Source organism: Chionomys nivalis, chromosome 25, assembly GCF_950005125.1.
Source record: "Chionomys nivalis chromosome 25, mChiNiv1.1, whole genome shotgun sequence".
Lineage (NCBI taxonomy): Eukaryota > Metazoa > Chordata > Mammalia > Rodentia > Cricetidae > Chionomys > Chionomys nivalis.
This window is the reverse complement of record NC_080110.1, coordinates 27994371-28060879: the sequence shown is the minus strand read 5'-3', so window position 1 is coordinate 28060879 and position 66509 is coordinate 27994371. Positions and strand designations below refer to the sequence as shown.

Below are 66509 nucleotides of genomic sequence, written 5' to 3'. Positions count from 1 at the left end.
TCTAGAGACTGAGGCAGGACGCTCGCTACAAGTCAAGGTCAGCCCAGTCTACCTAGAGAGACCTTTTCACCAAGCAAGCAAGCAAGCAAGCAAGCAAGCAAGCAACCAACCAACCAACCAACCAACCAACCAACCAACCAACCACCCTTTGCTTATCCCGGTAAGTGCCAACCCTGGCTCGGGTCCCAGCCCACTGTCCAGTTGCCCTCCTACTACAGGGAGCCCACTCTCCTAGCCCTACCCTGGCAACCTTCAGGTTTGCCTCCTTCAAGGTCCTGACTAGTTCATAGCAAACGTGGGTAGGGGCTTGAGGCTCGTGTTGAAGTTTGAAGACTGTGAGCTGGTGGTGAGAAGAAGGGACCGCAGCTTCGCTGTACCAAGGGGCAGGACCTGGCAGAGGGACCGAAGTGCTTTCTAGGGTATGCGGTCTGCTAACAACCTTAAAAACAAGAACATCTGTTACTGGGATTCTGTCGCCAGCGGCCAGTGTTCGAGGCCGAGGCTGTGCTCCGAGGTGCTGCCACGAAGATGGGGACTGTTCTGTTTCCCAGCCATGCAGCCCCCTCGCCGGGGGCCCACCTCGCAGAGAATTTCCCCAAGGTCCTACCCTGTTTAGCTTCTGAGGTTAGGCAGGGTCAGGTCACGGTGGTAGACGGGGTTCCCTACTCCAATCTCCTCTCACTTTTTGGTCCCAAGGCCTCATCTTCGGGGTTAACGACTTTATTCCTTGGCTTTTTTGGGTGGGTGAGGAAGGATGGGATGATTGAATTGTAGTTCAGCGGAGAGGGCGTCCCTAACTGTCGACTCTCTTTCCCTTCTAGTACGTGCCTCTGGGGATGCAGGGAGGCTCTTTGCGGTTGGGGTAGTTTGCTGTAAGAGTGGACCCTTCCAAAGCCGCTGGCCACAAACCCTGCAGTCCCCAAGAGGACCTTACTGTGTAATTATTGCCCCTTCCCATATCATGTTCCCCAAACCCTGTACTTATCTTGCCTGCGTCTCTTGGCAGCCCCGCTAACTTTAGTTTCTCTAAGAGAAGCTGGGGGCTGGGAGAAGGGATCCAAAGAGTTTGTGCTAGGGGCTGTAGCGGTGGCCGGTATAGCACATATAGGCATAGCACACTTTGGAGAGTGTAAGAATCACTAGGGGTCATGGTTTCCTTTGCCTCCAGCCCCTCGGAGAAGAACCGTCTCCGAATTCCAACCAATTTTCTCTAACCTTAGGGAATGTCAGCCCTCCAATTCTTTTTTTTTTTTTTTTTTTTTTTCGAGACAGGGTTTCTCTGTGGTTTTGGAGCCTGTCCTGGAGCTAGCTCTTGTAGACCAGGCTGGTCTCGAACTCACAGAGATCCGCCTGCCTCTGCCTCCCGAGTGCTGGGATTAAAGGCGTGCGCCACCACTGCCCGGCTCAGCCCTCCAATTCTGCCCTTTGCTTTTCACTCTTGGTTTTTCCAGGCCTCCCCACCTTTATTTTCTGTGTCTTTCTTTCGTGGTGGTTGCGTCTTCAGGGCCTTGAAATCCTAACTTCGGGGCCAGAAGGGACCTTCCAGCAGGGGGCGCCATGTTCCCGGTCTAAGAAAAGGAGGGGTTCTGCGCTCAATGTTTACCCTTCCAGGGACGTGGAAAAGCTGGCAGATGGCTGAGACAGGCACCAGGCACCGACAAAGCGCGACCTGAGCTGTCAGATGACAGAAGCTGGCGAGAGGGTGGCAGGAGGAGAATTCCAAGGAAATCCTATCTCAGAGGGAAGTCAAGAGAGTCCGTGGGTGCAAAGATTAAAGTGGTTGCCCAGAAGAGGATGGTGTGTGTGTGTGTGTGTGTGTGTGTGTGTGTGTGTGTGTTGAGGGTGTGAGGAGGATCAGAGAATCGGCCTGGGCATTGCTAGCATTCTTTACCCATTCTAATCCGGATACTTCTCTTCGTTGTTGGTCGGCTTATTGCAGTACTGCCCCCATGTAAGAGGCGTGACTGGGTTGAGACCAGCATCCAATGGACCCTTTACCAAGCCCTCGGTTTTTTTGGCAAACACCTTAGGCTGGTTTTCTTTTGAAACAGGATCTCATTAGGTAGCCCTGGCTGTCCTGGAACTCTCTAAGTAGATAAGGCTGGCCACGCACACAGAGGTCTCTTTACCTCTGTCCCCTGGTATGTGCCATCACCCCTAGCCCATCTTAGGTACCTTGCTACTCTCCTGCACCCACCGCGCTGTGCTGGGCAGCTCCCAGGATCCGGGGCCTCTTGGCATTATAGACACCACCACACTGTAATTTCATCTGTGTCAGCAGGCTGTAACCATCTTTAGTTTTTCTTTCTTTTTTTTTTTTAAAGATTTTTAAAAATTATTTCTTTATTATGTATACAATGTTCTGTCTGCATGTATTCCTGGCTACCAGAAGAGGGCACCAGACCCCATTACAGATGGTTGTGGTTGCTGGAAACTGAACTCAGGACCTCTGGAAGAGCAGCCAGTGCTCTTAACCTCTGAGTCTTCTCTCCAGGCCCCCCTCCTTTTTTTTTTTTTTTTTTTAAAGATTTGTTTGCATTTTGTGTGTATAAGTATCTTTCCTGAATGTATGTATGTGCGCTGCATGTGTGCCTTGTGCCAGGGAGGCCAGATGAGGGCGCCAGATCCCTTAGAGCTAGAGTTACAGTCCTAAGCTACCATGTGGGTGCTAGGAACTGAACTCTGGTCCTTTAGAAGAGCAACCAGTGCTCTTAACAGTCAAGCTATCTCCTCAGTTCTGCCTGTAGTGTCTTCAATGTAGGACCCGGTCCTACTCATTTCCATACAGTTCTAGGACTAGAGTCATCTAGTTTTGTTTTTGTTTTTTCAAGACAGGGTTTCTCTGTATAACAGCCCTTGCTGTCCTGGAACTTTTTCTGTAGGCCTGGGTGGCCTCGAACTCACAGAGACCTGCCAGCCTCTGCCTTCCGAGTGCTGGGATTAAAGGCGTGCGCCACCACCGCCCAGCTATAACTTAGTTTTTAATACTTGGAATGAGTGAATGAATGAGTTTTTCCTCGGCCCCTGCCTAGGGTCTTTGGCTTTCGGTCCCAAGGATTCGACTCACGAGGTAACCAGCAAACCCCTAACTTTGCTTTTGTCTCAGTATTTCATGCTCACCTCTGCCCTGTCTCAGGAGAAACATGAAGATGCCCACAGAAGTCAGAAAAAGGTGTCAGATCCCCGATGTGGGTGCTGGGGGCTGAACACAGTTCCTCTGGGAGAGCAATAAGGTCTCTTGACCACTGAGTCACCTCTCTATCCATCAAAGCAAAGTTATCTTCTTTATATTATTATTGTTATTATTATCATCATTACTTTGGTTTTTTTTTTTTTTTTTTTTGGTTTTTCGAGACAGGGTTTCTCTGTGGCTTTGGAGCCTGTCCTGGAACTAGCTCTGTAGACCAGGCTGGTCTCGAACTCACAGAGATCCGCCTGCCTCTGCCTCCCGAGTGCTGGGATTAAAGGCGTGCGCCACCATCGCCCGGCCTTACTTTGGTTTTTTGAGACAGGGTTTCTCTGTGTAGCCTTGACTGCCCTGGAACTACCTTTGTAGACCAGACTGACCTCAAACTCACAGAGATCTGCCTGCCTTAGCCTCCTGGAGTACTGGGCACCACCACCTGGCAGGTAGGCAAAGTTATTTTAATTCCCATAAGTCCAAAGATAATATGCTAGGCATAGTGGTACACATCTTTAAATCCTAGCACTTGGAAGGCAGAGGCAGTCAGACTTCTATGAGTTGGAGGCCAGCCTGGTCTACATATTGAGTTTCAGGACAGCCTGAGCTACAGAGTGAGACCCTGTCTCAAAACAAACAGACGAACAAACAAAACCCAATAATAATAATAATAATAATAATAATAATAATAATAATAATAATAATAATAATAATACAAAGCCTTTATTTTGTTTTTGAGGCAGAGTCTCAAGTTGCCCAGACTGGTCACAGAGTCTCCTTGTAGGTGAGGAGGGCCTCTAAATTCTGGTCCCCTTGCCTCCATCTCCTGAATTCCAGGATTACAGCCTTGTGCCACCGTGTCTAGTTTGTGCAGGGCTGTGGGTTGAACTTAGGCCCTCATGCATGACTGGCAAGCACTCTACCAGTCAAGCCACATCCCTGCCTCTTAGCTTCTTCTCATTAGTGCTGGAGATTGAACCTTGGGCCTCAAGCATGCAAGATAAGCACTTTCTTTCCTGCTGGACTGAACTGGAGCCCTAGCCTCACTGTCTTACAGAAGAAAGTCAACCCTCTGCATTCCTTCCCGAGAGGGTGAGTTGCTCTCCTTCCGCTAGAATGGAGTTGACAGAACAGGGTGTCAGGGGCATCTACCTCTGGGAGCATCCTGCTGGGGACAGGCACGACACCCCTACTTTTACCAGCAGGTTGATTCTGAGCGACTAGTTCACAGTGAGGACACAGGGGATTGGGCAATGTGTCCTCTTGGGTAACACAGCCATCTATAGCCTGTGAAACAGTGGGAACGGGCACAGTTGGCCACCATAGCCCCCTCCATGTCCCCAGACTCAACCAACCCACAGAGCAGAGCAACGGTCCCTCTGTGGGGTATGCTCCCCTCAGGGATGCTTTCAGCACTGACACAAGGGCGGTTTTGTGTCAGACTGGAGAGCTGTGCCTGGAATGGCCTGTGATTCTGTGTGCCTGAGTGTGTGTGTTTGTACTGTGCGTACTGGAGACCTGTGCGCACAGCTCTGGCCTCAGCATTGCTTTGATCTAAGCCTGCCGTCCGGGAGAGTTTTCTTTATTACTCAAGGCTGGGGCCTTAAGATTCAAAGCCCCAACATAGAATTGCGTAGGAACTGGGCATGTTGAACCATCTAGTTGACTTATTATACGTATATTTTAAGGTGGAGTTAAATGGCTTTAAGTAATTTGTACTTATAACCATTACTGCCACTGATCCCCATAATTCAAAAGTATATTTATGTATATAGATGTGTGGCTGAGTGTGTGTGTTTGTACTGTGTGTATAGAGCCCAGGGAGTTCAGAAGAGGTATCAGATCCTCTGGGACTGGGGTTATAGATGATTGTGAGCTTCTCTCTAGGTGCTGGGAAGCAAACGTGGGCTCACTGTAAGGGCAGCCAGTGAGCTTAACCGCCGAGCCATCTCTCCAGAGTTTTCATCTTCCTTCACTGAACATCCGTAAACACACTTCCTCTTCTCTCGTACCCAGCACCCCACAGTGCTATCATATTGACGCCGAAGTTGCTAAATGACTACTGGGTCCTCCCACCCAGTTCCATACAGGGTCATCTCTGGGTCTTCCTAGCTTTCTCCTGTTTCTCCAACTGTGCATTTGCTGCAGTTTGCCGTAGCCCTTCCTGCGGCATTCCCCTGGGTGGTGGTAGGTGATTCTCTTCATCTTCATGCCAGATCTCCCCTGCTCATCCGTCTGTGCCCTGTTCTTCCTCTTGCTCCCGGGTCCCAGAAGTGTCCTTGAGGCAGTTCAGGACACCGCACTGCCTAATGGCCACCTCTTGCTGCTCACCGAAGTTGACCTCTCCCCCTGCACTGTTTGGCACTCGTGGCTCCCGCGGTTCTGTGAGCTTCCTCCTGCTCTCTCTCCTCTCTTGTTGTCTTTTTTTTTTTTTTTTTTTTTTTTGGTTTTTCGAGACAGGGTTTCTCTGTGGCTTTGGAGCCTGTCCTGGAACTTGCTCTGTAGACCAGGCTGGTCTCGAACTCACAGAGATCCGCCTGTCTCTGCCTCCCGAGTGCTGGGATTAAAGGCGTGCACCACCATCGCCCGGCTCTTGTTGTCTTTTAAAAGTCTCCCGTGAGAGGGGAAAAGCACAGGCTTTAGAGTTTCTCAGCTCTCACCTCTGTGGGGTGCATCTACGGCGGTTCAGGCTGGAGCGTTCTGCCTGGGTGCCCGGTCTCCTTTCCTGGGTGATGCTCCCATTCTCTCTTTCGTGATCTGGGTTCAAATTCCAAGACAGGTGGGGTGTGTGGCAATCACCTTTAGTTCCTGCACTCAAGAGGCAGGGTGGATCTCTGTGAATTTGAGGCCAGTATGGTCTACATACTGAGTTCCAGGATAGCTGCAGACCCTGTCTTTAAAAAAGAAAGAAACGAGGAAGAAAGAAAGAAAGAAAGAAAGAAAGAAAAGGAAAGGAAAAGAAAAAAAGAAAGGAATAAATAAATAAATAAATAAATGAAACAAAAAAGCAAACGAAAAATTCGAAGACTGTCCTGGCTGACTCTGGGAATGTTAGTCCATGTGGTCACACTAGTTTCCTTATCTCTAAGACAGAAAAGAGCCGGAAGACCACGCCGTGGCAAGAGAGAAATGACTCCTGGAAGTCATCTTCTGACCTCCACACACACACACTATAAATAACTGTAAGACAGGAAAGACAATATTGACCTAAAGGGCTGTTGTGATGATTAATTCTTAGTGAGCTGAGGAAGGTTCTTGGCACAAAGTCTGGCTTAGTGAAGAGGCCCAACCGCTCCCTTTTAGTCCTTTTACTGGCTACTTCAATCTGTTTCTGTTTCCTCTGTGTGTGTGCATGGGTGTGGAGGTGCATGTACGGGTGTGGAGGTGCATGCACGGGTGTGGAGGTGTTGCACGGGTGTGGAGGTGTGTGCATGGATGTGGAGGTGCATATACGGGTGTGGAGGTGTTGAATGGGTGGGAGGTGTGTACACAGGTGTGGAGGTGTGTGCACAGGTGTGAAGGTGTGTGCACGGGTGTGGAGGTGTGTGCATGGGTGTGGAGGTGTAGGGAGGATCAGCAAGCACTTTATTGAGTAAGCTATCTCCCTGGTCCACACCCATGTGTTTTTTAAGCGTAAAGCCTCCAGAGGCTCTCTTTCTTCCTTCTTGCCCACCCATTTGTAGATGAACTAACTAATCCATAAGAAACGGTTCTTGATATGTTATCCAGGCTGTCTCCGAGCTGCTGCACTCAGGACATTCTGGAGTGGCTCAGACGCATTGGCTTTTGTCTCTAGACTGTCCCTTGTCTCCTGAGCTTCACATCCAACCTCTGGTAGGATGTGGCCACCCAGATACCAGTCTGGAGCTTCTTAAGTTAGGTGACGTCTCCTTTCCTGACTGCTGTCCCGTGGATGGCGGCTGTCACCCCAGTGTCGTGAGCCCAATCTCTAGGCTCATGCTACCTTCTCAAGGGCTTCCCATTACCCTCCGTCCCACTGTGTTTGCCTTTGGGGCATACCCAAGATGGCCTTGGGTGAGGGAACTAGTAATAACTAGTAATAGAACTCACCATCCTGTTACTCTTCATCTTTCTGCTTCGTTTATTGTCTCCCAGCATTCCAAGCACAGTTCAGGCGTGATGTGGCACCCTTCCTTCCATATTTTAGCATGCACCTTCAAAGAGTTAGACCAATTTTCCTGCGTTATCATATCACTATCAAAGCTATAAAATTTTATTTTAATTTTTTTGCATTGATAGAGATGGAACCCAGGGTCCTGAACATGATAAACACGTGGCCACCACTGAGAGCCCCCTCCCCCCCAAGCCCGATGAACTGCTGATGGCTAATTCTCACTCCCCATCCCCGAAGCTGAGAATCTCCCTTTTAATAGCAAGGTTACCTTGGAGAATCCACTCAACTTGGAGTCCACTCTCCCCCAGAGCTCTTGTGGCTTACCAGGAGTTTCTGCCGTCCTGCAGTGTGCATAGAACATGGCAGAGGACAGACCAACTCTCTTTCTGTCCTTGCTGCCCTGTGCCCAGTACAGGCCTGGCTTCTGGTAGAAGCACAATAGGAAAACCCATGAATACTCTTTTCTAAGGCATTGACTTCTCCTCCATATCCTGCAGTGATCAGGGAGAGCCAGGTCTCTAATGTGCTTGGTGTATTCTTCTAGGAGGACATAATTCTGGCCACTGCATCTCAGCCCAGCCAGCCCAGCCCAGCCCAGCCTTATCTTTGCATTTTCCTTTCCAGTGGATTTACGTTGTGTGGGAAGTGAAGTGAGCCCTGAGTCAATGTGCCAGGGCAGGTGAAGTCCCGAGGAATGTGAGCACGGCTGTATTAAAGACTCCAGTGCCACACACCCAGAGGAATCAGCAAAGCTTCTCCCGGTCTTCTCCGGGAATCCGCGAAGCCCTCCTCGGGTTCCTGTGTGGATGCTGACTGAGTTCACAGAAAGCATCAGACAGCAGCTTCCTCCCACCTGTTGTTTACAGCCCGAGGCCTCTCCCTACAGAAGGCTCCCACCCTTCTCATGTCACTGTTCAGTAAACACAGTAAATGTGTGGAGTGCTTCTTCAGAAAACACACGTGCTCCACCGGGTGCCGGCTTCTCTGTCCATGTGCCTGTACGTCTTCACCCCTCCACTAGCCCAGTCAGCTCTCCAGGGCTCGCTCTGTGCTGGATGAGGCAGCATTGTCAGGGGCTTCATTTTGACACTTCTTTCTCTTTTTCGGTTTTTTTTGAGACCGGGTTTCTCTGTGTAGTTCTGGCTGTCTTGGAACTCACGCTGTAGGCAAGGCTGGCGTCAAACTCTCAGAGATCTGTCTATCTCTGCCTGCCAAGTGCGGGTCCATTACCCCTGCCTGGCTTTATGACATTCCCATACGTGACTATTTACCCCTGCTATTTCCTCTCTTTTATTCTTAATTTAATTGATGTTTTTTTTTTTTTTTTTGGTTTTTCGAGACAGGGTTTCTCTGTGGCTTTGGAGCCTGTCCTGGAACTAGCTCTTGTAGACCAGGCTGGTCTCGAACTCACAGAGATCCGCCTACCTCTGCCTCCCAAGTGCTGGGATTAAAGGCGTGCGCCACCACCGCCCGGCTTAATTGATGTTTTTGCCTGTATATATATATGTCTGTGTGAGGGTGCTGGATCCTGGAGTTACAGACAGTTGTGAGCTGTCATGTGGGTGCTGGGAATTGAACCCGGGTCCTCTGGAAGCACAGTCCGTGCTCTTAGACACCAAACCATCTCTCTGGCCCCGTTATTCCCTCTTAGTCATCCTCTGTTTTCTTTTCCCTTCCACATCCCTAACAATAATCCTGCATTTACTACCATCTCCTCTTAAAAATATAGACTCCACCTAAGAGAAAACACGCGATGCCTGTCTTTGCGAGACCTCCAGGTCTGTCTGTTTTCATGCATGTTACCTTTCTCTGTATGCGCAGTGTACGTCTATGTATGGTGCCATGTGAGGTCAGGAAGGGACGCCTTATTTTAAGGTGTGTTACATTTGTTTATGCTATGGAAAGATGTGCTGTACTCTTTTACAACTGTATTTGTTTGACTCTGTGAAATTGTGTTACTTTGCCTGCCTAAAACACCTGATTGATTTAATAAAGAGCTGAATGGCCAGTAGCAAGGCAGGGAAAAGTTAGGTGGAGCTGGCAAGGAAAGAGAATGAACAGGGGGAATCGGGGAAGATGGAAGATTGAGGAGCGGGAACAGGGAGCAGGGAGGACTCCAGGGGCCAGCCACCCAGCTACGCAGCAAGCCTTGGAGTAAGAAGAAGAGAAAGGTATACAGGATAAAGATAAAGTCCAAAAATAAAGGATAGATGGAATAATTTAAGAAATTCAAAGTCATCCTGAACAATTTAGTGAGATACACACACACACACATACACACACACACACACCACACACTAGAAACAAGTCAAGCTAAGGCCAGGCATTGATAAGAAAGAATAATAAGTTGTTGTTTATTTATTTGGGAGTTGAGTTGTGGGTCTCCAAAGTGCAAAATATAAAGAATTAAAAAAACCAAAAACCAAAAAACTACATTCTGGTGCCCAACGTGGGGCCTGAGAAAGCCTTAAGTTCTAATTCTTTCTTTCTCCCTTCCTTAACCTTCTTTCCCTTCCCCCTCCTTTCCTTTCCTTCTCCCTCCCTCCCTTCTTTGTTTTTCAAGATAAGGTTTCTCAGTAGCTTTGGAGCCTGTCCTGGAACTCGCTCTGTAGACCAGGCTGGCCTCAAACTCACAGAGATCCGCCTGCCTCTGTCTCCCTGCGTGCTGGGATTAAAGGGGTGCGCCACCACTGCCCGGCTCTAATTGTTTCTTAGTGCACACTTTCTCCTCTTCAGACTCAGTGAGCAACTCACAGAAGGAGCTGTTGTGGAAATAACTGAGCTCAGGCTAGGAGTGTGAAGGTTGCTTCCCTTTCGGCTATTCATGACAGCTCTTTCGGGAACCATCGGTGGCGGTGGCGTGGCGGCACAAGGGAGCTCCTGCCTTCACCGGCTTTGATCTCTCTCTCTCTCTCGCTCTCTCTCTCTCTCTCTCTCTCTCTCTCTCTCCTCTCCCTCTCTCTTCCTCTCTCCCTCTCTCCCTGTCTTTGTTTTGTTTTTTTTCCGAGACAGGGTTTCCCTGTGTTACACACTAGCTGTCCTGGAACTAGCTCTTGTAGACCAGGCTGGCCTCGAACTCTCAGAGATCCGCCTGCCTCTGCCTCCTGAGTGCTGGGATAAGGGCGTGATTAAAGCTTTCCCGTTTTCTGATGAGAAGAGGAACAAGAGGGTGAAGTTTATTCGACAAACTCCTTGCTAGCCTTGGTGCCCTTTCTCACATCTCCTTCAACCACTGGCTGACTCAGGAGTTATGGAGCGCAGACTTTGTTAATCTTTTCCCAGAAGGAGGGCCCAGGCTCTGACGTGTTGTAATTGACTTGTGGATCGGCTCAAGACAAGATCTTCCTCCAGTTTCCACAGCCCAGGAGTCCCAGAAAATGGAGAAGTTGGGACCCGAACACCCTAGTCTAGAATGCTGGGAGACTGCTGGGACGTGAAGCCAGGGGCTTTCTGGAAGTGTTTACTCTCGCCCCACCCAATGCACCGCTCTCCGCGGGCTCGGGGATGGGGGCGGGGGCTCGAACCGGGACGGAGCGGGAGGTGCGTGGCTCTCGTGACTCTCGGTGGGGGTTGCAGTCGGCCGAAGGCCATTTTGACACTTGGCCTCGTCTCTGCCTCTGGGCAACTCTGGGCGGCCTCTCCGTCCTCTGCGGGCCGCGGGAACCGGACGGAGCCGGGGTCCGGCGCCCGGCTCGGGCTTTCCCGGTAGGGGCCACGTGGCCCTGCCCGGGCGGGGGGCTCGCCTCCCCCTCGCCCGCCAGCCCCGGTGACTCAGGCCGCAGCTGTTCCCGCGTCACGAGGGAGGCTGGCGGCCACCCCGCGGGGGAGGGGGCTGGCTGGAGCCGGGGCGGGGCCGCGCGGCAGGCGGGGCGCGAGCGGGGGGCACAGGCGGGGAGACGGCGGCTGACCCGCGGCCGGAGAGCATCGTGCGACGTCGGGGAGCGCAGGTGAGGCCGTGGCCGCGCGTGCCGAGGGTCCCCGGGGGCGCCCCGGGGGGACGCGCGCCCAGCCGCCCGGGAGCAGCCGGCTGCTCGCCCGGGCCCTCGAGCAACTTTGCCTCGAAGTTGGCGACGCCCGCGGGGCGTCTGGCGCGCCGCCCCGGGGGGTGGGGGTGGGGAGGCCCTGGCGGCTCCGGGGTCGCGGTCTGCCGAGCGCAGGCTTCGGCGCTGGGCGGCGGCCGGCGGTGGTCGCAGTCCGGATCCGGCGCAGGAAGGACCGGCTGCGGTGCGTCGCCCGGCCGCCGGGGTCGAGGTCTGCACGGTGCCCGGCCGCGCCCTCCGTGCGTCCTGGGATCCCGAGGTCCCGCTCGCTGCGCGCCCCCCACCCCTGTGCGGCCGCAGCGCGGAGGGGGACAGGGAGACGTGGATCTGAGCGCGGGTTTCCGGGTGGGAAGGGCCGCGGTGGGGGCCGCGCAGGGAAGGCTGCGAGGGCCGGCGGGGAGCTGCCGAGCCGGTGCCCCCTCGGTCTGATCCGATCCCTGTGCTTTCCGCGGACCCAGGCCCAGCAGCCATGGCGGTGGAAGGAGGAATGAAGTGTGTCAAGTTCTTGCTCTACGTTCTTCTGCTGGCCTTCTGCGTGAGTAGTGGGGGCAGAGGGACGGGGTGCGGGGAGTCTTGGAGCGAGAGCCATGAGGGGTGAGGGACCCAGGAATGGAGGCAGCTGGAGGCCAGATGTGGAAGGAAGGCCGGAAGAAGCGGCCCAGGGCAGAACGCACCCCTTTCCCGCTGGCTTTCCGGGTCCTCGGAGGAGAGTTTGGACAGAGAATGGCCACCCTAGATGGGCAGCATCCCCGCTCAACCCCCTCCTGGCCCTTCCTGTCTGGTGACCCAACCATTTGTGATATGGGGTAGTGGGGCAACCTGCCAACGGTCTGATGGTATCGCCACGGGGCTACCCCAATCCCCACCCTATGTATTCATCTCTCTTCTCTACCCTCTCATGGAGGTGGGGGGAAGTAAAGGCCCAGCCCACTTTCTTTTGCTCCTGCCTTGAGAAGCTAGTGTTTGTTCAGAGTGGGGCCACTCTTACCCCCCTCTTTCTCCCTGGCCTAGCTGGCCCTAGGACCTTAGTCACTGGAGTGAGGGGGCAGTTCTGGAGAGTCTACCCGAGAGTTCTCCGTGTGAAAAGCCATTTACAGGAAGGTGTGACACCTGATCCCCCCTCCCCGAGTGTCTTGAACGACTTCCCAGTCTTCCCTGTGGGACACAGATGGGCAGACTGCCTTCTTTACAGTCAGGGCTCCCCGGAGGTGTTAACAGTCTGCTTTCTGGGACAGGCGGTGGTGGCGCACGCCTTTAATCCCAGCACTGGGGACGCAGAGGCAGGTGGATCTCTGTGATTTTGAGGCCAACCTGGTCTACAGAGAGGGTTTCTTTGTGTAACAGAGCTGTTACACAAAGAAACCCTGTTTCTAAAAACAAAACAAAACAAAAACAAAAACAAACAAAAACCTGTTTTCTGGGTGGAGATAAGGTGTGAGGGTGAGGATCTGACCAAACCCATCTTTTCCCCCCAGGCCTGTGCCGTGGGATTGATTGCAGTTGGTGTAGCAGCTCAGGTTTTCTTGAATCAGACCATCAGCCAGGAGACCACGCCAGCCTCCCTGTTGCCTGTGGTCATCATTGCAGTGGGCGCCTTCCTCTTCCTGGTGGCCTTTGTGGGCTGCTGTGGGGCCTGCAAGGAGAACTCCTGTCTTATGATTACAGTGAGTGACGGGGGACAGCGTGACTCCTGTGACGGCCGGAGGGCATTTTTGTGGTGAGGTGGGTGGGTGGGGAGCACCAGGAATTGACTGGGTCAGAACAAGCCTCTTAGATCCAGACGTCAAACCTGATGCCTGTCCTGTGCTTCTGCAGTTTGCTGTCTTCCTGTCTCTCATCGTGCTTGTGGAGGTGGCTGTGGCCATTGCTGGCTACGTGTTCAGAGACAAGGTAAGCAGGGAACAGGGGAGCCCTGGCTCGGGTCACCCTGGGACTCTAGGGCCTGAATTTTCTCTCTCCGACATGCTTTCCTACTCGTAGGTGGAGTCAGAGTTCAGTAAGAGCTTCCAGAAGCAGATGCAGAATTACCTGAAAGACAACAGAACAGCCTCGGTTCTGGACAGGTGGCAGGAGCGAGTGAGTGGGAAGGCCGCGGAGAGGGACAGTGGGGATGGAAGGTTCTTATCTCTGGCTTGATTGAGCAGCTTTCCTCCCTCCCTTCCTCGTTCTCCTAGTTTAACTGCTGTGGGGCTAATAACTACACAGACTGGGGGACTGTCCCTGGGATGGCCAAGGACCGAGTCCCCGATTCCTGCTGCCTCAACGTCACTGTGGGCTGTGGGACTGACTTCAAGTTACCCACGATCCATACTCAGGTAGGGAGAAGACATTAGACCGGGAAAACTTGGGAAATGTTTCAGGAGGCAGGAGAGAGGCTAACGGGATCAGGGCTGGGGCTGAGCTCCAGGGAGGAGAGGGCTAGGACATGGAATAGGAGGGAGGTAGGACGTCTCTTTCTGTTGGTATTCATGCTTGCTTTTCCCTCAGGGCTGCGTCCAGAGCATGGGGGCCGAGCTGAGGAAGAATATATTGCTGGTGGCTGCGGTAGCCCTGGGTATTGCTTTTGTGGAGGTGAGGAACACGTGCAGGGCATCTGGGGAGCCTGGGCAGAGTGGCCCTTGGATGGGTTTGGGGAAGCTGGTCTTGCCTCCTCCGCACCCTCATCTCCATCTCTCCTTTCAGGTCCTGGGAATCATCTTCTCCTGCTGTCTGGTGAAAAGTATCCGAAGTGGCTATGAAGTAATGTAGGGGGCGGGGTCTGATCTCTTCTGTCTTTTCATCTAAGGGAGTGGATTCTCCAGGTTTTTCAATTAAACGGATTATTTTTTCAGACCTGAAAAGGAGATGTTCTCAGTTTATCTTAGAATGAAGGATGGCCCGCTTCCTTTTCCTTCTCCCAGCCCCTGCCCAGGGAATAGGCAGGCATATTTAGGGGGATTTGGGAAAGGAGTCTTTTGTTAGTGTTGGCTGGTTTGGCTGTGGGAGAAGTGGGGACCAGAGGAGGAGGTGTCAGTGTCCTCTCTCTGAGCCCTGTTTTGTGTTGTTTGCTGGGTCTTCAGTGTTCCTAGAGCATTTGCGAGGCCATATCCTGCATAAGACCAACGGATTTTTCCACAAAGGGCCTACATGGTAAAGCCTGGCCCATGTCTATTTTGGACAACTCTTGGCCTTCTGATGCTTTGAGGGCCAGCAGACTCCTCCCTCTCAGTTCTTGAGGAGGTCTGGCTCCTTTTTCGAATGGTTAAGTTGCTTGAGACCTATGCGGCCAGTGTTTTGATTCTTGCATTAGATAATAGAATTTAAGTATTTCCTTCTTCCATGGAAGCCACCCAATCCGGCTCTGAGCATTTTCATCACCTGCCCTTCTGTCCGACAAACGTTAGATAATGTCCTGCCAGGTGCAAATGAATGCTCACTACTCCACGCAGAAAAATCGGACAAAAGTGCCCTCTTGTGGCCATCTCTCCAAGTGCAGCTCCAAAAAGCCTCTCTAAGTGGAAGGTAGTTCCTTACACCCCCCAGTGGACAACAGAAGTTTTGCAGGCAGTAAAGAGTACCCGCTCTAGGCAGCTTAGGGATTTTAGACACTAAATCTTGCCAGGCTCCCACGAGTACCTTCACTTCTGTCCACCTACTTTTTTCTTTTAAAACAATACATATTTATTGAGAGCCAGCTTTGAGCCAGGAACCAGGCAGCGCCAGAGTGGAGACAGAAATACATGGTTTGCCCTTCACAATCAGCCCTTTGCTGGAAAGTTGGAATCAGGAGATTGACTGTGCAGGCCGGGGAAGGACCCGGGTGAGCACAGCGTCCACCAGGCCGGCCGGAAGGTAGGAGGCAGGCAGCCAGAGCAGCTTGGCATCCCAGCCCGGGCTGTAGCGGGTTCGGGGGTGACGAGCAGTCAGGGCATGCTCCAGGCAGCTGGTCACCTTCGCCAGGTCTGGGTCACAGATCAGGTTCATGACCCGGCGCTGCACTTGGAGATCTGTATCTTGGAAGATGCCCGTAGTTAGTGTGCGCGCGCTCCCTCCCTCCCCGCCATCCCTCTTAGGCTGTCTTATACATCACCTGGGCTGGCTGCCCAGTTTGGGAAGCGACACCACCTTTCATTTTCCTCCCTACGAGGCCTGACCTTCCTGGCCCTCTTTTTCCCACCGTGCACTCAATATGGGCCCAGCTACTCACAAGAAGTGAGGAAGGTTTCCCCGTAATGGGCCCGTGTCGCCGGTGGTAGCCGGGCCCAGCAAGACTTCAGTGTGTTTTCCAGACTCTCCAGGCTGGTCACAGGGGTTCTGAAGAAGCCAGGCTCCACGATGGAGACTTTTACTCCAAATGGAGCCACGTCCCGCCTGGAGGGTGGGCAGAGGGGTCCCATGAGTGAGGGGACGCGCATCCTGACCGGAAAGGCTATTGCTGGTGGGCCTGGGATGGGAAGCATGGGGAGCTTCTTGTTTTTCTTCCTGGCACTGAGGATAAACCTCGGGCCTGTGTATGGTGGACCAGAAACTGCTCCTCACCATCCAGCCCAGGGCTGGTATCTTCCAGTTTGTTTTCCTTATAGTCTCTTTTTAAAGCCTATTGAATATTTATGTGCGTTGCATGAGTTCATGGGTATGCAGGAGCCTTCACTGGTCAGAAGGTGTCAGGTCCCTTGCAGCTGGAGTTACAGGCTGTCGTGAGCCACCTTGTGGGTGCTGGGGGAGTTACAGGCTGCTGTGAACCACCCACCATGTGGGTGCTGGGGACCAGTCTGGTCCTCTGCAAGAGCAGATTTTAATCACTCTTATCCTCCGAGTCATCTCCCTGACTCCTTGTTTTTGTGTTTTGAGACAGAGTCTCACATAGCCCAGGCTAGCACTGAACTGGTAACTTCTGTCTCTGCCTTCCATGGATTGGGATTACAGGTGTGAGCCGTTATGTTAACTGGATATCTCTCTCTCATTTTTTAAAATTTATTTTATGAGACAGGGTCTCACTGTGTAGTCTGGGCTAATCTTGTGTATGTGTGTATGCCACTGTCCATGTCTGGATGTCACAGGACAGCCTGGTTTCTTCCACCATGGATGTCCACTACACTCAGGATGTCCGGCTTGTAAGGAAGCGCTCAGCCATTTTGCTGGCTTGAAAGAAAAAAAAATTTTTTGAGATTGGTTTTCATGTAGCTTGAGTTTGCTACGTAGTAGAAGTTGGCCTGGAAAAATGCTAGGATTACAGACCTATATCACTCTGCGGGGGCGGGGGGATTGTTTTGTGGCCCAGGCTGGCCTCAGTCCCTTGCCTCAGCTTCCCTAGTCTTGGAATTATGGGTGGGTCTCACGAAGCACACCTCTACTATGTATTTTCTCCTGTTAACTAGATTAATGCTTAGCAGCTGTATTTCCTTTACTTTCGTGGTGGTAGGTGCTTGGGATCAAGCCTAAAGCCTCATGCTGCTAATGTAGTCCAGATTAACTCTGAATTCAGGATCCTTCTGTTCCTGTCTTCAAAAAGATTCACGTAAATGTGTGCGTGTGTGCACGTGTGTGTGTGTGCACATGTGTGAGTGTATGTGCACATACGCATGAAGTTCAGGAGAGGGCATCATGTTACGTGGGTATGGATCCTCATGATCCAGCGATCATAACTGGGGAGCCTCTCCCCACCCCATCCCCCCATCCCCTACTTTTTCTTGATACTAAATTTTGACATACTACAGGCCAGACAAAATTAGTGTTTTTATTTATTTTGCTGCAGGGTTTTACCATGTAGCCCTGGCTGGACTGGAACTTACTATGTAGACCAGGTTGGTCTCAAACTCAGGGATACTATTGCCTCTGCCTTGAGTGCTGGGATTAAAAGGTGTATGCCACAATATCTGGCAAAATTAATGTATGACCATTTACAATGTAACTATTTAAAAATATAAAACCATTGTTAGCCTGAAGGCAGCTGAGCCCATGTGGTTGATAACTGCAGGCTGTCAGTTCTTGGTCTAGAGCCTTGTAAGATTGAGTCCTGAGTACTGGGTGTGAGGACTCTAGACTGGTATTAGCTGGCGGGTGACTTGATAGTTCAGGTGGGGGTGCATCCTGCCGCTCTGTTCTGGCCTGAGACCCAAGTGTATCTGTGTTCCGTGATGCTGACTGCAAGAACAGGCAAGCGGACAGAGGCAATGAGATTATCTGTTGGGAACGGTGAGGAAGGCGGCCTTCCTGACTCGCTGGGCTTCTGTCTCAAATTCAGACTCTCCTGCTCCCATGGTTGTCTTAGCTCCTTACGGTCCCACCGACTTTGAACATTGTTGTTCAGATGTTATGGGAGGCCCGAAGTGAAGGCTGTGTCTGTGAGCCCAGCGCTTGCATAGTGAGGCCAGTCTAGGCTACAAAGTGATACCCTATCTCAAGAATAAAAGGAAAAAGGACAGAACTGGCTCAGCGGTTAAGAGCATTAGCTGCTCTTCCAGAGGACCCAGGTTCAAGTCCCAGCACCCACATGGCAGCTCACCACTGTCTGTGACTCCAGTTCCAGGGGATCTGACACCTTCATATAAGACATACATGCAGGTCAAACACTAAAACACATTAAAAAAAAAAAAAAAAAAAAAACCTCCTGGTCTATAGTAGACCCTTCTCAAAACTGAAGGGCAGACCTGGCCTAGGGGTGTGTCTCAACACTCCTACCCACAGTAATAGCTATTCATACAGAATGGGTGAGAGGGTGGAAAGAAAAAATCCTAGGTTTTCTGTTAACAGTGATATGAAGAGCCAGGTGACGGTGGCACCTTTAATCCTAGCACCCGGGAGGCAGAGGCAGGAGGATATCTGTGAGTTTGAGGCCAGCCTGGAGCCTGGAACTGCAGAGCGAGTTCAGGACAGGCTCCAGAGGTACACAGAGAAACCCTGTCTCGAAAAACAAAAAACAAACAACAAAAATAGTGATGTGAGGGCTGGTGGGATGACTCATCAGGGAGGAAGGGCTCCTGCCTCGCCACCTCAGAGAGAACAGACTCCCATGGCTTTACTTCGACATGCATGCCATGGCACCCATACATTCATGCTTGCGCACACACAATAAATATGTATGTGTGTCTGTTTTATATATGTGTGTGTGTGTGTGTGTAAGCAAATGCCATTTAAAAATAAATGACAAAAGGTTTCCCCAACATCTAAGGCACTGATGGGTTCTTGTACATACCCCACTTTGCTCTGAACCCCCATGAGGCAACCCTCACTCTGACTTAACAGATTTGGAAGAAAAAAAATAAATATAAAGAAATAACCTAGTTAGGTGTGTGGTGGCTCACATCTGTAATGGCAGTGCTCAGGAGGCTGAGTAGGAGGATTGCTAAGAATTTGGGGCCAGCCTGGACTACAGAGTGCAACCCTGACTCAAAAAAACAAGTAGGTCGGGCAGTGGTGGTGCACACCTTTAATTCCAGCACTTGGGAGGCAAAGGCTGGCAGATCTTGGTGAGTTTGGGGCCAGCCTGGTCTACAAAGTGAGTTCCAGGACAACCAGGGCTGTACAGACAAACCCTGTCTCGAAAAACTGCAGGAAAAAAAAAGAAACCAAAAGTCCCTGCTTGGTGTGGGGTGCTCACACACCTTTAAGCTCAGCACTAGGAGGCAGAGGGGCAGAGGCAGGCTGATTTCTATGAGTCCCAGCTCAGTCAGGATGGCACAGTGAGATTTGTCTCAAATAACACACACAAGTGCAAGCTATTTAAGGACATAGCTTGTAGGTGATAAAGCCTGGGGTTTCAGCTCTCTATCACCCTGTCTCCTCTTCCTGTTCTGGCCTGTGCCAGCATCCAGTGTACCTGCTAGTAAGATCCCCGTCCCTCTCCAGGCTGGGCTGGAGCTGTGCACCCTCACCTCAGGCTGTCCGAGAAGGCCTCCAGGCCAAACTTGGAAACACAGTAGCCCCCGCCATTGGCTGCTAGACGACCTAGGACGCTGGTGATGTTGACCACCCGGCCCCGGGCCTGCTGTAGCAGAGGCAGCAGGGCGAGGGTGACCCCGACGGGACCCAGTGTGTTCACATTCAGCACGCGCTGGAAGTCATCCCTTGTCAGCCATGGTGTAGGCCCGATGACACCAGCCACGCCAGCGTTATTCACCAGACCAAAAAGCCCTGTGGGGAAATGACAGACACCGGCTGGGGTTCTGGGAAGGTTTCCTTCCTGGGAGGATTTAAACCCCATTCCTCCCCACAGCCCCAGTGACTCCTGGGATTAATGTAGAGACCAGGTTCCCGGGGAACCTCCACTACTCACCAGTTTCTCCAACGTGTGTCTTTACCCACTTGGCAACCTGCTGGACGTTCTGGGGATCGGTGACATCCAGCAGTGTTGTGTGGAGGCGGGAGGAGGCCATCTGCTGTAGGTCTTCTGCCCCAGAGGGGGTCAGGCAGCTGGCCAGGACTTGGAAGCCTTTCTGGTCAAGTTGCAGTGCCAGAAGGCGCCCAAAGCCCGAGTCACAGCCAGTGATGAAGATGAAAGCATCGCTGGCAGGCAGTCTCTGCCGGTCTCTGAGCAACCACAGCACTGCCCCCAGCAAGGCACCCAGGAGCAGAGGCAGCCACATGGTTAGATGCGGTGCCCTGCAGATGGCAGCCTAGACTGGGCGGGAAAGCTTGTCATTCCCTCTGCCCCTTCAGCCCTGGCCCCTACCGACTACTACGCTGGAAATGTCTGGTCTGAGCAGACAAACCAAGAAACCATCTGCTTGGCAGATGATTGGCAGGTTATGGCTTATTGTGCCAAACAGATGCGGGCACACACTAGCAAACAAGCTAACGTTTGTAGCTAATGAAATCAACCTGAGCTGGATCTTTGGACAAACGTGTTGTGTGGGAGCAGAGGGACCTGGGGTACCACTGTACCTTCTACTAATCCAGGAACACCAAGACGCTCTGCATCCATCCTTGCCTTACTTCTGGAGTCGAGAGCCCTGCATTTCAGCCCTGGTGGCCTCAAAGTGAAGCTGCACACCTGCACTGTCTTGGAACCTGTTTTCTCATTTAGCAGACTGCGCTGTGATACCCACCAGGGCCATCTCAGCACTGTGGGAGATCAAAGGGCTGCTGTGCGAGGACAGCGCGTGAAGCTGGAAGCCTGAACGACCAACACATGCCGTCCCTAGCAAGTCTTTTCCGAGCACCCGGCCCGTTCCCACCGCTCCACTCACCTCTGGGCAAAGCAGGCAGGCAGGCACACAACGTGTGAAGCTTTTTCATCCAGACTTTGCTCCCACACTCGCTACAGCTAAGGCCAAAGTCTGGAGGGGTGGACTCCTGCTGCGGAGCAGGGGTGTTAAGTGTCTCCTTGTTTGGGGGGCGGTGAGGGCAGCAGCGATGAGGAGGAGGAGCTAAGAGGCTGAAGCCTGCTTGGCTGAAGCTAGGTTTTGGCAGAGGGCAGCTCTGCCCAGGCCCCCCTTAGGCTGTCTTTCTCAGCCTGGCCTCTTGACCGGCTATGTCACTGTCTCCTAGGAGGTAGGAACTACCAAGGATGGCAGCTGCCCCTCTCTGTGGGTGGCCCTAGACCTGTTATTTATTTTTTTTTATTTCCTTCTCAGCTCTGAAGCGTCCCCAGGAATTAATCTCCCACCTGGCCCAGACTCATGACACCGCTTAGCGCAGCCTGAGAGAGCATGTGAGCATGTGGTGGGGCAGAGAGCCAGAGCCAAGGACTAGGTCTGCTCCCGGCCTTAATTCCCTGCAGGACACTCCAGTCTGGAAGTAGAAAGTTTCGAGCAGAGGCCTCTGGGCAGGGATGAGGAAACTTCCGGCCCAGCCAAAAGGCACCTGCACCAGGCTCAAGGAAGAGAAGGTGCAGTAAGAGGAATATTGTCACCCTCCACCAAAGGCACTGGTCCACAGGGAAACAACCTGGAAACCCCACTACCATGCAGGAGCTAGTGACTCTGTCAAACACACCACACAGAATGGAACCTTGTGTTTTATTTGTGGCCTACCAGTTTCCCTCCCATGCAGGAGGGTAAGAAGAGGGTTTGGGGAGAGGAGAGAGGCTAGGATGACGGTGCAGACTGCAGCTGCCCTTTGTAGACATATTCCAGTGCTGTGGCAATGGTGCGCATGTCCAGCTCGATGCTCCGAGCCCAGTTCTCCACATCCCCAATTTCCTGGGAAGGGGAGAGGAGACTGGAGGCTAGGAATCAGGGTGGTTAGATTACGCGTCCCAGGCTGAGGTCGCTCACTCAGATACACCAGCTGCTTTTCTGTCTGTCTGTCTGTCTGCCTTTCTTTGAGGTGGATTACTGCAACATTACTCAGGTTGGCTTCCACTCTTGGCTCAAGCTATCCTCCTGCCTCAGGCTCCAGGGTACCTGGTACGACTGGACTATGTACCATACTGAGGGTTTTCTGTAGAGCCCAGGGCCCTAAACAACATGTCACTGAGTCACATCCCCAAATCCTGCTTTCTTGCTTGCTTTCTCTCTCTCTCTCTCTCTCTCTCTCTCTCTCTCTCTCTTTCTTTCCCTTCCTTCCTTCCTTCCTTCCTTCCTTCCTTCCTTCCTTCCTTCCTTCCTTCCTTCCTTCCTTCCTTCCCTTCCTTTCTGCCTTTTCTGATCTGACACCAGAAGGAATATCTGGGCCCACCCCACTTCCTCATTAACCCTATGTCTGAGACAGTTATGAGACTGAAGCTAGCCAGTGGGGGCTCAAATAAAGACAACTATGTGTTGAGTGTGGCCCACCTTAAGTGCCTGGTTGAAGTTCTCCACCATTCCAATCCACTGGCCTGTCTGCTTGGCAAACTGGGCAGCCTGGACCTGTAGGGTCTTCACCTCATGGTCCAGCTTCCTCTGGTTCATGTAGGCCTGGGCCACACTAGGGATTGGAGGAGGAGGAGGATGTCAGCTCATCCAGTTCACAGGGGGTGGTCCTCAGGGCCTATGACCGTGCTGGGAGGATCAGCCAGGAGGTAGGGCTGGGAAAGCCTTGGGATTCTGGCCTTTTCTGGGTATGACCCTAACAAAGCAGGCTCCTTACAACTCTAGGGTTCCCAAGAAAGCCAATCTGGGAGCTGGTAGAAACATACCGTTCCTTATTCTCTCAAGGAGTTTCTGTAGCTGAGATGGGGCAGGGAGGGTTAACCTGGGGGATATCCCCGAGGAAGAAGCTGGAAGGGAAAAGGGAGTGTGGGAAAACTCAGCAGCAGGGACACATCTGGCAGTGATTTGAAGGCCCGTGTTCTCAGCGAGAAGCTGGGAAAGAAACCAGGCCCCTCCCTGAATCTGGGATGAGATGGGAGAGTAAGCCCCCTCCTTAGGAACCCTGGGTCAAATAAGCCTATCTCAAGAGATTTTCTTGGCCTTCTCACACCCATTCCCTTTGAGACAGGGTCTTTTTTTTTTTTTTTTCGAGACAGGGTTTCTCTGTGGTTTTGGAGCCTGCTCTGGAACTAGCTCTTGTAGATCAGGCTGGTCTCGAACTCACAGAGATCCGCCTGCCTCTGCCTCCCAAGTGCTGGGATTAAAGGCGTGCGCCACCACCGCCCGGCGAGACAGGGTCTTATGTGGCCCAGGAGGACCTCAGATTTGCTATGGGGATGAAGCTGGCCTCGACCCAATCCTCCTGCTGGGATTACAGGTGTACGGGCACTTGCTGCCACACCTAACTCTCCCTCCCACACTCCTTTCACCCACAAAGACGAGTGAACACACACACGACACACTCCTGTCCTTACACCCTGGGCAACACTTCTTTTCTGGTCAATCAAGGTTCTGGCTGTGGTTGCCATGACTACCAAGGGGTTGGTGCTCTGATTTTTTTGCTTCTTTTTTAATGTAACTGCCGTTTTCTCTCTTACTAGCAGAGGACCTTTCGTTCCCGATCCCATTGCTCTAGGTCAGAAAGGAGACTCCACATCCGGTGCCGCCACCCACTGGAATGCGTGTGTGGGGGTCCGGGAAAGCGGTCAGGGCACCTGACAAGGGCTGAGACAGACAAGCCTTTGTTTCGTTTTCTGGAGAACAGGAGCTGTGGGTAGCAACACAAAACCCTTTCTAATCTGGATTTGGCTTAGCTGCCCTGGAAGTTTGAATGCGGGGTGGCATCTAACAGCCTCACAAATGGTAGCAAAGGTGCCAATGGGGGAGCATGGAGAGAGGACAGCTGTCTGGAGACCAAGGAGACCAGAGGCCCCAAACCACGGCCATTTTCCACCTAATCTCTCAGATGAGTAATGGAGATGACCCCAAGCCCTGCACATCTCCCTTGGGTGACTCAGTCTCTGGATTTACAACCGAGCCGTTCTGCTTGCCCTGAGTGGAAGGCATAGCGTGAGCCTCCTTTCTTCCCGTAGGCAGACTATCAAGGCACCATCTCTGCGCTTCTCTGAGTCACACAGCTCCAGGAAGCCTTTTCAAGTCTTTGGCTATCACCGGCCTCCTCACTCGGGGTAGAGGCTGGGGGTAGAGTCCCTGGAGACCCAGAAGGAAGGGAAGAGACAGCCTGGTTTTGTCATAGCTCTTGGCACAGGCTCTTCCTCAGTTCTACCAGCTGGGCTCTCTTGTTCCTGCCAGTTGTTTCCCAGGCTTGCCAGAGAGTAGGAGGGAAGGAAGGAGAGCGGGATGTGGTGAGACAGGTTGTCCTTCCCTCCCACCCAAGTGACAGCTGGATCTGAAAGGGTGAATCGAGTTCGCCAGGTGGCATCAAGCTGTGCCAGGGAGGTTGGTATGGGGGGGGGATTCTGGCAACTTTCCTGACCACTGCAGCTGCTTAGGGGTCAAAGCTGACTCAGGTCTCCGTGAAGTTACATTTGGGGGACGGAGGTCAGGGGACTAACTGGGGCACCTGGATCCTTTAGGAGGATGGCCCAGACTTTGTCTAACCAGGGTGGATGGAGGAAACGAGCTGAGGAACGAGGTTCATACCCCACATTGAGGTGATCCACCAAAGCTTCGGTCAGGCAGGTCGCTGCACTGATGGCCTCTCGCCTCCTCTTCTCTGGGGAAGGAGAAAGTGGTTGGAGCCGACTTCGTATTTAAGAGGTGGTGCCAAGGGGTTCCCTACGTACTTCTTACTAACCTGGAAACTTTCTATTCTGGTCAACTAACGACAGACCTTAAAAAAGAACCTCACAAACATAAAACCAAACCCCTTTATTTTAGAGGTGAGGAAATTGGCATCCTGCAAGGGGAAGGGACCCCCTCAAGCACGCCCAGGCCTCTTCCCAGACACCCTTTCTCCATTACTTTGAGCAATGGATTGGCAACTACAGGATTCCCAGTCTGGGCCTTAGGATCCGCGCGCTTCACAGCCTTAGCTGTGGTGGCAGACCCGCTGGAACCCAGCCACTGGGCGGCCCCAACTCCCTCCCACTTCCGGTGAGAGGCTGCCTGGGCCTCTGGGCACCGCGTATCAAGAGCCAGGGGCGGGGCTCAGACGTCGCCTCGGCGGGATGGGGGAGTTGCCGAAGGGACCCGAGCGGGTTGGCAAGGGAACGGAATTTGCAGAAGTGCCCCAGTTCCCTGCCCTGCACTCGGGTCGCCCGCTAGCCGGCGCCCTCCCCTTGATCTGGGAGGTTGCCCGGGCCCCAGGCTTCCGGCAGACGCCAGGCCGCGGCCGGGAGGGCCGAAGGGACTGCGCTCACCCTGCAGCTCCTTGCGTTCGTTCTGCTTGGCTTGATGTTCTTTGAGCAGGCGGGACAGCATGGTCGAATCTGGCTGGGTTTGGGCACAACGGGCCCCTCCCCTCGGGCTGCGGGAGCTGGGTCGCGCCTCGGCTCGCCAGGGCGGGGTCACGTGGCCGCGGCGTCACGTGACGCCGGAGCCGCCCTCCGCGTTTGGCGTTGGGTAATTGGTAGTGCGTCTCTAAAGGAGGGAAGTGGAGGGTTGGCTGGTGGGTGAGCTGATCGTTAATGGGGCTCATTTTTCAGAGTTGGAAGCGCTCCCGTTTGGTCAGTCTGAAGCGTCAGTTTTCACGTGCCCTGGCCGTCAGGCCCCGAGAGGATTGGAGGCCTCATGCTGTCCGTCCCAGTTCTGTTATTGGGGTAGCAGAAGCTCTCCAAACTCATTGAAATTCTTTTCCTTCCCTCACCTTCCTTCCTGGCAGCGCAGGCCGGTTCTCAGTGCGTTCCCAGGTCCTCTCCCTGGAAGAGGACGCGTTCTCTTCCTTCCCAGCCCTCTCGTCATCTCGCCACTCCACCAAGGTTCCCTCAGCTCTGGGTGATCACGGTTGTGAAGCATTTTAAGGCACCTCTAGCGGCCTTCTATGGAGCTTTGCTAAGGCTGTGGGCTGTGAGTGGTGAGCGTGCAAGTCCATCCCTGTCCTTTTGTGGTCAGGGAATGCGAACCCATTTTAGCTGTGGCAGAAGTCTTAAGTGCTGCAGCCAAAGTGCAAGGTAAATTATACAGTGCCTCTCTGACGAAGGAGGAATGCTTCCAGGATTAATTCCAGCAAGAAAAATTATAAACATCATCAATTTATTGCTGTTGTTACAGTCTGTCTCTGTCCCTTGCTCTGCCTCTCTGCTTGCCTGCCTACCTGTCTGTCTTTCTGTCTGTGTTGTCTCCCTGTGCTTTTCAGGATGGCCCGGAATTCAGGAACCTTCTGATTCAGACCTGCAAGCAACTGGGGCTGTGGGGTGCATTACAAGTGTGCAGACATGCCGAGTGGTCGTGGCACACGCCTTTAATCCCAGCACTTGGGAGGCAGAGACAGGCAGATCTCTGTGAGTTTGAGGCCAGCCTGGTCTGCAAGAGCTAGTTCCAGGACAGACTCCAAAGCTACAGAGAAATATTGTCTCGAAAAACAAACCCCCCCCCCCCAACTCCAAACAAGTAGTGTACAGACATACCTCATGGAGGTGGCAGGAGGCTTTGATCCTAGCACTCCGGAGGCAGAAGCTGGGGATCTCTAGATTCAAAGACAGCCTGGTTTACATATATAGCAAACTCCAGGGCCGTTAGGATTACAAAGAGAGATCCTGTCTTAAAGAAAAGCAAGCAAACAAACCAAACAACTGCCAAAAAAAATAAATAAAAATAAAATAAAAGTGGAGACATGCTGGGAAAAATTTGGTCAATTTGCTTACCCACTCAATAATGTTTTATTGTTACGAAAATAAGATGATTAGATTAATATTTAGTGGATGTAAACCTGTCAGGAGGTTGAGGTGGAAGAACGGAGAGTTCTAGATCAGCTTGGGCTGCATAGCAATACCCTTCTCTCTACTCCCAATTAAAAAAAAAACACAACCAAACCAAACAAAAAAAATCCCAGTAGTGCATGGTGGCACACACCTCTAATCCCAGCACTCTGGAGGCAGAGGCAGGGGGATCTCTGTGGGTCGGAGGCCAGCCTGGTCTACAGAGCGAGTTTCAGGAGAGCTAGAGCTACACAGAGAAACCCTGTTTCAAAAAAACAAAACAAAAACCCAAACCAAACCCAACTCTTGACCCCAAATTTTAAAATTTATTACCCTTCTCTGAAGGGTAGATTCCAGGATACACACCCACCCACCCACGCCCACACAGATGTGTACGATTCAGGTGCACCCAAAGTTGAGAAACATGGGAACAATCCATGTTTACGTAAACATGTCCTGTTTACGGCTTTGTCATTTACTCATTTTCTGACCTATGGCACAGGTGAAGTTGATCGCTTGCATTTACTAGCAGAGGGGGGACAAATGGGTGCAGAGCAAATCAGAATATTTTGAACTTCCTTCCTTCCTTCCTTCCTTCCTTCCTTCCTTCCTTCCTTCCTTCCTTCCTTCCTTTTCCTTCCTTCCTTCTTTCTCTTTCTTCTCTCTCTTTTTTTTCTTTCTGTCTTTTTGAGACAGGGTTTTCTCTGTGTAGCTCTGGCTGTCCTGGGACTTGCTCGGTAGACCAGGCTGTCTTCAAACTCAGAGATCCGTCTGCCTCTGCCTCCCGAGTGCTGGCACTAAAGGTGTGCACCACTACTGCCTGGCTCAGTTCTCTCTTTTAACACATGGGTCCTAAGGATGAAATTCAGAGCCTGCTGGCCATCATTCAACAATCTGAAGAATGGTATCCTATATTCTGGAAGGTGTAGAACCATCAAAAATGAGTGGGGAGAAACATGAAATTGTTAAATGATAGAGTTAAGCAGAATTTCATTAACTGTCAAAATAACATTAGGAACTTTTGTTTTCTATTATTATTATTATTATTATTATTATTATTATTATTACCCACAGTGCCAGAAAAGGGCACCCGATCCTCTGGAGCTAGAATTCAAGGAGGTTATAAGTCACCTGTTGGGGTGGTGTGCACTGAACTCAGGTCCTCTGGAAGAGTAGTGTACTGGGTGGTTTTGTGCGTCAACTTGACACAAGCTAGAGTCATCAGAGGAAGGAGCCTCCTTGAGATCCAACTGTAAGGCATTTTCTCAATTAGTGGTCACTGGGAGAAGGCCCAGCCCATGGTGGATGGTGCCATCCCTGGACTGCTGGTCCTGGGTTCTATAAGAAGGTGGGCTGAGCAAGCCAGGGGAAACAAGCCAGTAAGTAGTTCCTCTCCATGGCCTCGGCATCAGCTTCTGGGATCCTGCCTTGTGTGAGTTCCTGTCCTGACGTCCTTCAGTGATGAACAACAATGTTGAAGTGTAAGCCAAATAAACCCTTTCCTCCCCAACTTGCTCTTTGGTGATGGTGTTTGGTCGCAGCACTAGACACCCTGACTAAGACAGTAGCAAGAGGTTTTAACTGCTAAGCCATCTCTCTAAGTACCCACAATAAGCTCTTAAAGTAGGGACTGGATTGGATGTAGCTCAATGGTGGAGTGCTTGCCTAGCATGTTTAAGACTCTGAGTTTAATCCCTAGCACTACACACAAGAGCTAAATAAAATGTTGGATAATATCTATGTATCTGTGTCTATTATAAACACTTCCTTGGCATTCATAATAGGCCAAGCACTTTGTGTGTTCATTTGATTCCTAGGACAGTGCTGTGTAATATTGCTGTCATCTCTATTAAGCAGATGAGGAGTCCGAGGCAGAGCTCAGTTAAGTCATGGAGCTCCCAATAGGCAGAGTTAGGATGCACATTCAGGCTGATTCTAAAGTCCGAGACTGCATTGCATAAACCATGGGAAAGACCTCAGAAAGGGGAGACCCTAAACTCTTTTCAGGGGAGCTTGCTGGGTGTGAACTAAAGGGAATCCTGGAAAGGGGAGGAGCGTTGGGGGAAGAGGCTCTATTCTGTATACCGTTGATCGAAAAGGGTGAGAGCATCACAGGGCAGCATGGCCCAGGCTCCTCCCCCTCCCGATTTGGTCCCTGCTTCTAACAGCAGTGAGCAAGCAAAAAAGAGGCAGAATGGAAGATGCCTGGTGCTTGCTTCACTCCAAAGCTTTGGGGCTTGAGAGAGAAGGGTTAGGGTTGGCTGGGTACCAGAAAAGAGAGACACAATTAAGAGAGGTACTGAAGGTGGGCTAATGAGAGGGGCTGGTACTGGGAATTTCAGGAGTGACTCAGAGTCATCTTGTATTCCCCTGACCTACCTTGGCACAACATCCTGACGTTTTTTTTCCCACTAGAGACTGCCAGGGCTACAGACACCAGTCTCTGCCCTTCTTTCCCACATACGGGCTGTCCTCTGCCCGAGAGCTGGGAAGTGGACACGGGGTGCCTATATCTGGGAACTCCAACTGATCTCTACAGGGTTATCTTTAGTCTGGTTTTCCCTTATTTACTGTGTGACTCTGGTTTCCGCTGTAGTTGAAGCTCATTAGCTTTAGCTGACTTTGGCAAAAGTGGGACACAAGTCTCCAGAGGATGGTTCCTCTATTTAAAAATTCCCCTTCCCTTCCCTTCCCCTTTCCCCATCCCTCCTCCTCCTCTCCTCCTCCCCTCCTCTCTCTCTCTCTCTCTCTCTCTCTCTCTCTCTCTCTCTCTCTCTCTCTCTCTGTAGCATGCTTTTGTGTATGTTTATTTGTATTGCTTGGGTCTGAGTGTGTGTGAGGCACACGTGCCTGTGTGCGTATGGAGCCTGGAAGCTGACCCTGAGTGCCTTCCTCAATGGTTCTTCACTTAGTTTATTGAGGCAGGGTCTTTTGCTGAACCCATGTTCACCAGTTCTGGCTAAACAAAGCAAACACATGGAAACCCACAACAACCAACCAAACAAAACCCCAAATCCCCCAAGTAAACAAAGTAAAAATAAAGAATTTGAAATCACATTCTGCTCACTTCTGTGTGTGATTTCGCACCCGGCTTCTTTTCCCTTGGAATGAATGCGTGCGGCTTCACGTTCCCGTTTTCTCACTGTTCCCTTGTTTCTTTGAGGTCTCTCTCAGAGTTAGCTTTATTGAACAAACTCCAAATTGAGCGTCCAGGCCAATCCTTAGTGCTGGGAACTGCTGAGTTGTTAGGGGTTGAGCGAGGACTGAGGGTGGACATGGAGGGAGTGGAGAAGGCTTCACATACTAGGAAGTTTGGCTGGGCTTCAAGAGAGGGGGCTCTTGGCAGTGTGGCCAAATTCCAAATGTTGGTCTAAAGCCAGGGCTCAAAGAAAAGGGCCCTAAGATGGTCTAAATGGCTCCCTGTGGGAAGTGACCCCTTGGTCCTCTTCCCAACATACAAGAGTTCTTTTGGGTCCTCAAGAAGCAGAGTGGTCAAGCCATCTCCCTACGGACTTCACTCAATCACATTTAGATTCTTTCTTTCCCAGCCACTCCCAGCGTGAGCTTTGGCTACGGGCAGAATTCAGAGGCCTGCAAAGGCTTCCAGTGCTTGAGAGGTGGGTGGGGTGAGCGAGAAAGTCCTCAAGCTGTGTGTCTTGGGGAGAGAAAGCCTGACCCTTGACACACACTCCAAGCCTTTGTTGCCAGAGGGGGTGGAGGGTGAAGTGAACCGTGGAGTGTATCCTCTACAAGAGCTTGCTTATACGTAAGTGACAACAGCTGGGAAAAGTATGTATCGGGGAGCTGGCAAATAGGGGTTCCATATACAAGTGAAGAAGGTATTTAGGGAATCAGGAAGGGACGGGAGAAAAGGCCACTGTCTTTGTTGGGTATGGACATTTCTCAACTAAAATATTTCTGCAAAGAATTTGAGACTGACAGAAAATTGCAAAAGCAGTGTGCAAAGGCCTGAGGACCTTCTGCTCAGTTTCCTGAACATGCAATTGCACTGTGACATCAAAACCCTGAAGCTGACATGGGTACAATGCCATTAACAATCCGCAAGCCTTAGCCGGGCGGTGGTGGCGCACGCCTTTAATCCCAGCACTCAGGAGGCAGAGGCAGGCGGATCTCTGTGAGTTTGAGGCCAGCCTGGTCTAGAAGAGCTAGTTCCAGGACAGGCTCCAAAACCACAGAGAAACCCTGTCTCGAAAAAAAAAAAAAAAAATCCAAAAAAAAAAAAATCCAAAAAAAAAATCCGCAAGCCTTATTAATTTTTAAATAAGTCTTTTTTTTTTTTTTGATTTTTTGAGACAGAGTTTCTCTGTAGCTTTTGGTTCCTGTCCTGGAACTAGCTCTTGTAGACCAGGCTGGCCTCGAACTCACAGAGATCCACCTGTCTCTGCCTCCTGAGTGCTGGGATTAAAGGCATGCGCCACCACCGCCCGGCCTTAAATAAGTCTTAAAAAAAACCCCAAACTCATCATGTACGTATGTATTCATTTGTGCTCGAAGACTGTGCAATTTTACCACCGTATAGATTCCGCCTCCACCACAGTACAGAGCCTACAACTGTGAAGGAGTTGCCCTGAGCTGCCCCTAAATACTTGGACTCACCGCCCCCCCCCCCCCGACACTCATGTGGTCTTTATCTGCGTAGACTTGTCATTTTGAGAATGTTATATCCATGTTACAATGCAGTATTTTTGTGTACGCAGTGTTGGGAATCATAATCATGTATGCTAGGCAGGGGTTCCTCCACCGAGCTGTGCCCCTGCCCTGAGCTCGGCTACATTTTAGGCTGGCCTCACACTAAAGATCTTGCCTATGAGGGCTTGGATTGAAGGAGTGCAGTACCGTGTCCAGCTTTGAGCATTGCTTATTAATTTTACTATTTTCTAAGCTTTTTTTTTTTTTGAGACAGGGTTTCTCTGTGGTTTTGGAGCCTGTCCTGGAACTAGCTCTTGTAGACCAGGCTGGCCTCGAACTCATAGAGATCCTCCTGCCTCTGCCTCCCGAGTGTTGGGACTAAAGAAGTGCGCCACACCACCAAATCCCGCTTAATTTCTAAACTCTTTTTTTTTTTTTTTTTTTTTTTTTTTTTTCGAGACAGGGTTTTTCTGTAGTTTTTTGGAGTCTGTCCTGGAACTAGCTCTTGTAGACCAGGCTGGTCTCGAACTCACAGATATCCTCCCACCTCTGCCTCCCAAGTGCTGGGATTAAAGGCGTGTGCCACCACCGCCCCGCAATTTCTAAACTCTTGACTCAAAGACAAGATGTTTTCTGGCAGGATGTTTAGTGTTGACCTTCCCTCGCTCTCTGGGTTTCTCCAGTTTCTTTATGTCTGTTCACCTACGGTGCAGCTCAGCACCGCAACACTCGGCTCCGGATAATCCCTGGGGAAATATATTTGTCTTCATTACTAAGCTGGTCCAGTAGTCTTGTGTGTTCTTTCCCTCCCTTGCCCCACTATTTATAGCCAGGCTAATTTTGGGTGACCAATCTCTCTTATTTTCTGCTTCTTCCTCCTGTGGCGGGTGAGGTGACTTCTCAAATATTTGGGCAGAGGAGGTCAGAAGCGGATTCTTGGCATCTGATTTCAGCCTCCGATTTATGGGAAGCTGGTGGAGCGCAGGGGAGTGCAGACCAGACGAGGCGAAGCTGCAGGTGCAGAAAGGAAGGCAGCTGGGGCTCTAACAAGGCTTTGACCTGAGTCAGAGGCCTGGGGAGGAGTCATCAACACTGGGTTCCATCCCAGTTTTGCTCCTCTGTGTGTTCATAGCATCTCTTTTCTGCTGACCGGGGCTCTGAGACACAACGCGCTGGAGAGGGAATGCCGGGGGATACTGAAGTGTGTCTGTTCATATGTGTCTGTTCATAGCAGCTGTTTAGAGGGGTGCTGCAGCCCTGCAGAGCATAAAGGAAATGCCCAAAGTAGCATCTGCATTTAACTCACCTGGCAACAAACACTGTCCTGTGGTCAGAGCAAGAGCCCACAATTCCTTTTTCTCTGCTGAAGAAGTCTAACCTGAACACAGGAGAGAGATGTGAGGACAGAGGAAAGGGAAGAAGAGAGTTCGCAAGAATATGAGGTATTCGAAGGGCAGAGGCAATAGTGACAACGAGAAATGGTCCTGAGAAAGGTCTCAAGAGTGACGTACCCAAGAAGGGGTGGGGTGGTAAAAATAGGCCTTCAAAGTAAGCGTCAGAGTGCCTTACACAAGACCAATGCCTGGCAAGAAAGAGAAACCAGAGGGCGAAGTGGAAGGCTGTGAGGCTACCATTTGGCCAAATTATTTCCCATCTAGTCCCTGGCACTGTTTCTTGATTAGAGTTATAAATAGCAGAGAGATGGGAAAAAAAAGTCCCTTCCCTTTGTGTCTATCCCAGAGTGGGGGAAGGGAAAGGAAGCTGGGTAGGCTTTGGGTCTCTCTGAAGAACTCCTCTTGCTTTTGAGACAGGGTCTTTTGTGGAGATCTCTTTTCTGATGCCCAACTCCTGCCTGAACCAGCCCCAAACCCCGTGCCCCCTTTTGATTTATTTATCGACACACCATCTCACTTTGCAGCTCTGACTATGCAGACCAGGCTGGCTTCCTTGGGTCTATCCTGTGCTGAGGTTACAGGTGTGGGCCACAAAGCCTGTCTTCCATTTCCCCTCTTTGTTTTGAGACAGGGTGTCACTCTATAGCTTTGCCTGGAACGCTTCATGTAGACCAAGCTGGCCCCGAAGAGACAGGGATCTGCCTGCCTCTGCCTGCGGAATGCTGGGATTCAAAGACGTGCCCCACCCACCCTGCCATCCTTTCTCCTTTCGCGGGAAATGCCCAGTCTCTGGGAGGATCTGATAGCAGGACACTCCCTTTCTATGCCTTTGTCTTTCATCTTTCTCCCCTTTTGACCCCCTCTTCCTCTTCACAGTTGAATCTGCATTTCTTATTTTACTCGTTTTTTTCTTCCTTCCCTGCAGACTTTGAGCTAACTACTCTTTGCCTTCCTCTTGCGCTCATTTCTTTCTTTCTTTTTTTCTTTCTTTCCATTCGTTCCAGTCTCCACACCTGCTGAGTGTCTTTCTCTCTGAGCCTCTGCTTCTTTCTGGTCCCTAGAACGCAGACGTTTGTGGGCTCTGGGGCACGGGGAGCTGTTTGATTCCTACAGCCTAAGAGGTGTGCTTTGCTACTCTGGGGAGGCGGAATCTGTAAAGGACCATGCGGGATCGAGGCGCAGGGAACCTCTGCTTTCCCTTCCTTTGTTTTTAATCTGCGCATTTGTCTTCTCAGGTAGTCAATCCCTCAACCTCCTCCCAGTTCTCTATTACCCTTCTTTCTTTTCAGCCTTCTCTCCTGCTGCACTTCTCTCAGCATGCTTGACCTCAACCTCCACTTTTTGGGGGGACGGTTGAGGAAAGGGAGGAGTACACTGTGCAAGGGTGGGGCGGCAGGGTGCTAGGGAGGGGGTACGGCGAATGGTAGACCAGTTTCCACCGGAGTTGAGGTTCTGGGCATCCCGGGTGGTGCGCGGGTTCTCCATCAGCTGCGGAGGCAGGGGGCGGGGCAGGGGCGGGGCCTGGGCGGCATCCTGGAGAGGAGGCGGAGCCGGAGCGCACGCCGGCGCTCCCACTGCAGTAGTCGTAGTTAGCAGGTCCTGGGGCAGCGGAGAGGAGGTCTCAAGAGGGGTGCCGAGGTGATTGGAAGATTGGAAGACTCCTGAAAGACCAGATAGATTTCGGAAACCAGAAACACTCCTAGGGAGAACCGGGGGCTCTAGGCGCGCGACGATTTCTTCGCACTATCAGGGAGCGCTTGCAGGGTTGGTTCCATGGGCAGGATTCCGAGCTGCGATTCCCTCCGGCCCCCTGGGATTTGTTACCTTCTTAGTTCCTTGTTCGCCGGACTGCTCTTACCACGGACAGTCGCCTTCAATCTGGATGTAATGAACGCCCTGCGCAAGGAAGGCGAACCTGGCAGCCTCTTCGGCTTCTCGGTAGCCCTGCACCGACAATTACAACCCCAACCCCGGAGCTGGTGAGTCACCATACCAGCCGAGTCCCAACTCCCTATCTACCTGTCTCTCAGACTTTCAATCGTGCTCTGCCCACAGGCATCTCACACTCTAACCTGAAAGCGTGCCTGGTCTTGTCCAGATCCCCAGACCCAGGATCTTGCCTTGGGGATGAGTTGGAGAGCAATGGTCTTGCCAGAGACCCCCTTTCCTCTGCCTTTTCCTTTAGGGTGCATCCTTGCTCCAGTCCTGCATCCCTGGCTCCTCTTCTTCCTCAGAGCGGCAAGCTGCATAGGGCAAAAGGAGTGGGCAGGACAGAGAGGATGAGGGTGCTGTGTGAGGAAGAGAGGAGAGAACAACTAGCTACTGCCAGAGCATCCCCCTGAGATGGAGTGAGGGATGCAGGGCCCTGGGAGGCCAGGACTGATGCGGCTCAACACAGCAGGGAGGCTATAGGAAGACCGAGGGGGGCCTGGCAATCTGCAGTGATGGTTTGGTCAGAAACAGTGGCAGGAAAACAGAGACTCTGAATAGTAGCAAGGGATGGTGGCAGCTGTCACCACTGCTGCGAGAAACAGCAGCAGCAGCAGCAGCAGCAGCAGCAGCAGCAGCAGCAGCAGCAGCAAGATCCAGTAAAGATGCCAAGTTGCTTCTTGTCCTCCTCAGGGAATGTCCAACTCCAGAAATCTCAGTAGTGGGGAAAGACAAGCAGGAGTGTAATGAAGAGGACAGTTGTCATCTTTTCAGAAATCCTGGTAGACAGATACATTTGCAGCTGATTGCGTTTCCATACCCTTGGTTCTTACCACACAGGAAAAGCAGCAAGAACAGGAGAAAGCTTTCCACCCCCTCCTGCCAAGGGGCATTCCCCCGCCCTCATAGTCAATGTATAAGCCACATTTAAGTGTCCATTACTGGGATCAATGCTGTCCCCAGGGACTGTCTTCTCCCCTTACTATTGGTCTGGGGGCAGAAGGCAGGGACAACACTTTATTTCTCCACACCCACTGGAGGTGGGGGGGGAGCCTTAATCTTTCTCCTTCCATTATTCCTGTCATCTGGGAGAAGGCTGTGCTCTTTAAACCTTTGGGAAAGATAGGAAGCAACTTATGTCTCAAGCCATCAACAAGCCTTACAGTCACCCATCCCTCTCTCCTTCCTTCCCTCCCTCCCTCCCTCCCTCCCTCCTTCCTTCTGCCATCTGCTAGAGTTCCAGGCCCGGAGGCCTTTTTAGGACATGCTGAACTCTCTGAGTTATTTCCAGGCAAATTCTCGGTTATTTTTAATAGCTCGGTCTCTTGTCATTTTCCCCTTGTCTAAAGGTGGCCCCTGATTCTGTCTCTAGAGCCAAGTTGGGGGTATTCCCAGAGGGGCCTGACCATCTGGCTCCATTTCGCTCCAGCAGGGGGCATTCCTCTGACTAGGGGCATGGAGAAGCTGCGGCCTTGCTCAGTCCCTCTTTAGACCTTGTTTGTTTTCAGTCTAACCTAGAGATGAGACTCTGAGGCCTAACCTTGCTTTGCTCAGTTTTTATGGCCTCATTTATTCCCATCAGCTGAGAAGCGGAGACAGTAGCGTCACTATCCCATGGGGTTATGGGGGGGATTAAAAGTTCTTAATATACGCAGAATATTTAGACTAGCACAAGACCCGAGGTGAGTGTTTGGAAGTGTTTGTTGTGCTAGAGCTCTTGTGCTGGATTCAGAGAGCCTGAGAGCAGCAATATCACAGCCGCCCGGATCCAGAGGCTTGACTGAAAGGTCCCAGGCTGAACTAACCTTCCTGGCTGCACAGCTTCCTTAGGGGGCCACTCAGACTGCGCTGGGCCAGGGAGGGCCGGACCAGGGCCGAAGCTCTGGTAGGATGCTCTAGTAGTGTGCTACTTATTGGGCCCTCAGGCTCATTCTGTACCCAGCAGCCAGCACCACCCCCACCCTCACAGTAGCTGGAGCCCTGGCTACTGTTCTGTCTGAAGGCCTGGGGCGGTTGGACTTCTGGGATGAAGTTTGAGAGGAGAGTGTAACTGGTGCGGGGTGCAGGGCGCTCTTATTCTAGGAGGAACTGGCTGGGTTCTTCCTTCCAGGAGTGGGACTGGGCACTTAGCATTGGTCCATATTTTCCCTCCTTCCAGCCCTCAACCTCCAGGGCAGGTGTGAACACTGAACACTCACACTTCTACTTCTTTGACTGTGCAGTTGCACACTAAGCAGCGGAGGCCCTGGGTGTCTCTGTGCGTCCACCACAGCTGTGCACCCAGTAATGAGTCCCTACACTTCCTATGGGGCGAGCCCAAAGACTGTAACAGATGACACGCGCTGTGTTTGCAGGCTGCGGACGCCTGCAAAAGCTGGAGTTTGTTTCCCCTGGGCACCATCACCTAGAGTTCCTAGGGTGTCATTTCCCCTCCTTTTCCTCTGCTGGAGTGGTTTCAACCTTCTGAAAACAGGCCAGCCAGCGAGTGCACTGACCGGGCAATTAGACAGATGAGGATCTAGAGGTGGGCAGGCTGCGCCAAGCATTTGAATGCGTTTGCTCACCTGTAAGATAAGAATTCTTATCTTACAGGACTGTGAGATCAAGTGGGATGATGCCTGTGGCTCTTCTCCTGGGAATCCAAGTGGAGAGTGGTAAAGGTTAATTCCTTCAACCTCTGTCCAGCCTGGGGCCTGGCCTATAGTAGGTGCTACGTTGTCTTACCAATCACTGCCTGACCCAGGGGTTGGTGTATAATGGGGTGTCAGTAAACAGTGGTGAAATGATTGAGAATATATATCCTCTTTCTTCCTGCTTCCCCTATATTTGTCTGTGTGTATGCACTGCTTGCATGGCTGGTGTTCCCAAAGGCTGGAAGAGGATGCCAGATCCTCTGGAGCTGGATTAGGTATGGTTGTGCGCTACCTTGTGGGTGCTGAGAACAAAACCCAGGTTCTCTGCAGGAGCAACAAGTGCTCTTGACCATCAGGCTACCCTTCCTGCCTCTTCAAAGATTTATTTTTAATTTTTTTTATTTACGTGTTTGTGTGTGCTCCCTGTGCCCATATAAATTTATTTGTACCATGTGAGGATGGGTGCCCATAGAGGTCACTGGATCCTTGGGAATGGGACTTACAGGCAGCTGTGAACCACCTGGTATGGGTACTGGGTACAGAACCCAGGTCCCTCAGCAGGAATAGCAAGCAATATTGACGGCTGGGCTATCTGTCCAGCTGTGTGCTTCCCCGACCCTGCTTGACACTGGCTCTGACACGAGGTGACAGCTGCTAAGTTAAGGGACAGCAGGAGCTGTGGGAACCTCTCCCCCCACCCTACAAGGTTTGGCTCAGTGCCCCACAGATGCCTGTCTGTAATAGTGTCGGACAGTTGTGGGATTTGCCCCCAGGATGGAACATGGAAGAGTGTGAGAGAGAGGACTTGGGACTTGTCCTGCTGCCTACTACTCTTGAGCCTTTCCTGAAGAGACGGTCTCGGTTGCCATCTGGGTATCAGTTACCGCACCTCACTTCCCAGTCACTCCTGGCTTCAGGGCCCAGTCCTGAGGGACCCAGGCAGCCTCCGTTCCCAGCACAGTCCACCTCTGGGGAAGACGCTTTGGCTGTAATCATGGAAAATTGTTCTGCCGAGAAAGTTGTAACTAAGAAAGAGTCTGAGGGGGCAGTGAGAGAGAAGGGTAGGGGTGGAGGGAGAGGAAAAGAGAAACCTGTGGATGTGGGAGGTGAAGGTAGGACAGGGAAGGGGATTCTGGACGTGGGAAGGAATTGGGGTGGTGTTAGCGGCCACCAGAAACATTTCCCCATTTTCCTCCTAGTGGGCATGACTGAGTTTGGGACTTGCAGAGCTACCCAGTGGGTAGGGTCTTTGCTGGGCACACGGTGCAGGGGAAACAGGCCCATTTCTAGCCTCTTGCCTGGCTTCTGAAAGTCCCTGAGCCACTGCGGTACCAGTCTGTGTGCCTGCCGCTCTTGCTCCGGGCATTCTTGCTATCTCTGGCAGGCTTTCAACTGGACCAGGGTTAGGGAGGAGGGTGGTGTCTAAGGCTGGGGCCAAGCAGGGGGTGGAGAAGCTTGTCGGGAACAGGTGCTAGGGACGGGCAGTTCTCTTAAGCTGGCGATGCTGGCAGGCTGCTCTGGCCGGCATGTGTGTTGACATGTGTATATCCACTCTTTCTGTTGGTCCTTTATGCAGAGAGTAAGCACAGATGTAACATGACTGTGTGCCCAGGTCTTTAACATACCCTTGCCAGAATTTGAGAAAAATGGCTTTTATTTTTTCTCTTTAGTACCTGGACACTCTGCTTGGGACTGAGGAGTTGGAGTCAGGGAAGCTCTGGAGTGGCTGGAGTACTCTGGCCTCTAAATCTAGCCCTTGCCCAACCCCACAGGCTGCTGGTGGGTGCTCCCCAGGCCCTGGCTTTTCCTGGGCAGCAAGCAAATCGCACTGGAGGCCTCTTTGCTTGTCCCCTGAGCCTAGATGAGAGGAACTGCTACAGAGTGGACATCGACAGAGGAGGTGTGGCCTTGGCACGGTGGAGTGGGAACAGCGTGTGAAGAGGGGAGGGCAGGACGTGGTCCCTTGTTCCTTCCCCTGAAACCCAGTGTCTTGCTTCAGCTGATGTGCAAAAGGAAAGCAAGGAGAACCAGTGGCTGGGAGTCAGTGTTCGGAGCCAGGGACCTGGGGGCAAGATTGTCGTGAGTACTGCTTCCTGTGACAATGCAGACGGTGTGTGTGTGTGTGTGCATGCACGCGCGCCTACAGAACACAAACTGGACGCCGGGGTGATTCCTAGAACCATTGGTTGATACACGAAATTGTAAGAGACAGTCCCTTTCCTTATCCGTTTTAAAACACCCATCTATCCATCCGAGCTCTTGTCAGATTCCTACTGCGAACATTGCTTAGTTTCAGACATTATGCTAACCTCTGAGAGAGGACACGTGAAGACAGTGGAGGCCTCGGCGCTGCCAAATAGTTCTGCAAATGCTTGCCTTGTTAAGACAGAATCTCACTATGTAGACCTGGCTGTCCTGGGGCTCAAAGAGATCCTCCTGCCTCTGCCTCCTGAGTACTGATTTAAGTCATGTGGCATCTTGCCTTTTAGTTATGACAACTCTTTTTCTCGTCTGGGTCTCTCACTGATGTACACAGAAGTCGCCATGAGGCTGAATGTCACCAGTGCTCACTAAGTGGTCTAGCTTCTAGTCTGTAAGTCCGAAGGAAGAGTAGAGAGAAAGGGCTGCTGCCAGCACGGTGTGCTGAGCCATGCTTTTGGGAAGAGGGAATACTCAGAGGACAGATATTAGGATGTCTTCTTTCGGGAGATGATGACAGTTACGAAGGTCTAGGGACAGATGACTCAGTGGAGTGCTTGCTTTGTAAGCACGCACATCTGAGTCGGATTCCGAGAACCAGCATTAGTAAAGCAACATTTGGAGGTTGTGCTTTTCACCCTAGCATTAGGGAGTGGAGGCAGGAGGACCCCTGGGACTTACTGGCCAGCCAGTCTAGCCCAATTGGAAGGGTCCTGATCCCAGGGAGAGACTCTGCCTCAAAAAACAAGGAGAATAGCTCTTGAAGAATGACACCTAAGGTTGTCTTCTAAGTTTCACATGCACCTGACACATGTGTACTGACGTTGCATGTATGTTCCCCTGCACACATCTGCACGAACACACACACACACACACACACACACACACACACACACAACAGCATGTTTCAAGATTGTTACACGATCAGGGAAGCCCGTGTTCTATGTGCTGTCATGTGTCTGTGACTACCCAGGTAGAACACAGGACAAAGCTATTTTTCTTCAAGTGGCTACAGATGGGGTACCGGAAAAAGGACCTCACACTGGCTAGGTGATGGTGTTCAAGTGATGCTGGCCTAGGGTTGTCTGTGTGTGCACGGGCATGTGTGTGTGTCTGCCAAAAGTCTACATGTATGTGGGCCGCTTGTAGGTCCCTGGTAAACGCAGGGGAATGACCTGATCTCCTGTTCTCTCACAGACCTGTGCACACCGCTATGAGTCTCGACAAAGAGTGGATCAGATCCTGGAGACTCGGGATGTGATTGGCCGCTGCTTTGTGCTAAGCCAGGACCTGGCCATCCGTGATGAGCTAGACGGTGGGGAATGGAAGTTCTGTGAGGGGCGCCCCCAGGGCCATGAACAGTTTGGGTTCTGCCAGCAGGGCACAGCTGCCACCTTCTCCCCGGACAGCCACTACCTCGTCTTTGGGGCTCCAGGAACCTATAACTGGAAGGGTGAGTCATTTATTGGGGAGGGTGAAGGAGGGGCCCAAGGCCTCCTCTTACCTCAGAGATGGGATTGCCGGCAGCACACGGCCAAGCATGACCACAAGTTCATTGGCGTATTGACCGGGGGGCACTGCCATGCCTTCCACTCCCATCTTGCTAGCGCATAAATAAATGGGGTACCTACTCTCCATCGCATGGTCATGTGCTTATCTACATGTTGGCATGAGTTCCCACATGCACGGCGGGCCGGGGCCTGCATGCTCCAACACAGCAGCCCGCACCTCATCACTGCCATTCCTGTCTCTGCACGCTGCCACTGGCTGAGCTGCCACTCGGTGAGTGTGATGCCATGTCTGGGGAACCCTAGAAGCTTGGGCTCCGGAGATGGTGGAGGTGGGGCTGAAGAGGAGGGGCGGGGCTTCCCTGTGTGCCCATCCAATGGTGTCTGGTCTGAGGGGTGAGCCTCTCCCCTGCCTTGAGTACTAACAGGACTGTCCTTGCAGGCACCGCCAGGGTGGAGCTCTGTGCCCAGGGCTCGTCCGACCTGGCAGACCTGGACGACGGGCCCTACGAGGCAGGGGGCGAGAAGGAGCAAGACCCCAGCCTCATTCCGGTCCCTGCCAACAGCTACTTTGGTAGGGACCCCTCCCTGGTCCAGAACCGCTCTAACCCTCTGCTCCTTTCTCTTTTCCTCTTTCTCCACACTCCCATCCTCCTGTCTCTGTCTTTCTGTTGTTTTGCCTCTGGCTTCTTGGTTTCTCTCACTTTCTTCCTCCTCTTCTTCCCCTTTCACCTCCTTCTGGCCTTTCTACCTGTCTCTGTCTCCTCACTCTGTGTCCCCTTCTCTTGCTGGCCTTTCCCTGGTGTCTCTTCCCGACCTGCCCCCCCACAGGGTTGCTTTTTGTGACCAACATTGATAGCTCAGACCCTGACCAGCTGGTGTATAAAACTTTGGATCCTGCTGACCGGCTCACAGGACCAGCCGGAGATTTGACCTTGAATAGCTATTTAGGTTTGTAAGCTCCTGCATCCTGGGTCCTGGGGTTTGGCCCTGGCTTTCCTGCTTCCCTCCTAGGGAGTATTCTTTCCTTCCTAGCCCTCTCCTAACATATGCCCAGGGAAATACATATTGGGCCCAAACTGCAGAGGAGAATTAGGTACATTGGCAGGCCTGAGGGCTGTGAGCCAAGCAAGGGTCTTCATGGAGGAAGACGCAGGTGGAGCGAGAGGGCAAGGGTTACCCTGGTTGGAAGGACAATCTTGACCGCTGGGGAACTTCCTTTGGGGGGTTAATGTGGACTTATGATTGGAGGAGCTCCAGCCTCATGGGTTATTTATGGCCTCTTTTGCATATCATCATCCAGGATGGAATGAGGTCCAGGAAACATTTGGGTGAAGCAAGCTCTGCTTTGTTCCCTTGTCTTCCTCCCATATCTGTAAAGCCTTCCTCCTCTGCAGGGTTGGGGAGGGGGGTAAAGAAGGTGCCTTGGATGCCAGTGGACTTCCTGGGTGTGCAGAATGGGAGGGACATCCTCTTCTCCAGTTCCCCAGGTTGGGCATGAGTGGTGGCGGCTCTGGTTCAACTCCCATTGCGGTGACAGCCCCTCTTACCAAGTCACCAAGCTTCTCTGTTACTGCCTTTCTCTTTGCTCTATGACACCTCCGTATCACGTCCTGTGTCTCTGACCAGGAGGGCTGTAAGGGTTTCTAGACCCTGGCGGCGGCGGAGGAATAGCCCAGACATAGTGGTAGTGACTGGGGAGCAACTCTCCCTCGTGGCTCCGGGGGAATTCCCTGGCTTCTGACTCTCGGGGAATCACTCATAGTAAGGGATTTCCTCACCTAGGTTTCTCCGTCGACTCTGGGAAGGGTCTCTTGCGTGCGGAAGAGCTGAGTTTTGTGGCAGGGGCTCCCCGCGCCAACCACAAGGGGGCTGTGGTCATTCTGCGCAAGGATAGCGCCAGCCGGCTGATACCCGAGGTCGTGCTGTCTGGGGAGCAGCTGACCTCTGGCTTTGGCTACTCTCTGGCTGTGGCTGATCTCAACAACGACGGGTGAGAGGGGACTAGAGGAGTGTGCCCCGGGGTCCAGGAGTGGCTTCTACACTTTGTCCGGACTCCCTTGGTCTAGAGAGCCCCATGCTGTCTCCCTCTTCCACAGCTGGCCGGACCTGATTGTGGGGGCCCCTTACTTCTTTGAGCGCCAAGAAGAGCTGGGAGGTGCCGTGTATGTGTACCTGAACCAGGGTGGCCACTGGGCACATGTCTCCCCTCTGCGGATCTGTGGCTCCCCCGACTCCATGTTTGGAATCAGCGTGGCTGTCTTGGGGGACCTCAACCAAGATGGCTTCCCAGGTGTGACTGGGATGGGGAAAGCAAAGCTCAATGTGGGGAGGAGCTGAGTCGGGAGTCGAATCGAAATCGGCGGATTCTATAACTCAGCCAAGCTGAGCTAGCGGTGCCTGGAGGGAATGGCTGGGAGGATTTAGAATGATGTGCGGAGCTCCTCAACGAATTAGAATTGGGTATGGACCTTGTCTACCGTCCTCGCAGCCTCACAATGCTTCTCTTATGCCCCCAGATATTGCCGTGGGAGCTCCCTTTGATGGAGATGGGAAAGTCTTTATCTACCATGGGAGCAGCCTGGGGGTGGTTGTAAAGCCCTCACAGGTGAAGGGATTGATGTGGAGGAATGGTTCCGGGTGGAGTAAGGACTGCAGAGGGCAGGGTAGGGAGGACTGGGGAAAGTGGGGCTCAAGGAAGGGGTGACCGCTGCTCTCCAGGTACTGGAGGGCGAAGCCGTGGGCATCAAGAGCTTTGGTTACTCCCTGTCTGGGGGCCTGGATGTGGATGAAAATTACTACCCGGACCTGCTCGTGGGCTCCCTGGCTGATACTGCCGCGCTGTTCAGGTGAGCCTCCAGCCTCTCAGAGCCTCCCTGCGGGCCTGGCCTCTTTCCAGTCCCACGCCTTGTCCTGCAGAGTTGTTCCTAACCCCACATTCTGGTCTTCCCTACCCAATGAACTCTCCACACCCAGGGCTAGACCCGTTCTTCACGTCTCCCAAGAGATCTTCATTGCTCCGAGAGCCATCGATCTAGAACAACCCAACTGTGCTGATGGACTCTTAGTCTGGTGAGGCGCGTCCAGAAGGGATTGTGCCCTTCCCCTGCCTCTCTTCCCTAGCTTGGGTCTGGGTTGTGGCAGAAGTAGGGCTTGGGGTCTTGTTTGCTCAAGAGCCTCCCTTTGCCCCACAGCGTGGACATAAGGATCTGTTTCAGCTACGTTGCTGTGCCCAGCAGCTACAACCCTACTGTGGGTGAGTGGAATCCTCACCCACTGCTCTCTCTGATGGTACCCTAGGAACAGGGTCCTCAGCTCACTGGGTTCCCTCTTCTCCCTCCACGCCACAGCCCTGGATTACACCTTAGATGGGGACACGGACCGGAGGCTCCGGGGCCAGGTTCCACGAGTGACTTTCCTGAGCAGAGGCCCAGATGACCTGAAGCACCAGTCCTCGGGCACTGTGTGGTTGAAGCACCAACAAGACCGAGTCTGTGGGGACACTGTGTTCCAGCTGCAGGTGACACCGCCTTCTGGTCTCCGAGTGACATCACTGTCGCATGTCTCCTCTTCTCTAGAAAGACAAGCTTCGGGCCATTGTGGTCACACTTTGTTGTGAGCTCTGGGCCCCAAGGGACTAGAAAGATGCTCAGCAGCCAAGAGATTGTCTAGCTCTTATAGGTGACCCAGGTTTGGGTCCCAGTGCCCACCTTGGGTGGCCAGTAGTGCCCTGCAACTCCAGCTCCCGGAGACCTGGCACTCTCTGGCTTCTTTGGATACCCGCATCCATGTGCTTATACTCACATACAGACACCACACACACACACACACACACACACACACACAATTAAAAAAATAAGAAAAGCCTTTGTACTTGGCAGCATATATACTAAAATTGGAATAACAGAGAAGGCTAGCACGGCTTCTACTTAAAGATGACACATAAATTTGTGAAAAATTCCATATTTATTTATTTTTTTTATTTTTAAAAGATCTAGGCACTGAGCAGTCCCCGTTTGAGCTCCTTTCTACACACTTTTGCCTCTCTGCCCGATTTTTTTTTTTTTTAAATGAGATGGAGTGTCTGTATGTAGCCCAGGCTGGTCTGGAACTTTTTATATAGGCCAGGCTGGTCTAATTGTGAGATCCCACTTCCTTAGCCTTTTGGGTGCTAGGATTGCAGGCATGAGCTACCACACCCAGCTAGTACTCACACATTTGTGAAGTCTGGAAGTTCACAGAGGTGGTGTCTGCTCCTTGCTCGACGGGAAAGCCTTTCCTGCTGTGGTCTCTCTCATCCTCACTGCTTGCCCGCTTGTATGTCTATCTCCCTCAAGTTCTTTCTAAGCTTGAGAGTCTTCAGTGTACTGGTGAGGGCCTTGATCAGGGCTGGGACTAGGGGTGGTTCCAGTGAGTAACAATACTTTCCTTTCAGGAAAATGTCAAAGACAAGCTTCGGGCCATTGTGGTGACCCTGCAATATAGTCTCAACAGCCCTAGGCAAGCTCCTGACCAGGGGCTCCCCCCTGTGGCTCCCATCCTCAATGCTCACCAGCCTAGCACCCAAAGGACAGAGGTGAGCATGCAGGAAACGGAGCTGGGAGGGACAATGATCCCCGCGCCTCCACAGTGACACCAGCTTGCAGCTTGCAAAAAAAGCTCTTCTGCACACGCAGCCCCAGTACAAGCCTTATATGTAGGCACGGTAATACCTCAAAGGGGAAATGGCTCAGATGAGCATGTGTTCCTTCGTGCTCCTGCTCCCTCGCTTCCTGTAGTTGCTCATGGTTCTGGGGTAATCCAGGCCTGGTGTCTTCTGAGATGGACATCAAGCCTCTTAAATCTCCTTGCTCCCATTGGGCCGGAATGGACAGCGTGCAGCTCACTACGTGGTTCACTTGGCAGCCCAGTGGTACCCATCACGGCTTTTCGCAGTCTGTGCAGTCTGGGCGGGGAACTGTGGTCTGTTTGTGGACCAGCCTGGAGTCCTCTCATCCCGTGTTTCGCTAACCTTAGACGTGATCTTCTCCCGAACACTCTCCTCAGATCCACTTCCTGAAGCAAGGCTGTGGTGACGATAAGATCTGTCAGAGCAACCTGCAGCTGGTGCAGGCCCGGTTCTGTTCCCGGATCAGCGACACCGAGTTCCAACCTCTGCCCACGTGAGATGGGTGGAAAGCACACGTGTCGGGGAGGAGAGGGCTAGGCCTCAGCAAGTGGAGGAAGCTTCTTCATAGGGGTCAGACAGGGCTCTGATTCAGAGGACGGAGCGAGGGGCGGGGTCCCGACCAGAGAACAATGCTCCTAGTCTGTGTGATGCCGTGTATTTTATGGACACGTCATCACAGTGTGACCCCTCTGGCTCCACGTTGTGAATGAGAGCAACCTCTCTGGGTTGCTGTTTAGACCGGGTCAGAAAGTGGTGGCCTTAACATAAGAATGGAGGTCCCCTGACTCAGAGCTGGCTGATGTGTGGTGTGGGGGACTTGGAGTGAGAGGAGAGGCAGTGAGCACTTGTTTGGGGGCTAGAAGTAGTCAGGGTGGGAGGCTCAGATCCTACAGTGAGTTGGGTTCCATCCTCCAGGGCTGTGGATGGGACAACGGCCCTGTTTGCGCTGAGTGGGCAGCCGTTCATAGGCCTGGAACTCACGGTCACCAACCTGCCCTCGGACCCGGCCCAGCCTCAGGCAGATGGGGATGACGCCCATGAAGCCCAGCTCCTGATCACCCTACCGGCCTCCTTACGCTACTCAGGCGTTCGAGCCCTGGATTCTGTGGTAAGAACCTGTGACAGGGCCTAGTGTGTTCCTTTAATTTTTAAAGAATATTTATTTATTTATTATGTATTATATGTATAATATTCTGCCTGGATGTATGCCTGTATTCCAAAAGAGGGCACCAGATCTCATTACAGATGGTTGTGAGCCACCATGTGGTTGCTAGGAATTGAACTCAGGACCTCTGGAAGAGCAGACAGTGCTTTTAACCTCTGAGCCATCTCTCCAGCCCCATGTTCCTTTAATTTTTATTTTCTTTTTGTGACTTTTTTTTTTGATTTTTTTTTTTTTTTTTTTTTGGTTTTTCGAGACAGGGTTTCTCTGTAGTTTTGGAGCCTGTCCTGGAACTCCCTTTGTAGACCAGGCTGGCCTCGAACTCACAGAGATCTGCCTGCCTCTGCCTCCCGAGTGCTGAATTAAAATGGGATTAAAGGCGTGCACCACCACCACTCAGCTTTTGTGACTTTTTTTTTAGTAGTTATAGGTCTTATGATATTTTCAAACCTGCATGTCACTGTACTTAACTCATCAAAGTCACTCCCAATATTCTCCCTCCCTGTCATAGTCAGGGTTTCCATTGCTGTGCAGAGACACCATGGCCACGGTAACTCTTATAAAGGAAACATTTAATCAGGGTGGCTTACAGCTCAGAGGTTTAGTCTGTTATCGTCACGACGGCATGCGGGCAGATGTGGTGGAAAGGTAGCCGAGAGTTCCACATCTGGACTGGCAGGCAGCAGGAAGAGCGAGACACTGGGCCTAGTTTGAACACTTGGAACCCCAAAGCCCACCCTCAGGGACACACTTCCTCCAACAAGGCCACAGCTCTTAATCCCTGTCAAGTGGTGCCACTCCCCAGCAACAAACTCAAATCTGTGAACCTAGAGGGACATTATTATGCAAACCACCACACCTTCCTTTCTCTTTCTGGTTTCCCTCCTCGCCCAAAATTGTCCCCTATGCTTATGTATATTCTTTTCTTTTTTTTTTTTGAATCAGTTTTGTGTGTATGTATATATGTTTAGCTCTGACTACCCTGGAATTCCCTCTGTAGACCATACTACCTTGAACTCACTGAACTCCGCCTGCCTCTGTCTCCCAAGTACCAAGGTTGGTCTGCATGTATGTTTGAGACAATGTCTCTCTCTGTAGCCTAAGCTGTCTTTGAACCCAAGGCAATCCTCCTGCCTCACCCTCCTAGGGGCTAGGGTTACAAGCATGTGCCACCACACTTGACTTCATATATGTGTGTATATATATGTGTGCATATGTATACATATATGTGTATATGTATATACGTGTGTACATATGTGTATGTGTGCGCATATATGTGTATGTATACATGTACACATATATGTATATATGTGTTCATATATGCAATATATGTATACATATATGTGTATATATGTGCATGTATATACATGTGTATATATATGTGTGTATATATGTGTATATATGTGTGTATATATCCATAGATACTCACGTATTTAGATTCCACAAAATATGCAGTATTATTTTTTTCTACTGCTCTTCTTTGTGCTCCCTCATCCTCATTGTAGAATCCCTCTTCTCCTCATCTCCCCATATGGTTCTCCTTCACTTTTTTTTTTCCGAGACAGGATTTCTGTGTGTAGCTTTGCAGCCTGTTCTGTAAACCAAGCTGGCCTTGAACTCACAGAGATCCGCCTGCCTCTGCCTCCCGAGTGCTGGGATTAAAGGCTTGCGCCACCACCACCCGGCCAGCTAAATTTCTTATATGAGAGAAAGTGCGATGTTTGTCTTTCTGAGTCTGGCTTGTTTTGCTTAATGTGGGGACCTCAGTTCCATCTGTTTTCCTGCATATGACATAGTTTTCTTCTTCTTTATGACCGAGTAAAGCTCCATTGTGTATTCACAAGAGATGAGAACCCAAACTGACCTATCCTTCCCTCCCTGATCCAGGAGAAGCCGCTCTGCTTGTCCAATGAGAATGCCTCTCATGTCGAGTGTGAGCTGGGGAACCCTATGAAGAGAGGTGCCCAGGTTGGCATGTCTAGCCTTTTCTCTGTCTGGCCCATTCTTAAGACCCAGCTCCCGTCTGACTTACCTGCCGGTCCACACTTGGCAGGTCACTTTCTACCTCATCCTCAGCACCTCTGGAATCACGATTGAGACCACCGAGTTGGAGGTGGAGTTGCTGTTGGCCACGTAAGACTGGGAACAGGTTGGGTGACTTAGAAAGTCTTCAAGTGCCCCATGGAGGCTCCTGTGCCAGCTCACACATCCCCATGTTCGTATGCCAGGATCAGTGAGCAGGAACTGCATCCATCCCTTGTTCGAGCTCAAGTCTTCATTGAGTTGCCGCTGTCCATTTCAGGGTAGGTGCTGCTTGCGTGGGTCCCTCTGCTGCTCCCAGAGCTTGGGCTTGGCCTTACCCGACCTTACCCTCTTGGCTCCATTTGCTGCACCCCAGGCCTCCTCAGCTTCTCCTCTCATCTCCCCATAACAGGGTGGCCACTCCTCAGCAACTCTTCTTCTCTGGCGAGGTGAAGGGAGAGAGCGCCATGCGATCTGAGAGGGATGTGGGCAGCAAGGTCAAGTATGAGGTCACGGTAAGCATCCTGTCGTGTGGCCCCAGAGAAGAGGCTTTAGAGATTTCTCAATGTTTTGGGCTCTTCCCCACATGGCAGCATGGTGGCCCTGGGGTTCCAGGCCTCTGCACCGGGCAGACATGGCTCTAAGCACACGTTGGTGCTGGGGTTTCAGGGAGTCATCTGGACAGGCCGTCTCTCCGGCAGATCTGAGAGGTGTTGGGAACTCAAGAGGAACGGCTTTTGCTGGAATAGGTTCTTGGGAGAATCTATAACTTTCGTCAATACTTTGCCCTGGCTCGTCCTAGATCCCCGCACACTTGGTCAGCTTTTCCTGGAGAATGAGCAGAGAACAACGCCCAGTCTGGTCTAGATTGTGCAGCTCTGCTCTGCTTCCCGAAGGTCCTCCACATCAGCCTTGCCTCTCTCCCTGTGATGTAAGGACCAGTCAGAATCTTGAGTTTCATTTCTTCCCACTGCTTTGGGCCCACAGGTCTCCAATCAAGGACAGTCGCTCAACACTCTGGGTTCAGCCTTCCTCAACATCATGTGGCCCCACGAGATTGCCAACGGGAAGTGGCTGCTGTACCCCATGCGGGTGGAGCTGGAGGGAGGACAGGGGCCTGGGAAGAAAGGGATCTGCTCTCCAAGACCCAACATCCTCCACCTGGTGAGGCTTAGGCAGGGCAGGCCGGGTGGAGCCTGGGAGGGATGTCGCACGGAGGGGGGTATGTGTGGGTGTTGGAGGGGAGATGCTATCTCCGGGGTTGCAGTATTTGAAGAAACTCTCACTGCGCCTTCCAGGATGTGGACAGCAGGGATAGGAGGCGGCGAGAGCTGGAACCGCTGAGGCCAGAGGAGCCTCCAGAGAAGCTGGAGCCCAGCACATCCTGGTGGCCAGTATCCTCTGCCGAGAGAAAGAGAAACATCACCCTGGTGAGGGCAACACGGCTACGGCATGGCCACAGTGAGGGTCAGGGAGCTGGGCATCCTCGGAGTCACCTGGCAAGACATGTGGTGCTCAGACACCAGGGACAGCTGGAGGGAGACAGTACCCATGAGGCAGCTCCTGACACCTCAGACCCTGCAACTCCCGGTGTGCACTCCAGGGCCAGCTAGGTAGCGAAGCAGCGACCCTGCTCATTTATCGAAAACACTGCGTTTTGTAAGGGGCTGGGGGGGACTCATCCTCTTGCCTCCAGTTTCTAAGGGCCGGGATTACAGGCATGGGCCTCCAGGCTCAGTGTTTCATGTTCTCATAATTAAGATTCTAGTATATACACAAGATTGGCTAAGCTTTCTGTCTATCCCCTTTGACCAGCTTGGCTTCCCACTCTCCCACATAGTTTTGGTATTTAGCTGGATTTGTTGAGTGCTCTGTGTTCCTCCTAGGTTGGTGCAGACAGTGAGAGTGTGGTACAGATGTCAGTTAGGGACACTGGGGCTTGAGCTAAGCCTAGGCGTGGACCATGATAAGTACGGAGGTCCTTGGCCAGTCGCCGAAAGCGGATGGTGAACTCTGTCGCGACTCGTCCTTTTTCTGGGCTGACGCTTCCCCATGCCCCTTTGATACCTAACCCGAGGCTAAAGAACACAGGCAGCTGTGCTGCATCTGGAACTCGCTGATGCTGTGGAAGACATCTAGTCCCGCCTCCCCCACAGGACTGACAGCTCCAAGAGACTCCCTGTTTAACAAGAACCTTGAAATAGTTTCTTTATTTAATATTTCTTTATTTAGAAACAGAGTTTTTTTTTTCTTCTTTATATTTGGAGACATGGTCTCTCTGGTTGACCCAGAACTTGCTGTGTAGACCAGGCTGGCCTTGAACTCACAGAGACCTGCCTGCCTCTGCCTCCCAAGTGCTGGGGTTAAAGGCATGTGCCACCATGCTCAGTCTAGAAACGGTCTTGAACTCACGGCAATCCTACCTCAGCCTTCACAGTGCTAGGATTAGAAGTATGTGCCACCATGTCTAGTTATCCATTAATTGTGCTAATTTTTATTTCAGATTCAAGCTCGCATCATTCCATAGAATACAGGGTGTTCCCTCCCAGCAGGGTTGGAGACCAAACTAGGGCCTTTCTATGCCAGGCAAACACTCTACTGCTGAACTGTGGCCCAGCTCTTCATTCTTTTGAGAGGGGAAGGGCTGCTGTGCTATGCAGCCTGGGCGTCCCTCCAAATTGAAATCCTTTTATTTCTTCTCAGATGCTAGAATTACAGGCGTATGCCCCCGTGCCTGCACTTATTTATTATTTACTTTTTTCCTGGCTTTATTTTTTAAAATGATTTTATTATTTTAAATTTTCATGTGCATGCGTGTTTGGCCAGCATGTAGGTGTGGAAGCCGCATGTGCGTGCGTGCCTTCTTTCAGAGGTCACATTTGGGTGACCACGTGGCATTTTTTCATCTGTCCCGGAACTCACTCTGTAGACCAGGCTGGTCTTGAACTCACAGAGATCCGCCTGCCTCTGCCTCCTGAGTGCTGGGATTTAAAGGTGTGTGCCACCATATCTGATACCACTGGAAATGTTTACTAGCTCTGTGACCTGAAGTAGGCTGGTGGCCTTCCTCAAGACTAAGCTTCTTCTTTTGAAAAACATTGACACCAGGCACAGTGTGCCACACCAGAGCAGCCTCAGCCCTTAGAGGCCCAGATGGAAGGAAAACTTTAGGCTAACTTGGGCTGCACAGTGAGACTCTGTCTCAAAAAGAAAGTACCTTGTAGAAGATTTGGAGCTTAACTGAGCTAAGTGCCTGGTAGTTTCTGGGTGCTTAATTATTGAGACAATAAGCAGAGTAGATATTAACTCAGGAAGTCACTTTGCCTGTTGCTTGGGAGTGGAAGACCCTTTCCGATGTGTTTCAAGGCCCAGGTTTGAGGTAGGCAGCTATTTTGGGCCAGAGGGTTAGCCTAGGCAGAGTTCCTGGAGGAGAGGAATTTGAGGTCCATTGAGGAACATGGGAAAGACGGCTACCCATGGGCCTGTTGGCTCAGGGTCTTCCTATCCTCCGCAGGACTGTGCCCAGGGCACGGCCAAGTGTGTGGTGTTTAGCTGCCCGCTATACAGCTTCGATCGCGCGGCTGTGCTACATGTCTGGGGCCGTCTCTGGAACAGCACCTTTCTGGAGGTGAGGGCACCACCATGGGTTCTGGCTGGACAGCTTCTGCAAACCCCGCCCCCTGGGGTTTACTTCTGTCTCTTCCCCGTCCTAATGCAGCACTCTCTAAAGCCAAGCCAGGCAGAAACACCCGCCTTCTGCGTCCGCACCATTTCAACTGTGGTGTCAGTGGCTGGAGAGGATTGGGAAGAATATGGGCATTTAGAAGTCTCCTTCCTTCCCTATCCCTTAGGAGTACATAGCCGTGAAGTCCCTGGAAGTCATCGTCCGAGCCAACATCACAGTGAAGTCCTCTATCAAGAACTTGTTGCTCAGAGATGCGTCCACAATGGTGAGCTGCCTGCCAGGCTGGAGGACGGGCCGATGGGGGACTCTCCCGCTTCCCACTCTCTTTAGCTTTTGCCTGTTGACTCCTTGTTTCTCAGATCCCAGTGATGGTGTACTTGGACCCTGTGGCTGTGGTCGCAGAAGGAGTCCCTTGGTGGGTTATCCTCTTGGCAGTGCTGGCTGGGCTGCTGGTGCTGGCCCTGTTGGTGCTGCTGTTGTGGAAGGTGAGGCCCGGGGAGGGATGGAGCCAGTGGGAACTGGGATTAGAGGAAGGTGGCTGGCCGCTCACTCACACAGGTTCATCCAGCAGCTCCTACCGCGAGCACTTACCCTGCACGCCCCAGGAACTCCGTCTGCTCAGGATGTTTCGGAGTTGGCTCCGGTGCAGACCTTATCCTCAAGGCTTGTGTAGTTGAGTGGAAGTGTGGGAGCCTTGTAGTTAAGGAGGGGGCAGAAGTGTCGAGTTGAGATGGTAGGAACTCAGAAGAAGGAAGGCTTTGAGGACCCCTGGAGCTGGGCCTCAGACGGTGAAGGGGCAGGATAGGGATGTGGGGAGATGGGGCAGTGTCATGTAAAGCTTCCAGAAGAACCATGGTGGACAGAGCCTCAGGAGTAGAAAAGTGTGGTCTGATTTAGCCACAGTGTGGCAGCAAAGGTTGAGAAGGAAGCTGTGACCAAGGCCTACAGCGTGGAACACTGGCTCCAGGGAACTGCTTGGAGCTCAATGGGAGCTGCCTCGTATGGGACCATTCTTGTTCTGACAGAGCTGTAACATAACACTGGCTCAACATAAAAGCACACACACGCACATGTTAGTACAGGGGCTCTCATGCTCCACCAGGGCCCATCCCCGAGCCACATGCCACGTAGGAGGCTTGTGTAGAACCGAGCACATCCTTAGGCTCTGTAGCTACCCTGTCCGCTGCTATTTGACAAGGGTGTGTCATCAGCGGGCCAGCTCTGGAGTGGCATCAATGCTGTTGAGAACTTGCCCAGTCTTAGGGACGACTGATGCCTTCTGATCGGGACGCCTACTCTCCATAGAAGGGAGACAGGCAGATACGAAGTCCCCCTCCCTCCTCAGCCTTCCCATCGTCTGCCTCTTTCCCCTTCTCCCTCAACATCCCAGTGTGGCTTCTTCCATCGCAACAGTCCGAGCTCATCACTTCCAACCAGCTATCACCGAGCCCATCTGGCCGTGCAGCCCTCGGCCATGGAAGTTGGGGGTCCAGGGACTGTGGGGTAACTGCTGTGTGTGCACGTGTGTATGAACATGTGTGTGTATCTATGTGTGTGTGTGTATGTCTAAGTACAGAGCCGGCATTGGGAGGGGCTCAGTAAAGAGAGGGGTGTGTACAAGGGAGACGAGGGTCCGAATATTTGAGGTAAGGAGCAATGCAAACGTGAAGTTTTCAGTGTGAGCACACAGCCCAGCATGCACAGGGAGCGAGTAGGCTGGGAGTGCCAGCATGTGGGCACGTGGGGTTCCATGCATGTCTTTTCTGTGGGAACGAGTGTGCAGAGATGATTGCACAAGGATATCCTGTGCTGTCTGAGCATGCAGGAGTCTTGACTGTTCTGAATTTCAGTGTGCAAGGGGCCCATCACCACCTTGGTAGGTGAGGGGTTAAGCTACTGTATTCATGGATGCAAGGGCCCTAGCCTAAGGGGATGCAATTCAGTGTGCAAGCACACAGGTGTATGGCTATGAGTCATCATTCAGGGTTTTTTTTTGGGGGGGTCTAGGGCGCTAATTTTTCCCTTGGATCTTGAGTTCTAGGAGACATTACTGAGGTTTTTTAAGAAACTTGGGTGGGAGAGGAAAGCGTGGGAGGACCTGGTGTTCAGTTTTAAGCCTCTTTTTCAGGGACCAAGGGTATTTCCTTGATTTTACACCTTGGGCTTCCTTCTGGTCTTCCTTTGGCTGTGAATGAGAACCTTGGACCCTGGTACTGATGGTAGCAAGCTGGGTACTTGCCACTGTGCTGGAATTTGGCCAGCCTACCTCACTTTCGTTTCAGCTTTCTGGCTCGGAGACGGTGAGGGGCTCTAAGGGCCCTCAGCCCTGCAGGCTTCTTCTCATGGTCTGTCTTGCTGTCCTCACAGCTGGGATTCTTCAAGCGCGTAAAGCACCCGGAGGCCACTGTGCCCCAGTACCACGCAGTGAAGATCCTTCGGGAAGACCGACAGCAGTTCAAGGAGGAGAAGACCGGCACCATCCAGAGGAGTAACTGGGGTGGCTCCCAGTGGGAGGGTTCTGACGCCCGCCCCATCCTGGATGCCAATGTGGCTCCTGATGGAACTCCGGTGCCAGCCTCTGCTTAACCTCCCTTATTCCAATTCTGGCTGTTGAATCCCTTCCACCCTTTCCCAAGATGGGCTTCTTGGGATGGAAATAGTGGGGTAGGTTGTTGGCATCACATCGAGATACGGCAGACTCTACTTCCTCAGAGGCACAGACCTCTCCCACCGTGAGAACCACCCCTCCGACTTCCCCTTAGAATGCTGTGAGACGAGGGGGCATATCAGGGATGGGCTGTGGGCATGGCTGGAAGGATGGGGATGCAGGATGGGGAGTAGGGGGTCCCCGATCTCCTTCTCTCATCCACCCTGGATAGCATGTCTTCCCCAAAGTGCCTTAGACAGAGGGTCAGGGAGGAGAGCGTGTCGCTGTCTCTTGTTGCTGTCTCAGGGGCTCTTCCATCCCTAATCCTCCCTGTCCTCTGACCGTAGTGTGCTGTACCAGCCTAGTGGTTTTTGTCTATTTATTAAAAGGAATTTGACAATAAAAAACAAAAACTCTGGTTGCTTTATTGAGTGCTTTTCTCTTATCTTGAGGGTTTGGCTTCCCTCTGCGCCCCCCCCCGAAGCTCGGCACAAAGTGGGTGATAGCGGGGGAGGCTGAGGTGGCCTGGTGGGGAACACACGCATCGACATGTGACCAGTTCCGAGGGGCACACGGGTGTAGTGTCGGAAGGACGGCAGTGAGAACTTTACCACGCGGCTAAGGGAAAGGGAGGGTAGAGGTCCTAGGAGGTGGCCGGGCAAAATCCAGGGCTTTGTAGGTGACAATTTGGCACTGTATAGTTTGGTGCCTCTGGAGAAAGTGCCTCACTGCAAGCGGGACTGAGGCTCAGGGTCACCCTGGCAGCAGCGGTGGTGGCGCCCGAGGAGGTTTTCACGTTCTTTGACTGGGTTGGCTTCTGACTACAGGCGGAGAGGGAGCAGAGGAACTCCTTTTGGAGGGTTATTTCACAGCCTTTCCCATAATGTGGGGCCCCACAGGTAGCCACCAGAAGGGAGGGGACTGCCATTCCATTTCGATATTGGAGAACCGTGCCTGCTCAAGGTCCTTCCAGGTCTCTCTGGTGAGGTGGCAGCCGTCCCCGATGTGTTTCCAGGTAGGCTCAAAAACCTGCTGCCACAGCAAGGCCCAGCTTCCCCGAGGCTCGGCGACGTGCTCCCAGAAGAAGAGTAGTCCTCCCTGGGGGGGTGAAGGTCACTTATCCAGTCCATCTCACACTGTTGGTCCTCATGTCCCCTTCCTTCCTTCAGACCCATCTCTCCGGAGTAAGAGCTCCTGACATTGTATGTCTAGCTCCCACCCTCCTCATGGGGCATGAAAGGAGCCTCTGGTAACTGGGCAGCCATGACTGGTAAGGGATCTTTATAGAATCACTAAAGTGACTCGCACAGCAGGGAGCAAGAGCAACTGAGGGCTCTTTCATATGTGTGACCTTCCGGTATTGTGACATGACACCTGTTGTCTACCGTGTTCATACTCAAGAACTTTGTGATTAAGTTATAAAAAGTCACCCAAAAAGTCTCATTATAGGGCTGGAGAGATGGCTCAGAGGTTAAGAGCACTGACTCTTCTTCCAGAGGTTCTGAGTTCAATTCCCAGCAACCACATGATGGCTCACAACCATCTGTAATAAGATCTGGTGCCCTCTTCTGGCCTGCAGGGACACATGCAGGTAGAATGCTGTATACATAATTAATAAATAAACCTTAAAAAATTAAAAAAGTCCCATTGTATTTTAAATAAGTTTGCAGTTTTTTTTTTCTCTCGCTCTCCCTCTCTTTCTTTCTTTTTTGTTTTTGGATTTTCGAGACAGGGTTTCTCCGTAGCTTTTGGTTCCTGACCTGGAACTAGCTCTTGTAGACCAGGCTGGCCTTGAACTCACAGAGATCCGCCTGCCTCTGCCTCCCGAGTGCTGGGATTAAAGGCGTGTGCCACCACCGCCTGGCTCATAAGTTTACAGTTTTGGGTTGGGCCACTTTCATAGTTAACCAGGGCCTGTGGGTTAGACATACCTGCTGGCTAGAGACGTGATCCCAGCCTCTCCTGAGACTCTGGTGTCTAGCGCAACCAAGACACCCCAGGGCTCTGACTACAGCAGGGCTCCTTCAAGCTCTCTCTCACAGTGTCCTCTTCCCAGAGGAGCCACTCAGTCCCATACTGAATTCCCACTAGACGTTCTTACTGTCCATAGCTCTTTCTCCAGGCCACATCTTGTCCTGACTTCCAGACCTGAACTTCTAATGACCTGCGTGGCTTCTCTGCATGGATGTCTCAGCAAATCCCGAGACCCAACACCAGAACAGAGTTTTCCATGCCGGCTAGTGACTATTTATTTCATCCGCTTTCCCTTCAGTTGTTCAAGCCAGAAACTTTGGAAATTATCCCAAATTCCTTTCTTTCACACCCAGCTCAAACTCTCAGAGACTCTGCTGCCCCCTAACATTTCCACTTGAAGACTTTGTCCCCCCACTTCCTCCACTAGAACACTTTGATTTCCCCACCTCCTCTACACCGTAAGTCTCCAGATACCAATTTAGACCTCACTGCCCTCGGCGTTGTGCCAGCTCTCCTCACCACTGTACTGAACAGCAGCCCCTGTGTTTCTGGAGCATCCATTGCACCCCCACAGATCTCCTATCCACAAGAAGATGCCTGGTGTTATCGACCATGGACCATGACATTCTGATGGTGTTTTTTTTTTTTTTTTTTTTTTTTTTTTGCTGTCAGAGGGTAGGTTACATCAACTTCCTCATCTGGGGTCCTGAACTCTTGAGTTGCCAATGCCATGCTCACCTGCCCTGGGCCCATACCCTTTTCCCTTTGCTCACCGGCTTCAGCACTCTCTGGATTTCCCGGAGGACTTTTTTTGGGCTCATTACAGAACACAGCACCAGGGTGCAGACAACCACATCCATAGAGCTGTCAGCGAGCTGTTTCATGTCCTCTCCATAGGCCACGATGAAGCGCTCGTACTGGAGGTGCCTGTTCTCAGCCATGCTCTTCGTCAGGAACTTCTCAAAGTTGGGGTTCGGGTCCACACAGGTGACCTTGCAGTCAGGTGGGTAGAACTGGAAGTTGGCACCAGTGCCACAGCCTAGCTCCAGCAGGGTCACTTTCCCGTTGGTCTCCTTCAGATCTTTTATTGGGCTAAAGAGTTTCCGTTTCTCGCCTTCCATCTTTTTGTTGGCATTTTCTGTTAACTTGGCCATCAAGTAGGGGAAATAGGTTTTGCATACAGGCTGCCAGTAGCCCAGCAGAGCCAGCAGGTGCAGGGGAAGTGTCAGGATCAGCACCAGTAGCTGCAGAAATGGGACCAGGACGTCCATGATAGCAGCTCTAGGTGGTGTGTGTCCCGGGACACTGGTGTTTGCCTCTGCCCGGTCTGGTAGATATAAATCTCCCTTCCTCCTGTGACAGGACTTTGCTCCGTGTCTCCTGCATGGTAATTCTCTTTACTGGGTGGAGCCTGTTTATGAAATTCCTCCGTAGCATGGGTCACACAGCCCCACAGGCTCTTCAAAATTTTATGTGGGTGAAGGATCATGGCAGTGCCTATGTTATTGTGTTATGAACAGATAGATGTGGTTGAGTATGCTATCTTACCTCAGAGGAGAGTAGGAAGGGGTTGGGGGACAAGTTTCAGACCACAGCCTCACACAGATCTAAGGTTGGGGGCAGAGTCAACTTACTCTCTTCAGGTCTGGTCAGGTTGTGCAAACCAGAAATTCTCCCACACCCCCTGGGATTTTATAATCAGCAGCATGACTTTGCCAAGAAACATTTGTGTAAGCTGCTTGAGGTACTTGAGTGAGTGGACAGATCCCTCCCTGGAGGACTTTTTTCCTTGAACCTTTACATGGGCTCTGGGAATCAAACTTAGGTCCTCAGACATACCCAGAAGGCCTTTTCAGCAGTTTAACCATTTCACTGGCCCTAAGAAAACACTCTTTTAAACTGACTACACTGACTACAGCTATCAAATTCAAGGCTTCAAGACCCACAAATAGAAGAAAAAGAGGAGACAAGGAAGGAAGAAAGGAAAAAAGGAAGGAAGGAAAGAAGAAAGAAAGAATGGAAGAAAGAAAGGAAGGAAGGCAGGCAGGAAGGAAAGAAGGAAGGAAGGAAAAAAGGAAGGAAGAAAGGAAGGAAGGAAAGAAGGAAGGAAGGCAGGCAGGCAGGCAGGCAGGCAGGCAGGCAGGCAGGCACAGAAGAGCCTGGAGACCTGAGGTGCAGTCCTGGTTTGGTTGTGAGTTCTGAGATCTGTTGGGAACGGTCTTTTCTTTATTCTCAACTTCTCATGCATCAAACAAGGAGAGAGAAGAAGCTGGAGAACCTGGCACACCTGCCAGTGCTTTGCTCCACTCTCGTGTTTGTGTGATCTATGGAGGGAAGGCTCAGAAGCAGGAGGCTGCCCTAAGAGTCCTTGGAAACCTGGACAACTCAGTCCAGCAGGGCTTCAGGACTGGGTCAGGATTGACACTAATGCAGCAGAGTCTCAGAGGCTGGACTTTCAGACCAAGGCATCTTAGTACAAACCCCGGGTTAAAGTACTGACTTATTTTTCCTTTTTCTTGCAGCCTCCCTTAGTGATTTTGAGCTTGGTGACTATCTATCTATCTATCTATCTATCTATCTATCTATCTATCTATCTATCTTCCGTCCGTCCATCCATCCATCCATCCATCCATCCATCCATCTATCTATCTATCTATCTATCTATCTATCTATCTATCTATCTATCTATTGATGTACCTATTCATCTATCTATTTTAAAGTTTTTTTAAATTATTAAATTTATTTTTTAAAAAGCATTCTTTTCTCATTTCACATAACTATCCCAGTTCCCACTCCCTCCCCTCCTCCCACTTCCCTCACCTTTCCCCCACCCCAGACCCCCATCCTCTCCTCAGAGGGTAAGGCTTCCCAAGGGAGTCAACAAAGTCTGGCACATCACTTTGAGGCAGGACGGAGGCCCTATCCCCTACATCTAGGCTGAGCAAGGTATCCCTCCAAAAAAAAAAAAAAAAAAAAAAAGGAATAAGGGCTCTAAAACGCCAGTTCAAGCACTAGGGATAAATCCTAGTTCCACTGACTATGTCTGTCTAAGCCCCACAACTGTCACCCACAATTCAGTGGACCTAGTTTGGTCCTACGTAGGTTCCCCTGCCGTCAGTCCAGAGTCAGTGAGCTCTCACTAGGTCAGCTCAGCTGTTTCTGTGGGTGTCCCCATTATGGTCTTGACCCCTTTGCTCATATTATCACTCCTCCATCACTTGGACTGGTTTCTGGAAGATCGGCCCAGTGCTTAGCTATGGATCTCTGCATCTGCTTCCATCAGTTGCTGGATGAAGGTTCTATGATGACAATTAAGGTAGTCATCAATCTGATTACAGGAGAAGACCAGTTCAGGCACCCACTCCACTATTTCTTAGGGTCTTTGCTGGGGTCATTCTTGGGGATTTCTGATAATTTTCTTTGTGCTAGGTTTCTTGCTAGCCCCATAATGGCTCCCTCAACCAAGCTATCTCTTTCCCTACTCTGTTCTTCCCCCACCTCAACCATCCCATCCCTTCATGTTCTCCTCCCTCTCATTCTCCCCTCCTTTTCTGCATTCCCTTCTCCCCTCCCCACACTCCCAATTTTCTCAGGAAATCTTGTCTATTTCCTCTTCCCAGGGGAATCTATGTATGTTTTTCTTTGTTACCTAGCTTCTCTGGGGTCATGGACTATAGGCTGGTTATCCTTTTTTTTTCTTTCTGATATCTGCTTATGAGTGAGTCAGTACTTACTATGTTTGTCTTTCTGGGTCTGGGTCACCTCACTCATGATGTTTTTTTTTTTTTCTAGTTCCATCCATTTGCATGTAAATTTCAAATTTTAAGATGTCATTGTTTTTTTTTGTTTTTTGTTTTTTTCCCCCCTCTGAGTAGTACTCCATTGTTCATTGTGTAAATGGACCACATTTTCTTTATTCATTCTTTGGTTGAGGGGCATCTAGGTTGTTTCCAGATTCTGGCTACTACAAATAATGCTCCTATAAACACAGTTGAGCACATGGTATGAGTGTGCATCTTTTGGGTATATGCCCAAGAGTGGTATTGCTGGGTCGTGAGGAAGATTGATTCCCAAGTTTCTGAGAAACTGCCATAACTGATTTCCAAAGTGGCTGTACAAGTTTATACCAACAATGGAGGAGTGTTCCCCCTACGCCACATCCTCTCCAACATCATTGATGGTTTTGATCTTAGCCATTCTGACTGGTGTAAGATGGTATATCAGATTCGTTTTGATTTGCATTTCCCTGATGGCTAAGGATGATGAGCATTTCCTTAAATGTATTTTGGCCATTTGAAATTCTTCTGTTGAAAATTCTCTGTTTAGATTTGTACCCATTTTTTTAATATTTATTCATTTATTATGTATACAATATTCTGTGTCTGTGTATGCCTGCAGGCCAGAAGAGGGCACCAGACCTCATTACAGATGGTTGTGAGCCACCATGTGGTTGTTGGGAATCGAACTCAGGACCTTTGGAAGAGCAGGCAATGCTCTTAACCTCTGAGCCATCTCTCCAGCCCTGTACCCAGTTTTTGATTGGATTATTTTCTTGGTATTTTGATGTCTAGTTTCTTGAGTTCTTTATGTATTTGGAGATCAGTTTTCTGTCCAGTGTGGGGTTAATGAAGATCTTTTCCCTTTCTGTAGTCTGCCATTTTGTCTTATTGATTTTGTTCTTTCCTTTCTGTTTCAGAAGCTCCCATTTATTAATTGTTGCTCTCAGTGTCTGGGATACTGGTGTTATAGACAGAAGGCAGTCTCCTGTGCCCATGCATTCAAAGCTACTTCCCACCTTTTCTTCATTGAGGTTCAGGGTGGCTGGATTTATGCTGAGGTCTTTGATCCATTTAGACTTGAGTTTTGTGCATGGGGATAGATATGGATCTATTTGCATTCTTCTACATGTCAGCATCCAGTTATGCCAACTCTGTTTGTTGAAGATGCTTTCTTTATTCCATTGTATAATTTTAGCTTCTCTGTCAAAAATCAGATGTTCATAGGTGTGTGAATTAATATCCGGGTCTTCTATTCAGTTCCATTGGTCCTCCTGTCTTTTTTTAATGCCAATACCAGGATGTTTTCATTACTGTAGCTCTGTAGTAGAGTTTGAAGTCAGGGATTGTGATGCCTCAGAAGTTCTTTTATTGTACAGGATTGTTTTGGCTATCCTGGTTTTTTTGCTTTTCCATATGAAATTGAGTATTTTTTTTTTGAGATCTGTAAATAATTTTGCTGGAATTTTGATGGGCATTGCATTGAATCTCCAGATTGCTTTGGGTAAGATTGCCATTTTTACTATGTAAATTATACCTACCCAAGAGCATGGGAGATTTTTCTATTTTCTTGTGTCTTCTTCAATTTCTTTCTTCAAAGATTTAAATTTCTTGTCACATAGGTATCCACTTGTTTGGTTAGAGTTACTCTGAGATATTTTATGTTATTTGAAGGGCTATTGTGAAGGGTGATGTTTCTCTGATTTCTTTCTCAGCCCATTTATTATCTGTGTAAAGGAGGACTAGTGATTTTTTTTTTGAGTTAATCTTGTATCCTGCTACATTACTGAATGAAGGTGTTTATAAGTTGTAGAAGTTCCTTAGTTGATGTAGGTGGGTCTTCTATCTATCTATCTATCTATCTATCTATCTATCTATCTATCTATCTATCTATCTGTTGTTTTATTGGTTAATTAATAAAGAAACTGCTTGGCCTGATAGGTCAGAACATAGGTGGGTGGAGTAGACAGAACAGAATGCTGGGAAGAAGAGAAGTGAGGCAGATGCTATAGGTCTCCTCTCCAAGATGGACACAGGTTAAGATCCTTCCCCATAAGCCACCACCTCGTGGTGCTACACAGATGATTAGAAATGGGTTAATCAAGATGTGAGAGTTAGCCAATAAGAGGCTGGAACTAATGGGCCAGGCAGTGTTTAAAAGAATACAGTTTCCTTGTAATTATTTTGGGTGTAAAGCTAGCCTGGTGGCAGGACGCAGCCTGCCGCTCCTTCTGCAGAGTGGGGGGGTCAATGTGGAGCGTTTTTGCATCAATGTTTATGAGTGAGATTGGTCTGTAATTCTCTTTCTTAGTAGTGTCTTTGTGTGGTTTGGGTATCAGGGTAATTGTAACCTTATAAAAAGAGTTTGGCAATGTTCCTTCTGTTTCTATTGTGTGGAACAATTTGACGAGTATTGGCATTAGTTTTTCATTGAAAATCTTGTATAACTCTGTGCTGAAACCATCTGGTACTGTGCTTTTTTGGTTGGGAGACTTTTGATGACTGTTTCTATTTCTTTAGCAGTTATAGGTCTATTTAATTTATTTATCTGGTCTTGATTTAATTTTGGTAAGTGATATTTATACAGAAAATTATCCATTTCCTTTAAGTTTTCCAATTTTTGGAGTATAGGCTTTTGAACTAGGACCTGATGATTCTCTTGATTTCCTCCATGTCTGTTGTTATGTCCCCCTTTTCATTTCTGATTTTGTTAATTTGCATATTTTTGCTCTGCCTTTTGGTTAGTTTGGATAAAGCTTTGTCTATTTTGTTGATTTCCTCAATGAACCAATTCTTAGTCTCATTGATTCTTTTTTTTTAAATATTTATTTATTTATTATGTATACAATATTCTGTCTGTATGCCTGAAGGCCAGAAGAGGGCACCAGACCCCATTACAGATGGTTGTGAGCCACCATGTGGTTGCTGGGAATTGAACTCAGGACCTTTGAAAGAGCAGGCAATGCTCTTAACCTCTGAGCCATCTCTCCAGCCCCTCATTGATTCTTTGTATTGTTTTCTTGTTTTTATTTTGTTGATTTCAGCTTTCAATTTGATTATTTCCTGCTGTCTCGTCCTCCTGGGTGAGTTTGCTTCTTTTTGTTCTAGAGTGTTCAGGTGTTCTGTTAACTCATTAGTGTGGGATTTAGTGCTATGAACTTTCCTCTTAACACTGCTTTTTTATTGTGTCCCATAAATTTGGGTATGTTATGTGGACATTTTCATTGAATTCTAGGAAGTCTTTAATTTCTTTCTTTATTTCTTCCTTGACCCATTGGTGATTCAGGTGAGCATTGTTTGGTTTCTATGTGTTCGTAGACTTTCTGAAATTAGTGTTGCTGTTGAATTCTAATTTTAAGCCATGGTGATCCGATAAGATACATGGGATTATTCCATTGTTTGTATCTGTTGAGGTTTGCTTTGTTACCTAGTATGTGGTCAGTTTTTGAGAATGTTCCATAAGGTACTGAGAAGAAGGTATATTCTTTCATGTTCGGATGGAATGTTCTATAGAGGTCTGTTAAGTACATTTAAGTCATAACATCTGTTAGTTCTTTATTTCTCTGTTAAGTTTCTGTCTGGCAGATCTGTCCAGTGGTGAGAGTGGAGTGTTGAAGACTCTCACTATTAGTGTGTATGGCTTAATGTGTGATTTAAGCTTTAGTAGTGTTTCTTTTACATGTGAGGGTGCCCTTGTATTTGGGGCATAGATGTTCAGAATTGAGATTTGCTCTTAATGAATTTTTCCTGTGACTAATATTAAGTGTCCTTTTGTTTCCCTCTTTTGACTGATTTTAGTTTGAAGTCTATTTTGTTAGACATTAGGATACCTATATCATTTTGTTTCTTAGGCTCATTTGATTGGAAAATCTTTTCCCAACTCTTTACTCTGAGGTGATGTCTGTCTTTGAGGTTGAGATGTGTTTCTTGTATGCAGTAGAAGGATAGATTCTGTTTTCATCTCCAATCTGTTTGCCTCTTTTATAAGTGAGTTGAGTTCATTTATATTAAAGGATATTAGTGACCAGTGACTGTTAGTTCCTGTTATTTTATTTTTCATTGTTGGCAGTGTGTTTTTCCCTTCTTTGGGATTTGCTGCTGTGAAATCATCTATTGTCTGTGTTTTTGTGCTAACTTCCTTGGGTTGGAGTTTTCCTTCTAGTACTTTGTGTAGGTCTGGGTTTGTGGCTAGGTATTGGCTAAATCTGGTTCTCTCATGGAATATCTTTTTTTGTCCTTCTATGATGATTGAAAGTTTTGTTGGGTTTAGTATTCTGGGCTGGCATCCGTGGTCTCTTAATGTCTGCATAATGCTTGACCAGGACCTTCTGGCTTTCATTGTTTCCATTGAGAAGTCAGATGTAATTCTGATAAGTTTGCCTTTATATGTTAGTTGGCTTCTTTCCTTTGTAGCTCTTAGCATTCTTTCTTTATTCTGTATGTTTTGCGTTTTGATTTTTATATGGCAAAGGTTTTTTTTTTTTTTTTTTTTTTTTTTTTTTTTTTTTTTTTTTTTTTTTTTGTCCAGTCTATTTGGTATTCTGCAAACTTCTTGTACCTTCATAGGGGTATCTTTTTTTAAGGTTGGGAAAGTTTTCTTCTTGATTTTGTTGAATATATTTTCTGTGCTTTTGAATTGGATGTCTCCTTCTTCTATCCCTATTATTCTCAGGTTTGGTCTTTTCATGGTGTCCTATATTTGTGTTAAGCTTTAGTTAGATTTAATGTTTTTTTTTTTTTTTTGACTGGTGAGTCTATTTCCTCTATTGTATCTTCAGTGCTTGAGAATCTCTCTTCCATCTCTTATATTCTGCTGTTTTTACTTGTATTTGTGGTACCTGATCGTATTCCCATATTTTCTGTTTCCAGAATTCCCTTCGTTTGTGTTTTCTTTATTATCTCTATTTCAGTTTTCAAGTGTTGAAATATTTCTATCATCTGTTTGATTGCTTTTTCTTGGCTTTTTAAAAGAGATTTATCGATTTCTTCCAATTTTTTTGTTTGTCTTTTCCTCCATTTCTTTAAGGAAAATTTTCATTTCCTCTCTAAGGGTCTCTATCATCTTCAGAAAGTAATATTTAAAGTCATTTTCTTTCTGCTGCTTCTGGATTAGGATGTTTAGGTCCTCCCATTGTAGGACTACTGGATTCTGGTGCTGCCATGTTGCTCTTTATGTTGTTGAATGTGTTTTTACACTGCTGTCTGCCCATCTCTTTCCAGTGGGTGAAGGTGGGGCCTGTGGCTTAGGTGGTCACTCTTCATCCAGGTGCAGGCAGGTCCACGCCTCTAGTGGACGCTGAGAGGGCTCTGACTCCTCCAGGTATAGGCAAGGCCAAGTCTCTCTCCAGGGCCAGTCAGGGCCAAGGATCCAGTGGCCACAGATGCAGTGGGGGATGGTTGCGTGTGTCCTGCTTTGTATTCTTAAATAAAATAAGATAAATTAAATAAAGCTCACATGCAGTATTGGTCTGAGGAGGTAGCTCAGTTGTGGTGTTTGCTAAGTTAGCATGTGCAACACCCTGTGTTTCAACCCCAGTCCTGCTTAAATTGTGTATAGTATAGCACACGATTATGACCCAATACTAAGGAAGTGGCGACAGGACTTATGTTTTCTTCCCCCAGTTCCGTTCCACACGTGTTAGCGGCCCCTAAGCCCTGTCCGCTCTCTTTCCTGATTTGGTAATGTCACACACTTCTTTTATCTCTGCTGGCATGACCTTACCAGTATTATGACCAAATCATGGAGTCCCCCCAAAACCAACTAGGAGACTGAGTCATGTATGTAAAAGCCTTTATTCAAGCTTGAGTTTG

At 50.5% G+C, this 66509-nt stretch overlaps 5 protein-coding genes and 1 non-coding gene across 14 annotated transcripts; 3 read left to right on the top strand and 3 right to left on the bottom strand.

Moving 5' to 3' along the window:
* Nucleotides 1-10698: 10698 nt before the first annotated feature.
* Nucleotides 10699-14186, top strand: Cd63 (CD63 molecule). 2 transcript variants are annotated; one of them, XM_057757894.1, is made up of 8 exons: nucleotides 10699-10856; nucleotides 11815-11891; nucleotides 12832-13020; nucleotides 13172-13246; nucleotides 13337-13432; nucleotides 13531-13671; nucleotides 13844-13927; nucleotides 14039-14186. In XM_057757894.1, the coding sequence occupies exons 2-8, from the start codon at nucleotides 11826-11828 to the stop codon at nucleotides 14102-14104; spliced, it is 717 nt and encodes a 238-aa protein (XP_057613877.1). In that variant the 5' UTR covers nucleotides 10699-10856; nucleotides 11815-11825; the 3' UTR covers nucleotides 14105-14186. The 2 variants fall into 2 exon arrangements, with proteins under 2 accessions (XP_057613877.1, XP_057613876.1); XM_057757893.1 differs by lacking the exon at nucleotides 10699-10856 and adding an exon at nucleotides 11182-11263.
* An 845-nt stretch (nucleotides 14187-15031) lies between these two features.
* Nucleotides 15032-21150, bottom strand: Rdh5 (retinol dehydrogenase 5). Of its 5 annotated transcripts, none has more exons than XM_057758230.1 (5): nucleotides 20524-21150; nucleotides 19611-19950; nucleotides 19210-19468; nucleotides 15543-15706; nucleotides 15032-15348 (listed from the first exon to the last, which is right to left on the bottom strand). In XM_057758230.1, the coding sequence occupies exons 2-5, from the start codon at nucleotides 19918-19920 to the stop codon at nucleotides 15119-15121; spliced, it is 963 nt and encodes a 320-aa protein (XP_057614213.1). In that variant the 5' UTR covers nucleotides 19921-19950; nucleotides 20524-21150; the 3' UTR covers nucleotides 15032-15118. The 5 variants fall into 5 exon arrangements, with proteins under 5 accessions (XP_057614213.1, XP_057614210.1, XP_057614211.1 ...); XM_057758227.1 differs by having other exon boundaries at nucleotides 19611-19880; XM_057758228.1 differs by having other exon boundaries at nucleotides 15032-15342; nucleotides 19611-19880.
* Nucleotides 21151-21275: 125 nt separating this feature from the next.
* On the bottom strand, nucleotides 21276-25134 carry Bloc1s1 (biogenesis of lysosomal organelles complex 1 subunit 1). Its single transcript, XM_057758233.1, has 4 exons — nucleotides 24954-25134; nucleotides 24235-24307; nucleotides 22054-22186; nucleotides 21276-21477 (listed from the first exon to the last, which is right to left on the bottom strand). The coding sequence occupies exons 1-4, from the start codon at nucleotides 25012-25014 to the stop codon at nucleotides 21364-21366; spliced, it is 381 nt and encodes a 126-aa protein (XP_057614216.1). The 5' UTR covers nucleotides 25015-25134; the 3' UTR covers nucleotides 21276-21363.
* An 8928-nt stretch (nucleotides 25135-34062) lies between these two features.
* Itga7 (integrin subunit alpha 7) lies at nucleotides 34063-55366 on the top strand. 4 transcript variants are annotated; one of them, XM_057757517.1, is made up of 27 exons: nucleotides 34063-34473; nucleotides 38829-38956; nucleotides 39056-39135; nucleotides 40453-40708; nucleotides 41206-41337; nucleotides 41595-41714; nucleotides 42549-42756; nucleotides 42863-43056; nucleotides 43283-43371; nucleotides 43485-43612; nucleotides 43740-43835; nucleotides 43958-44019; nucleotides 44114-44283; nucleotides 45199-45339; nucleotides 45810-45925; nucleotides 46348-46540; nucleotides 48482-48562; nucleotides 48648-48727; nucleotides 48823-48897; nucleotides 49029-49131; nucleotides 49604-49780; nucleotides 49915-50046; nucleotides 52131-52244; nucleotides 52468-52566; nucleotides 52661-52786; nucleotides 53692-53804; nucleotides 54669-54825. In XM_057757517.1, the coding sequence occupies exons 1-27, from the start codon at nucleotides 34268-34270 to the stop codon at nucleotides 54688-54690; spliced, it is 3441 nt and encodes a 1146-aa protein (XP_057613500.1). In that variant the 5' UTR covers nucleotides 34063-34267; the 3' UTR covers nucleotides 54691-54825. The 4 variants fall into 4 exon arrangements, with proteins under 4 accessions (XP_057613500.1, XP_057613499.1, XP_057613502.1 ...); XM_057757516.1 differs by lacking the exon at nucleotides 53692-53804 and having other exon boundaries at nucleotides 34064-34473; nucleotides 54669-55366; XM_057757519.1 differs by lacking the exons at nucleotides 41206-41337; nucleotides 53692-53804 and having other exon boundaries at nucleotides 34064-34473; nucleotides 54669-55366.
* On the top strand, nucleotides 44632-44733 carry LOC130866684 (U6 spliceosomal RNA). Its single transcript, XR_009056373.1, has one exon. It is a non-coding gene; the product is annotated as a U6 spliceosomal RNA (small nuclear RNA).
* A 410-nt stretch (nucleotides 55367-55776) lies between the features above and the next one.
* Nucleotides 55777-58209, bottom strand: Tmt1b (thiol methyltransferase 1B). Its single transcript, XM_057758190.1, has 2 exons — nucleotides 57696-58209; nucleotides 55777-56046 (listed from the first exon to the last, which is right to left on the bottom strand). Exons 1-2 carry the CDS (start codon nucleotides 58191-58193, stop codon nucleotides 55810-55812), a joined length of 735 nt encoding a protein of 244 aa, XP_057614173.1. The 5' UTR covers nucleotides 58194-58209; the 3' UTR covers nucleotides 55777-55809.
* Nucleotides 58210-66509: the final 8300 nt, after the last annotated feature.

What these genes read in the sequence shown, in the direction of transcription:
- Itga7 (XM_057757516.1), top strand. Translation starts at nt 34,268, where the DNA reads ATGGGCAGGATTCCGAGCTGCGATTCCCTCCGGCCCCCTGGGATTTGT. An exon ending in CCCTGCCAACAGCTACTTTG is followed by an intron (nt 41,338 to 41,594) that starts GTAGGGACCCCT and finishes GCCCCCCCACAG; the next exon opens with GGTTGCTTTTTGTGACCAAC. An exon ending in TTGCCGCTGTCCATTTCAGG is followed by an intron (nt 48,898 to 49,028) that starts GTAGGTGCTGCT and finishes TCCCCATAACAG; the next exon opens with GGTGGCCACTCCTCAGCAAC.
- Rdh5 (XM_057758227.1), bottom strand. Translation starts at nt 20,572, where the DNA reads ATGAAAAAGCTTCACACGTTGTGTGCCTGCCTGCCTGCTTTGCCCAGA. An exon ending in GCCTTCTCGGACAGCCTGAG is followed by an intron (nt 15,707 to 19,209) that starts GTGAGGGTGCAC and finishes CCCACCCTCCAG; the next exon opens with GCGGGACGTGGCTCCATTTG. An exon ending in GGAAACCTTCCTCACTTCTT is followed by an intron (nt 15,349 to 15,542) that starts GTGAGTAGCTGG and finishes GCATCTTCCAAG; the next exon opens with ATACAGATCTCCAAGTGCAG.
- Tmt1b (XM_057758190.1), bottom strand. Translation starts at nt 58,193, where the DNA reads ATGGACGTCCTGGTCCCATTTCTGCAGCTACTGGTGCTGATCCTGACA. An exon ending in TCCAGAGAGTGCTGAAGCCG is followed by an intron (nt 56,047 to 57,695) that starts GTGAGCAAAGGG and finishes TCACCCCCCCAG; the next exon opens with GGAGGACTACTCTTCTTCTG.
- Cd63 (XM_057757894.1), top strand. Translation starts at nt 11,826, where the DNA reads ATGGCGGTGGAAGGAGGAATGAAGTGTGTCAAGTTCTTGCTCTACGTT. An exon ending in TTCTTCTGCTGGCCTTCTGC is followed by an intron (nt 11,892 to 12,831) that starts GTGAGTAGTGGG and finishes TTTTCCCCCCAG; the next exon opens with GCCTGTGCCGTGGGATTGAT. An exon ending in ACTCCTGTCTTATGATTACA is followed by an intron (nt 13,021 to 13,171) that starts GTGAGTGACGGG and finishes GTGCTTCTGCAG; the next exon opens with TTTGCTGTCTTCCTGTCTCT.
- Bloc1s1 (XM_057758233.1), bottom strand. Translation starts at nt 25,014, where the DNA reads ATGCTGTCCCGCCTGCTCAAAGAACATCAAGCCAAGCAGAACGAACGC. An exon ending in CGAACGCAAGGAGCTGCAGG is followed by an intron (nt 24,308 to 24,953) that starts GTGAGCGCAGTC and finishes CTCCTTCCCCAG; the next exon opens with AGAAGAGGAGGCGAGAGGCC. An exon ending in ACTTCAACCAGGCACTTAAG is followed by an intron (nt 21,478 to 22,053) that starts GTGGGCCACACT and finishes TCCCCTTCCCAG; the next exon opens with GAAATTGGGGATGTGGAGAA.